This window comes from Hyposmocoma kahamanoa, unplaced genomic scaffold (assembly GCF_003589595.1).
Source record: "Hyposmocoma kahamanoa isolate Upper Pololo Valley unplaced genomic scaffold, ASM358959v1 88, whole genome shotgun sequence".
Taxonomy (NCBI): Eukaryota; Metazoa; Arthropoda; class Insecta; order Lepidoptera; family Cosmopterigidae; genus Hyposmocoma; species Hyposmocoma kahamanoa.
Window position 1 is genome coordinate 18,499,765 of NW_020654466.1, and position 72,089 is coordinate 18,571,853.

Here is a 72,089-nt window from a genome sequence, read left to right on the forward strand (position 1 = left end):
ATTCATTAAGAATTCAGTTGAGTTGTACAATGTAAAGACGGCTTCGTTTACTTTTGTTTGCAGTTCCGAAAGAAAGTCAAGGCTGATTCGACCCTCTTCGTCGCGGATTACTAAGTGCCTCAGGTTGTGCACCAGGCGTATAGACATGTGGTTTAATATTTATTAGATGTGTAGATAGAGATTTTTAAAATGAGTAATTCGTTACTTTTCTTTGGCGGTAGAGCTTTGTGGAAGTGTTCGCCTAGGGCAATACTGTCTCCTTACCTATTTCTGCTGCCAAACGTAATATCAGCATCACTGCGCTCCAGTTTTGAAGGGTACCTACTTGTGAAATTATAGACACATGTGACTTGTCAACTTATGTCTCAGAGTGACGAGCGCAGTGGCAGTGCCCCCCAGATCTTTATCATTTCGATTTAAAGCACTGAGTAGCACTGCAACTGTTACTGACAGGCTGTCGCTTATCACTAGACGCTCGACTTGTTCGTACCATATAGAAACACGTCACTTGATACCATATAAAAAAATGAAACGGTTTCAAGGGTCATGGATTTCAAAATCTGTAAAATTTGTTTTGTTAGCTTGCAATTATCTGCAAAAGTCTTCCAGTGCTCTCTATCTACATTACGATCCTTAAATGGTTTTTAAAATATTGTCCTAATAGGGCGCATTTATTAAAGTTTTTGAGAATGTAATTTCATAATTATGCATTTTAACCGACGAACTATGTCTACCACAGACCACTGCTGTGATGTCTACCGACTGTCATTGAGTTTTACTAGTTATATTATCCAAAATAGAATCAAGCAGATCGTTTGCGCGCTACGTCTAATGTTCCGAATCCATGAAATGACGGTCCGAAATGTTACAGGGATCATTTTATCTCTAGATGTACAAGCGACATTTGTATTTTTTCGGATTCGAACCGGACTTATTGCACAAGCGAAAGCCGAAGCGTATCCGAGTTTTCTAGATTTGTATAGCCTCGGATTAGGAACGTATACGAAAAGCGCTTTGATTGTACGAACCGCAAGAGACGACTGTCTTCTTAACAATTCACCTGATTCTTTAAAATTCACATAATAAATATTTATTTATATTTATATTAGCCTACGAAAAATACAAAGTAAAAAGATAAAATAATGAAATAGAAAAGTAAAAAAGCTACAACGAATAGAAAATGTTTCCTTCTTCCCATCGTGTCGACGTCATAATGCTTGCCAAGATGAAAAGATTTGCCAATCGCCATACGGTACTCAACGAATGTCGCCCATGCTGCGCCAGACGTACGAGAAAGGAATGATACGTCGATCGGGGAAGGCTCATTTCGTGCACCCCTATATACTCAAACACGTTTTAGCAATTCACCATGAAGTGTGACCACAACCTATTTGAAAATCCTCGTCATAAGCGTCAAAGTTGGTTCTGGGCCGAGTATATTTTCAATGAAGTGTCCATCTCCATACTTATCTTGTTCAAGTCGTGGGGGCACAACTCAGGCGCGTGAAGCGTGTGGCCGCAACACGTAATGCGATTGGTCGACACACGTGTAACGCACGACTAGCTCTGACGTCAGCGAACTTGTTTTGAAATGTTTACTTTGTTAACTAATCATTTTAAACATAATTAGAATTACAAGAAAATGTGCAGAATAGAATCTTTTAATCTCGATTTCTCAGGAAATGAAACTTTTTTCCGATCTAAAGACGTATATTATCGATATCTCCAATGAACACTATGCCAACTTAATTTTTGGACCTGTTCTGTTTTTATTTTGTGTTCTGTTTCTTTTATCTTTTTTCTTAAAATTTGTAGTGTTTTAATTTTCTTTTTTTGTACAAAGTTCAGGGAGCATAATATTAGTAAAAAAATATGTTTTTTTACAAAAATAACAGAAAGTGACCAAAATTTAAAGTTGACGTTAGTGTCCATTGGAGGTATCGATTTGTTTTTCAAACGAAGCTTCGTTGTCGGAGTCTTTATAGGCTCCATTGAAGAAAAATATATAACGCGATCTTTTAATTTCTTTGCATCCATTTATAGCGTAATTATAGTTTAACCGGTAACCTTTTTACGTGGAATTCCTATTATTTCCTAATTTAGCACAGTTTGTCTTTAATACTTTTTTACGGGAAGTAAAAAAATATGTAAATGTCTAAAAGTTTTTAGCAAAAGCGTCGCCTTTTAATTAAGGATTCAGAGGGTTCGGATTAATTAAAAAATAACGTCGTTCATGCCGTGTAGAGTTAAGAACGCGTCAAGTTTGTTATATAAGATTTAAATTGAAGTCTATGTGCTTGCGATAAGAATGGTTTAAAGTCCAAACTACCAAGTCTGATGACTCGTGCCTATCACACATAAGCTGAAATTCATGTTCCACTTGAACTCTGTGTGGAATGTTCAAAGGTTTTCCTATTATTTTTTTATGATGAGCTCGGTTAGTGCCAATACAAATTGCCACCCACCAATTGCCAAACACATTCTTTTTTTTATGAGACCGGAGACGGGACGAACAAGTCGCCCACTTGGTGCTAAGTGACACGCTTGTTCTTATGGACAGTTGCAGTATCGCTCAGTACTTTAATCACAAAAATCTGAGGGTTACTGTCACTGTGCCCGTCACAGTGAGACATAAGTTGACAAGTCCCATGGGCTTGTAATTTTACCAGCACCCTTCATAACCGGAACACAGTAATGCTCACATTACTGCTTAACGGCAGAAATAGGTAAGGTGCAAGTACTTCCCTGGACCATTTCTTTCACAAGGAGCTCTACTGCTACTAAACTAACTAGTTCTTTGAAAGTTTAACCGAGACTCAATAGCAAAGAACACTAATTGATGATACAGTAAAAATGTTCTAGAGCCCAAACCAGTCGTTTGTTACCACGCTGGTGACAGAAAATAGTCTGCGAGTATAAAGACCGGCTTCATGTAACTTTCTTCTGAAAATTTGATCGCTTGTTAGAACGTGAGTGAGTGGCAACTCTTGGCGGTACAGCAATATAATCTTGATATTTCGATGGAGCGTTGAGTATCACCACGGTGTTCAGGTTTCTTACAATTTCTTTTGAAATGGAGGAGGTTCTCAATACGATTGTATCTTTTTTATGTGTATGTTACACGATTAGGTACTCCGACATTTTGAAAATTGATTTTAATGATTTTTTTGTGTTGAAAAGGGACTACCTCAGTAGTATACCATTCAAATTTGAAAAAGACATTCCACCTTTAAGAGTGGCAAATTCAGGGATGAATCCAATTTATTGAATTTCACTTTCTTTTTGTGAGTGTTCTTTTTATCTTTGGATTAGGAATCGATCCATTATCAGGGTTGTGGGCGTGATGCACGAGTGTAAGCAAATTTTTGTGACGAAATTAATTAAAACATAATTAACTTTATTTCAATTGTGTAACGTACAAACTTGATAATAAACAGTAGCTGTGGGATTTCTGGGTACTACGCGAGCATACTCCGGAAGACGGGCGAGCAGTTTTTTGGCTCGTGTGTAACTGCCTCTGTCTGATTACGTGAAGTTTTGGCGCCTCACTTATCTGGTTATAAATTCAAAATGTACCCACGCACGGCTGATGTTCGTCGTGGACGAGGAGGTGGTTTAGCTTTCTATATCCGAGACGGTGTTACTGCCAGAACCATAAATCACCCGTATTCCTCGGTTGAACAACGATGGTTGCGCGTAAATGTGAACGGTCTGAGATTGGCGGTTGGAACAGCGTATCGGCCGCAGTGGCAGAGTGTAGATGAGTTTCTAGATGCTCTTACAGATACCATCACCGGGCTAACCAATGTAGACAAAATTATACTGTTAGGTGATTTTAATATAGACCAATTAAACGCAGGTAGTGCAAAATATTGTAAATTTTATTCATTTCTGCATTCTACTGGTCTGCGCCAAATAGTCAATGAACCCACACATTTTACTGCCACTAGTGCTACGGTGATAGACTTAGTATGTACGGATGCTGCGGTAAAGGAACTAGAAGTATGTAACGTTTCACATCTAAATGGACATTCTATGGTAAACGTCACATTCAATATTAAAAAGAATAGGTACACTCCGAGACTCGTTACCTTCCGACCTATCAAGGATATACCTCTGGAGGTTTTTAATAGGGAGTTAGCAGTCTGCGATTGGAATCATATTTACTGCCTACAGACTGTGGATGAGACGGTTGAACATTTTAATTATATCATTTTAGAATTATTGAATCGGTTCGCACCACCGAAAACCGTTTATCTTAAGAGGAATGCCGTACCGTGGATTACAAGTAACGTTAAATTTATGATAGGCCTAAAGGATGACGCTCTCAAGCGGTATCGTTCGTCTGGTAGAGAATCTCATAAGTCGTTTTATAAAGCTTTAGATAAACAAGTCCGAGAAGCCATGCTTACTGAAAAGCGTATTTATTTTAACAAAACTATAAACGCTAATTGTAAAAACTCGGCAGCACTATGGAAAAACCTCAAATAAATCGTTTTAGGCGACTCTGCAACGTACAGGTGCTTGCCTCCAACTTTTAACGACCCCGATGAAGTACTCAGTCATTTTCTCAATGTGCCCTGTACTGACAGTGTTTCAATTTCTTACATGACTTACTTTGAGTTCCATAGGTTTAGCGAAATAACATTTACACTAAGGACCGTGAATGAAGTGGAGGTTGGAAAAGCCATTCTCTCGATTGAATCAAATGCCCTCGGTGTTGATGGAATCAGTATGGATATGGTGTTACTAACTTTACCTCACAGCTTACCTTACATCACTCATTTAATTAACAAATCTATCTTCACGGGAACTTTTCCACTTGCCTGGAAAAGTGCTCTAATAACTCCGCTTCCAAAAACATCGTCTCCTACAAACGTTACTGACCTTAGACCTACTAGTCTTTTATGTTTTATGTCCAAAATACTGGAGCGTCTGATATACTGGCAGTTAGTCAATTTCCTGGAAAATAATAAAATCCTCCCACCATCTCAGTCAGGTTTTCGTAAAGGCGTGAGTACGACAACTGCCCTGTTAGATGTTGTAGACAATATACTGTCTGCACAGGATGCTGGAGAGGCTACTTTGTTGACTTTATTGGATTTCTCGCGGGCGTTTGATTCAATTAGTATTCCACTTCTTCTGTCGAAACTCTCTTTTTATGGATTTCATCCGAAAACAGTGGCTTGGTTCGACAGCTACCTAAGTAACAGGTCACAACGTGTCCAAATCCAATTGCCAGATGGGTCTCGTGTTTTATCTCAGGAGAGAGCAGTCCATAGAGGAGTTCCCCAGGGCTCAATTCTAGGTCCAATTTTATTTATTTTGTATACAGCTGACATAACAAACAAGATCAAACATTGCAAATACCACCTATATGCGGATGATGTCCAACTGTACATTAATGTTGATACACGAAATGTAACCGCTTCATTAGACAAATTACATTCCGACCTAGATAGTATAGCTCACTGGTCTGCTCGTAACTCCTTAATTCTAAATTCAAATAAATCCAAATTCATGGTATTGGGCTCAAAGGTGCAAATAGAAAAGACCCTTTCTCGAATATCCCGGGTGACCGTTCTTGGGTCGGAGATAGAGAATGTCAATAGGGTCCGGAACCTCGGAATTCTTATGGACAATCGCCTTCGTTTTGAGGACCATATCCTCAATACAGCTAAAAACTGTCTGTTTCGCATTAAGGTATTGAATAAGATTAGGAGGTTTTTGAATGAAGAAGTTCGACATTGTAGTTAGTCATTGGTGCTCTCTAAATTTAACTATGGTGATGTCGTTATGGGTTCATGTTTATTGTCTACCTCTAAACGAATTATTCAGCGCGTACAGAACGCTTGCGTCAGGTTTTGTTATAACGTTCCTCCCCGTACACATATTACGCCGATACTTAATAAAAAACTTTTATTAAATATGCAATCGAGAAGGACTTTTCATCTTGCGAGTTTGATACACGAAATCGTCAAGTTCAAGCATCCTAGTTACTTGTACAATAAGTTGCATTGGGCTGCATACACATACAATTCGAGGCGGATAAATAGTTTTATACTTGTCACATCCTTTCATAAAACTAGAGCTTTTGAGGGAAGTTTCCGCTACCAGGCTAGTAAATGCTGGAATAATCTTCCACCCCCACTCAAACATCCAATGTCAAAGAAAATTTTTAAAAGACATCTTAAAGTTATATTGTTGGACACCCAAAAACAGCCCTGATAGTGGAAGGTACTCACTTGCGCTGTACTTTTAAGTTATGCTTCTTTTGCACTAGACACACAATATCACACCTAATACTGTGAAAATTCTCAATAAAGGTTAGCTATCTTTGTAATTTCTTACTGCACTTATTTATTCTAATATATATTATAATCTATGTTAGTAGTGACATAATTCATTTAATCTCATTTATTTACTTGTGTAGAATTTAATTTTGGGACCCGGTCGACGCATGAATGCGTAAGGATACGACGGAAGAACAGCGCCAGTCTCCTGACTGGCATTAAGCTGAGTCGTGGCCTTTTCATGGTTGCATACAACACATTGTATATATAAGCTTATTATTTAATTTTAGGTTTTCACATTTTCCTCCTGTATTTTATTTTGCTTGTTTTTGTAATTGTGTTTCTATTTTTGGTTATTGTGTTGTATGTACCGATGAATAAATGTTTTTCTATTCTATTCTATTCTATTCTATTCTATTGATTAGTATTTGTTCCGAATTCGAGACTAAACAAATCTAAAAAACTCGGACCCACTTCGGATGTCGTTTATGCACTAAGTCCTATTCGAATCCGAGGAAATACGAATATCGCTTGTACACTTACAGACAAAATGATCCATGTGACATTTCGGACTGTCATTTCTCGGATTCAGAACGAATACGAATGGCATGCAGTGGACTGCATTCGAGAGAGAGAAATATTTGTATGGCCTAAATTTACTTATCTCGTGAGTTTGGGTGTTACATATTTTGTACGTTACATATTTGACACAAAGTTCGTTATGTTATGGTTATAAAAATTCGCTTCTTTTGCAATGTGAATGGAACCTTAGCTAATTATATCGTATCTGGGAGTTTCCAAAAGTCATATAAATGTAAAAACACGCTTTACAATTCTGCTAAATGTACAATAATAACAATTCATTTAATTTATGACATAGCAAGTTAATTGACATAACCATCATGCAGCACTAAAGAAAGCACTATAATACTTAACGGTAGTCAAACACAAATCAGCAGCACGAGTTACCTTGGTGATTCTGATATCACAATCTTCATTGAGATTATCAACTTAAACAAGCCATTGTTCAAAGACTTGAGTTTATCGTTCAGTAAGTAGGTACGTGATTATGAGATTAGAATAGATTCTTCGTTGTATCCGCTGCGTGAAGCGTCTGTTGGATTACATTACATTGGTTGTGTCGATAAATCAAGGCGTTCGGTACTTCGGTACGGTATTTATACCCACACACGGACCTGCAGCTGACGACCTGAATCTTATCCTGATCCTGATCCTTATAGGATATAGGGTTCGATCTCCAGCTCCGTCGAGCCTCTCCGAATAATGCAATGAAGGAAATATCGTGAGGAATCGGGGCCATCAGAGCAGAAAAAAGACTTCATTGACACGTGGCCTCATCAAACCGCATTGCGGCTTGATTGACAATGGCCTAACTCCCTCACGTTTCCCGTTTGACCCTAAGACGTTTGAGGTTTCACAAACTAACCCTTCAAACTGTATACCTAACTTACCATTTTGCTCTACGTCCTTTGGTAAGTCAAGCGGTGGCAAGCTACCCGGTGTGAATAGTGAGTCGTCTTACGATGGCAAAGCGAAGCAGTCTGCCGAAAATGTAAGGCTGCTAAAAGATTGACTGCATGTTTGCAGTTAATGCATGAAGTCCTAATCAACTTCATGCATCAGAGACCACGACTGCGTGAAGTCATCACGAGTTAGACTACGACTCTTAGCAGCCTAAGCGTAGAGTCGACCGCGTCGCTGTCGGCAGGCGAAGTAGTCTGCCGAAGGTCGGCAGAGGACCCGATGTAAATGCGCCATTAGGCTACCATGGTTTCCACCACGTTGGCAAACATTATAATGTATCACATCAATATGATAAGAACAAGACCTTAACACACAATAAGCTAAAGAAACAATATGTTATTTTATTCAGATTAGCCATGCATACCACGCGATTGTTCTAACATTGTGTTTATTTAAAGATATCTATGTTAAACTGTTGACAATAAAGTCACATTTCAAAGACAACTATTGTTTACACTCCTGACAGCTTAATTGTCTTAATGCAAATAAACTTTTATATAGTTATAATGGTTGGTTACAAAAATATAGATATATTTATATTGCGCTAAAAGATAGAGATCTTTTAGTGCAATATAATACTAAATATATAAATATAAATACTAATTTCAACAGATGTACAAGATTGGCCTCTCCGGGCTAGTATCGGAGATGCCAAGTGGCATGGGTTCCCGCCTTGTCGTGGTAGGGAGGCTCTAGTAGCCGTGGTCGATTTCATCCCACGGTGCCCAGGGAGACTCAGGGGTTATGTGGGGACTCTCCCTCCAGACTGGAGGGCCCTACCCCACTAAAACCCCCCCGGGTTTCCCTCTCGCCGGTTGAGTCGGCGCCGTGGGATCAGTGAACATTCACCACGACGCCGCCCGGCCGCCCTAGCTTACGCCAGGGCTCCCGCGTCAACGGAGGGACGAGTCGGTTGTCCTCCGACCCGACCCCCAGACGAGTGAGGCCGTGCAAGGCTCCGGAGTCCCTATCCAGAGCCCGCTGGTCTCACTAGGGGATCAGGCGAGCAGCGAACTGCCTTCGCCTTCTCTCCGTACGTCTGCGCCGAAGCGGGTGCGCGTCCGCCGCGTCCTCGCGCACCCGCTCCGCGGCCTCCTTTTGCGACATAACCTCTGCGCAAAAGGAGGCCACCGCCTCCCAGGACTCCTCGCTATCGAGCATGGCGGCAACCACGCTCGGCAGCGAGAGGTCCTGCCCTACAGTCCCCGTCAGAGTGCGGCGCTGCTCATCCCACCGGCTACACACCTCTAGGGTGTGCTGCGCGGTGTCATCCGCAGCGCCGCACTCGTGGCACGACGGGGACGGTTCCCTCCTCGTCACCTTGTGCAGGTAGTGACCGAAGCAACCGTACCCGGTCAGCACCTGCACAAGGTGGTACGACAGTGGCTCGTGGGACCGGTTTACCCACTCTACGAGGACAGGGCGGTAGAGCACCACCCCGTCCTCCAGGTAGTGCTCTACCAGACGGTTGAGGTACCTGGGGATATTATGGTACCTCAGCGCCTCCCTGATAACGGCGAAGGGGAGAGTGCCGAAGGCGTTGGCTACGTCCAACGACACAGCCACCACGCCTTCCCCCTCGCCATTACCCTCCTCCACGATGTGTCGCAGCGACTCCAGGGCGTCCAGGGTGGAGAGTCTAGTCCTGAACCCGTACTGCCGCTGCGACACATCGGGTGATGCGGCGGAGCCTACCAACAGATCCGCCGTGGGAGCTGGGGGAGCATCCTCTAAACTTCACAGTTGAGGGGATGTTGTCCTGGTCGCATAGCCCCTGGAAGCGGACTCGGGGGAGTTCGCTGCCCAGCATGGAGGAGCCCGAGATGGAAGGCTCGTCCGGTGTTGGGCGAGCCTTACATTTGGAGTAGGGGAACCGTTGTGTCTCCCTTCTTGGAGAGGGGCTGCGCTGGGCGCGGCCAGCTGCTGGTGGACGCGCGGACGAGCGATATAGTACCCGTGCCTCCACCTGCAGCGGAGAGGAGAAACACCCCGGGAGTTTGGTGCGGTCGGGTTGCTCCCCTTCAGGGTTCAGCCCAGTCCCACATAACCCCTGCTCTGCCCCCGCAGGGCCGGGGTATCTGTAAGCAGATTCCCTTGGGTAATTAAAAAAAAAGGGCCCTCAACTAGACCGCTACTAAGACGCGCTAGCTGCGCGCAGGACGAACGCCCCGGTTACACACTACCGGGGCAGATGAACGTGTTCGTCCCTACAGCTAACCACAAATCCCGGCGAGTTCATACCCAAGTCCGGGTCCGCCAGAGACGCCCGTGAAGACTTATAACTGGCAGAGGGCTTGGCCCGGACGCCCGCCGTACGTACCCTGGTCTTACCATCGCATCCGTAGTTTCTCCGGAAAACCCTATCTCTCGGATTGGTAGATTGTTGAGTTGCGTGCATACTACTTTTAACTAATCTCTCAACCAGGCTACGAACAGAAATAGTGAATTTGTTTTAGTATACCAAAACTAACAACATTTCATACAGTTGTAATTTTAGGTAAAAATTGCAATATATTAAGTAGATAGAAAATGAAATTATAAAGCTAAAAATATATCTCAACTACTTGATGCATACAACAGAATATTTTTCCACAGATATTTACACGAAAGAATCGACAGATCGAATCGGTTAATATGTATCTCGCGTCAATACGTGTATAAATTGTATTACAATGACCTTGTATGCTGGTCGAATTCTTCTGTTTTGAGTTTTGCGTGACGTTTTTGGATTATAGTTCAAATTTCGTTTCGTAGCTGTGATTTTATGCTTTGCGTTATTAACATAATAATTGAATCCTTTTCGTTATTTTATTATTATATGCATATTATTTGTTCTTAAACTATAGTCTCTAAATCGATTCTCTCTTCCTAAATTATTATAAACTATCTCAATAAGATATTTAAATCGACTTTTTTCATTCGATTGTACATCACTACATCTCCAGAAACTTCAAATCTCAAACATCATCGTATTCATGATATGTGAAATGAACTATAGTTCAATGATAGAAATAAATGGAGAAAAGTTAGGCCTTGCTAATAAAGCTGTCTTTTTGGAGTGATCAGTGAACTTCAATTCTTTCCACTTGGTTCCCACATAATATCTTCCTTGGCCAGCAGATTAAGCTCCGCTGCATACGCAGTCCGTAGAGTACGTGAGCTTACCGATGTTGGTACTGCTAGATTAGTTTACTTTAGTTACTTGTCTAATATAATGTCCTACGGTATTCTCATATGGGGTAAAGCGGGAGATATACAAACCATATTTGTTTTACAAAAACAAGCGATTCGTTCTGTGACAGTTTAGATTCTCGGGTTTCTCTCAGAGAAAAGTTTAAGGAGACTGGTATCATGACTGTGGCATCGCAGTACATTTACTCAAATAATATTTTAATATTGCACGGTAGTAAAAATATACATAATTTCACAAAGAAAGAAGATATCCATAATATTATCCTTAGATCCAAGTCGAAAATCATGGTACAACTATTTTATTGAACTAAGGTAAACGATTGTTTTATGGGGAATTGTATACGTTTTTACAATAAGTAATAATAATAATTTTTACATAACGATTATTATTTCCCAAGTTTTAAACGTACATTAAAAGTATTTTAATTGAAAAGTCATTACGAAATCGAAGACTGCGTGTTAGACAAAGATGTATGGAAAGACGACTTGAATTCCATACAAATATGATTCATAGTGTATATAGTTCAATAGAATTTAAGTTTGTTTCAAAAAGAATATTCCCTACTGTTTCTTGCTCGTTCTTTTCAGGGAAGTCAGCGCAGTGAACGAGCAGTAGCTTAAAAATAGATTTTCAAGTGTAAAAATTTTACCTATGGAATAAATGATTATTTGACTTTGATACCAACCCTAAAAATTTACCCGTCACGTCTTCCGCCTTTCCACGAGACATCATCAGGAGTTGTTGATTGTTCGATACTCGGTCGTACAAAATATATTATTCATCTGAAGTTTGTAAAAATAACCCTTTTAACTATGACTCAATTAATAACTTGCACTGCGTAATCTATCACATGTATAACAAGGGAGATTACCAACGTGATATTATACACACTAGCAATTAAGCATGTCTAGAGTTTTTAATCCTTGTTGGTCTCAATTATTATAATTACATATGTTCTTATCCACCTATTTATCTAAATATGCCATTTCTAAAGGTGATAATGACTGTTTCTTATCGTAGCTGTGTACAGTCAACAGCACATCAAGCTACACATTGACGTATCTTATTCCGTTGAATTGGAGGCAATTTTCGAACAAAAATGTGTAGTTCGATTGCCAGACATTGAAAAGGTAACTATACTCATAGACATTTGGAGAACCTTCAGGGCGCGTTTATTCGACACGAATTTCATTGCCGCGATGACCGCGTGCATATAACTATCATCGCAAAATAAGCTCTACTTATTTCGTTTTTACGTTTTAATTTAAATGAGCATCTCGGGGGCGCTGGCGAGGCTGGCTTGTCTTTAGTACACGCGGTTGTATTATTCCAAGGAACTTACATGTTGTTGCCTAGTAAATAGAATTTTTACCACTTTAGATTCACCATTGATGTACGTGAAAGCGTGATAACTGGGCGGTCGCCACGTGGCGGCGCAAATACTATCGCGTCGTGTAACTGGGCGCTTAAAAAGGTTGAATACCAGAACCTTATTTGAAAAAAGAATGACTTCAATCGTCTTCTGATTTCGATTAAACGTTATGTGCCTCTACCATGAGATTACAGGGACAGTTATCGCTAACGCCCGCTTAAAATGTTCGTACCTATACAAAATGTTGTCTTCTTGTGACCGATAAGGGCGCTGTACAATTGCCATATAAATTTGTGAAGCACTGGTATATGTGTATGTGGCCAGTGGTTTATACGAACGTCGTTGTTAAGATAATTGAAACTGTTTATGTTTTTTCGGATTTAAATCGCGTATATTTATTTTTTCGAACAAACCAATGATTTTTATAGGTCCCCTAGTCACGGCTGACTGTTAGCCGCCAACAAATTGACTACAGTAACTTTTAATTCATTTTGCGCATTTGCGTACTGCGATTTGTATTCGTTCCAAATCCGAGACTATACAAATCTAGAAATCGGATCCACTTCGGATGTCGCTTGTGCACTAAGTCCTATTCGAATCCGAAAAAATACGCATTTCGCGTGTACACTTACAGACAAAATGATCCATGTGGCATTTTGGACCGTCATTTCTCGGATTCGAAACCGATACGAAACGGACGTAGTGCACAAACACTCTAATTGTGACCGTAAAAGTGGCGCGTGCCTGTCACGACTGTGGCATTGCAATACTATCGTGTGAAACCAAAACACTGCAAGTCCTTGTAATTTCATTACCACAAGAATCTATCGGCTGTTATCAAAGCAAAACAAATTAACTAGTTTTTTGATACAAATAATACATAGATATCGTTGAGAAATAGCTTGTTTTGCTAAGTATAATTGCAATGGCTGGATGGATATATTTAATGTGTTACGTACAAAGTAGATTGAGTAACCCGAAAAATTAAAAAATCTTTCTAAAATGCTGTTGTTGATATTACAGTGTAGCGGTTTGACAGTGTAGAACTACATGAATAAAGAAACGGGTGGAACTGCGCTTCTAAATATAGTATGACAAATAACCGCGCCATAGTTGCACCACTGTGCCATAGTTGCGCTTCTGTATGCGTCTAATTTGAAGGCACGATAAAGCTCAAAATGTGGTCTTGTATGAAAAAACGAAAATTCGCAATTCATTTCCATATATTTTCAAAAAAGAGCTGTAAAATGAAACATTCCACCTATTCACATATCAATTTTATTAAAATCTTTTTGTTTCATACGAAGCTTGTATATTCATCTAGTTACATCGATCTAACTTGCAATACATTCAATAACTTAGGTAACTTTTATACACGTAAATTATATTTTTAATATATAAGTACTGCCTACCTAATTGGTAGGTACATATTTTATCGATTCCTTCTTCGATACGTCTACAAACACATTTAGGGTTGCCTGTTACGATAGTAACGGTTATATAAATTAAAACTATTAAAGGCAACATTTTGTTTCGCCTTTTATAAAATTACGTCTCCTTTAAAAGGCTTGTTTATATTTCATGCTTGAAAAAAAGGAGCTACTCTAGCCTAAGTATGATTTTAAAATTAAAATAAATTAACATTAGATAGTATAGGCTGGCAACCCCGTTGTGTAAATCTTACTGACAGCATAGTGTTGGGAAACTGTCTTTTTAATATTTTACCATTTTTAAGTCAAGCCTTACCAAGTATCAATCCAATAAATGATTTTTAATTTCGCTGATTACGACGCAAATAATTGCAATCAATTTATTTAAATATACATCAACGTAAAGGCGAATTGCGAAAGTTGGTGTCGACAATACATGTGACAGAATGTAGTAGAAAAGTATCTGCACACTACTCCATCGATAAAAACGTTTATCACATTATGTACCGATAGTGTCATTGAGCAACACTTTTAATTTCGCCTGTAACAATTCCCCTGATTGCGTGAAAAAATGGACACCTATTATAAGTTTGGTTTGTTCACATTACTGCCATTCTCTAGCTAAAAAGCGGCTAAGTGACAAAATATTTTTTTGAGATATTATAAAAAAAACCATAATCCTGTTATCAGAAAGTTGAAATTATTTAATGATATTTCAGTTATGCATCGTTAGAGTAAGTTCCGACAAGTCGAACACGTTACCTAATACTAACTGATTTTAAAAGAGAATTTTGTGCTCAATTTTATACTTTTTGTTCAATTAATAAATTAACATTAAATAAACATAGGAAATGAAACTATTTTTACGGATTTAAATCGCGTATTTAATCGTTGAGTCAACCGTGACCATGGGACCTGTAAAGGGCCCGAAACGTCGGTTTGTTTGAAAAAACAAATATACGCGATTTAAATCCGGAAAAATAGTTTCATTTCCTACGTGTAACAATCGCGAAAACCTAAGAGCACGATATTAAAAAAACATTCAAAATTTTTTATTTGGTTATATTAATAGGCAACATTTGTAAAATATATGTAAGATGTCGTGTTGAATATGTGTTACGCTTTATGGCAACACTTCTACTATAAAATCTGTTCCATACGATTGCGCTTAGCTGTATTTCAAATATACAAAAATTTAAATTTCTGGCCGGCGTTATATTGAATACTATTTAAAAGGGTTCTTTGACCATTTGTCACTAAGCCGCTTTTAGTTAGTGAACGGCAGATGAAACGTCCTTCCGATGGTGATCGTTCCGTCATTTGTTTTTCGCGCCATGTCCAAGATAGGGCACGTACTTTTTGAAAACTGTTTTAGCTCATTTAAAAATTAAATAATTTTGAAGCGCCATCTATTGGCACTTAATCTATCTACATTCTTGCCGACTTGTTGCAATATATTGTTAAAATAATGTCGTTCAAAACGTAACATCAACTTCCGATAATTCACCCGTACCTTGATAAGTAGCTTATTATAAGTGGATTTTTAAAATAGCTGTGTCTTTGACAAAAATATTTAACTCGTGATAAAATCTTTTAGTATAATTTATAATTTAGTTATAATGATGTGTAAATACTTCTTTTATCAATTAATAAATATAATGTCATTAAATAAAACTATAATTTTATTCAATTATTGCTTGTGATATGCGAAGAGTCCCATATTGATTTTTTTATATCTCTGAATTGAACTAATATGTTATACATAGGTTTAAATATTTTACCATTTTATTGTCTTCATTTCATGGTAAAGAAACCAATATCTTGCTAAAAATAACAATTACTTAAGTATATCAATTTATTATTATATCTCTTCAATGGTATGTAAAAACAAAACTAATTTTTAATTTAACTCGATGGATAAATTTATTTGTTAACCCGAAAGGAAGCCCAGTCAATTTTAAATCATTGGTGCATTTAGTATTTTTTTACCGTTATTTTCAAATCTGTTAAAAACTTAAATAACCAAACATAGCAGTAGTCGGTATTACCGTAAACTAGTGCATAAGTTGGCCAAAGCATTATTTTAAATAGTGAAGACAAAATTAAGTGATAAAAATGACGAATAGAAAAATTGCATTTATTAAAAATTACTTAACTTATTAGTTAAAAGCTTTCGCTTGTATTTACGTAATATAATCTCAGTGCAGACTACTAAAAAAACCGACCTCAAAAGTACGTGGAATTACATGTATTTGTCAAATTTTATTGAAATCGGTTACCGGAAAGTGTGCAAACCCGGATTCATCCCCTAGTTCGCCACTATACGGAACTTGACACAGGAGATAATAAAAATCGGTTCTCACTACTCAAAGTATATTGAGAGAGAAAAACGCCTTGAATTGGAGAATAGCAAAACCAACCATTAAAATAATTGCTCCTTATAATAAAATTTAGGCGCTATTTATAAAAATTAATCTTCATGCGTGAACAGCCACCACAGGTGGATGATTTTCTTCAAAAGTAAATGGGACCACTATGGAGGTACCCTCTATCCAACAAAAAAAGAATCATCAAAATCGGTTCACAAATACTGGAGTTATCGCGTAACATACATACAAAAAAAACATACAGTCGAATTGAGAACGTACTCCTTTTTTTGAAGTCGGTTAAAAGTAACAAGTAAAATTTTACAGCATTTGTAATGCACCGGCTCAAAATAATAAGTTTAGCAATTTTTCATTTTAAAATGTACCCTTATCGAGGCTTTAGGGTGACTGGTTAGAAGAAACATTTATTTTAATATTCTAAATCATTCACTACAGACATTCAAATATTAAGAGATGTTTGTCAAGGATAGGTGCTGTTTTATAACGTTTTCCACCCTTTAATCAGTCACCTTGTATAAATTTGGTAAAATTCCTTCGCTTTATTTAATAAAATTACCTTAGTTTAAGATCCTCGCTAGGCTATAAAATATTTTTTCGATTCCACGTAACATTAATGAACTCTGTTAGCATTTGGCTCATTTGTTTTTTTCAGTCAACCTTCGCCCATTGGAAGACTAACGAAAATTTTTTTGACATTTCCACCACATGCATAGTTTTCTAAATCTACACAAGTCCACACAACGTGTATACGTACAGGATGCCAGGTATTTTAAAAACGATTACTTTTTATTTAGAAAAAAATTCCACACAACCGATTTTGTTAATGACTATTTTCATTTAATGGTAGTTGTGTTATACGAGGAACGATTTCACAATTCATAGAGAAGAGTCTCTTTAGTAAAATAGTTTATTATGCTACTACTAGATGGCGCTAATTTAATTTCCTTTGTGAAATCGGCCCTTGATGTTTTCGTCTCTATATTATATCTAATTTGGGTTAGAAGAATCTTCTCTTAAAATTTATATTATGTACTGGTATTAAACCTCTATAGTTATTATCTATTACAATAATTTACTGAACTGTTGACAATATTTTCTTTCAAATGATTTCAATCTACATACAGAGAAGGATTAAAAAATGGATGCAGTGAACCCTGCTTGCCGTAAGTCTCTAGAAAGGCAAATTAAAGATTAGGCGTTAAAAATTTAGTGATTATAATGGAGTTTTTACAGATGAGCTTTGGAACAATCCTTAAGTAAGTAGTAAGTAGCTGTTTACTTTTGTGCACTGCTGTAAAAAACTCGCACTAAATACATTAAGTACGTATACACTGCCACCAAGCGCATTCTATAAATAACGGTTAAAAACTGCGTTAACGCGTTACAACACTAACGTTAACACTTAGAACAGTTTTGCCGGCGCTATATAAGAGTTTCTTTCCCTCCGAACTTGTATATCTCCTCATGAGCACAATTATTTTGGACACTAGTGTTTTGTGTGGGGGGAGGATCGCGCGGGGGACGCTCTCTCTTCTTCGGCTGTTGCTCTGCATACTAGTTTTTCGAAGTCAGTATTGTTACAAACTCTGAAACCAAAAAGAAAAGTAGTCAGATTAATAAATGTTATTGCAAATGCAGTTGTACATTTAGATATAATTGAAGAATTGGGACCAACAAGGGCATTCGGCACCCAACGCCCGTTTTGATGTTATTGCATCAAAATATCGCACTGTTAATACAATAGTGTATTAACTCAAAAAGTGGACTTTCTTAGAATCGTTGAAAAACGAATTGCTCACTTCCCGCGAAATATCATTAAAATTAATGTATGTTATAGTTTATTATAGACACTTAACCAATTTCTCAAATGTATTTAAAAATAAAATGGAACAAATAATTTAGTATTTTTGTATAAGGATTATTTTGGCCAGAACTAGCTCACATAAAGTGTGTCTCATTTTGAGTTAATTGGATATCTTTTGATTATTTCTTACAATATTCTAACGACTGTTTTTTTATGTAAAGATAATCAAATTTGACGTTCAGTAACGATAAAGTATTAAATTTCACAATTTTTTTGAGTTACACCACAATTGTAACAGCAGTGCAATATGTAAAGCACTATTTATAATCTTGTGACAAAAACTAATTTCGATGGCGTAAGATTCATTCATTTAGAAGTGGCCTATACCCAGCAATAGGTGTAAACGGGTAAGATGAGCTCCGCCCTTATTGCATAGATTAATGTACGTTTGAATTTCGGACACGACCCTCAGTTTGTAAAAACCTTTTAAGAGTTATTTCATCCTCAACCTGGAGTATTTAGGAGGCCAGGAGACCTGCTGAGATTATTCTGACTGATTCATTTCAATCCAGCGTATTTAATGAATAATTAAAAATAGGTGCGTTTAAAATATTTTCAATGTAACTTTTAAATAAGACTGATTCACATAAGAATCTAAAGTTATTATTTATTTCCATAAAAACCAATAATAAAACAAATGACCCATTAATTGGTTTGGTGCAACAAGAGCGGATAACACAAGGAATTTTTTTTTGTTTTCAAATGTTTCTAATTGTTTTATAATAATAATAACACATGAACCTTTTAACTAAATCATAGGACAAATAAATAATAAGAGTCTTACGCTTTATTTTAAATTTTCTTGAATCTCATTTTTACGTGTTACATCCAATGCTCCAATTGTAAATTTTTGTTTTCGTCCAGGGAAGTACTGCGACCATATTTCTATTTCTACCGCCAAGAAGTAATGTGAGTATGACTGCGTTCCGGTTTTAAAGATTTGGCGAAATTATAAGTACCTATATGGAACTTGTCAACTTATGTATCACACATCTTTGCGATCTAAATAATTTAAATAAAAAGTTGTATTGGAACGACGGGGCTGATCGCAATGTACGATCGATACGGTATCCTACTTTACAGATATCACCAACTCCTAGACTAACGGTTTATCGCGGTAGTTTCAAATTTGCTGCATCTAAGTGTTGGAATGATTTGCCTCCTCCAATAAGGAATTTGAAGTCTTCTTACACTTTCAAAAGGAAATGCAGGCTTTGGTTACTTTCAAAGCAAAGTTCTGCTAGTAATTGGATGTAGTGTCGTCCAGCGGATTTATGCATATTTTTATTTTTGTTCTTTATTTATTTATCTATTTATATATATATTATAATTTTTCACTATTTATTGTTATTATGTGTGCAGTTCATCCTTATCTATACTTTATCTATACTTCATGTATTTTGAAATGAAATATTTTATGTGGGTTTGGTACCATTATGACAATGTAATCATAGCTTTAAGTTTAAATTGTATACTTTAGTCATTTTACTGGAGCTTGTCGAGACACGTCAGAATTATTATATTATTAATATTACAGAATTAAATGTAGCGTTTCACCAAAAAGGTAAAGTCTGAAAAACAGCTCAAGCTGAGACTTTTGCCTTTTTATCTACATGTGTAACTTCAGATTATGTTATTTAAGGCTAAATTATTATTTAATGTAGATAAATAAAGCTCTTATTATTATTATTATTATTATTATTATTATTATTAAAGCTCTGAGCGACAATGCAACTGTTATGGCCAGGCGTGTTGTTTACCACCCGGCGCACAACTTGTTCGTTCCATCACATGGTACTATAAAAAGAAAAATGCTAAATTGAAACGGCTGAACAAGGCATTCATATTTTTACACTGGCGTCACAGTCATTTATGAATTGTTATGTATGTTAAGAAGAATAGTATTTTTTTAGGAAGTGATAGACAATAACGTTAATACGAGAAATAAAAATACACTAGCTGTTTTAGCCTCGTCTTCTTAGGGTAAATAAAATTATATATGGGTGCTTTATTTGTGGTGAAGTTTCGCTTACTCCGCTCATCGCTGTATGCTTAGTTCATAAATTTTTCATTGAAAAATAAACTGACTTCAAAAGTTTGCTTAACGGTACAACATTTTGTATTTTCTTTTCTGTTTGTCATGGTGGCGGTGATTTGTTGATTACATGTATTGTGTCAAGTGAAAAGTCGACTGTTATTTGTGGAAAATAATTAGTAGTTTGTAATAGCCGAAACGAACCCGGAACAGCGTCAGGCACCACCTCGAGTATATACCCTTTCAAACAAAAAAATAATTTTCAAAATCGGTGCACAAATAATGGAGAAATTGGTGAATACACGGACATGCCTACAAAATTTGAGGATTTCCTTCGATTTTCATGGGATTTCCTCATCAGATTCTGACTTGGCGACAATGGGACCACCACGAGAATGCACCCTTTTAAACAAAAAAATAATTTTCAAAATCAGTCCACAATTGACGGAGATATCTGAAAACATACATAAACATACTATACATACAGCCGAACGTATACCTCCTCCATTTTTTTTCAAGTCGGTTAATTACTTAGTAGTAAGTACTGCGTTATTGTTTAAAGGCACTGAAAATTGTCGGTAGACGACGATTTTATTTATTAATAATAATAATAATAATCATTTATTTAAGATCATTGATCCACTTCGTTAGTAACAATCAAAAACTTAGGACTATGTTAGTAAATTATACTTAATAAAATAATTAAAATAGAAACGCTTAAAAATAAATAATAGAAATTAACAATAGGTATGCATAATTAGAATTCATGTCACCAGCCCTTCTTGGTGACATGAATTCTGGTCCAATGGCACAATATCGGACACGCTACATCCTCCGATATGGTGTTCAGAAGGCTGTTACCGCTGCCACGCATCCTGCTCATGGTCGACGAAATGCGTTTCCGTACAACTGCGTCAAAACCGTCTGTACGCGCCTTTGCAAACATGCCGGACGCACTACAGAACGGGGGCAGCCGCAACAGCATTCTGAAGGTGTTATTATACTGGACCTTCAGGGCATTGAAGGATTTCTGCGTATAATTAACCCACAGGCCGCAGGTGTACAATGTCTGGCAGTAGGCCTTAAAAAGAGTTAATTTGACCTCATTCATACACCGTGCAAACCTGCGATCCAACATATTGCACCTTACCGTCAATGCCCTGCGCTCCCTATCCAGCTCTAAGTTATCTGTGAGCGCATCAGTCACCCAGTGACCCAGGTATTTAAACTGCTTCACTTGCTTGAGAGGAGCACCATCTAGTGTAATAGGTGGAACAGTGTTATACGTTTTCATGCCCGCCTTGAAACTAGCAGCTCACTTTTCTTAACATTATACCTGAGTCCAAGGGCCACCGCATTTTGTCCGCATTGCTCACAGATTTTCAACAACCTCCTCAAGGCACCGACTGAGGGGACTATTACATCAAAGAATTCGTTATTAAGTTTCGTTAGAAATCCATTAGAAATGGTTGTGATCCTCATAATAATTGTAGCTGTAAAAAACTCACCATCGTAGTTGACCATGCCATCACCATCAAGGTCAGCCTCACGGATCATATCGTCGACCTCTTCCTCGCTGAGCCTCTCTCCAAGGTTAGTCATCACATGGCGCAGCTCCACCGATGATATCAGCCCATCATTGTTCTTGTCGAATACCCTGGAATACAGATATAATGCGCTTTAAATTTCGCTGATAGGATTGAATATGAAGATACCTGACGGTAATGCTGGTAGACTTTTATGGTCAACGTTCCCTGTAAATTGCTGAGCCAAGGAAATAGTGCTATATCATGAACTAATAACAATTATACTAACTTCTATGATCAGTTTTAGTTTAGTTTGTGGCCCAAAATTAAGCCACATTCTTATTACTGTTGCTTAAGTTTTAAGCGACTCAGAATGATATTCCTTTCTTTGTTTCAAGATTAGTCGGTATATAAGTATGTTGACGTTATACCTGAAAGCCTCTCTAAGCTCGTCTTCTCCATCAGCCCCGCGCATCTTCTTGGACATCATTTGGAGAAACTCATTGAACTCGATGGTGCCATTGCCGTCTTGATCCACTTCTTTCACCATATCTCGGAGCTCCGTCTCTGTAATAACCCAATATTATATTAATTAAGTACTTGTATTTTATATTTCCAATACAACGACTTCAATGAGTCTTTTCGTATACCGTCCATTCCTCGCAAAAAAGTATTTCGACGACCTCAGTGGCCAAACGGTTCACATTGTGGGCGCTGGACGCAATTCCCGACAGAACCAATTTGTGAAATTATCTTTTCCAAATTGGTTCTGGTTTAGGCGTTCTGGAAAATGCCCCACGGTAAATTCCGTTGCTCTGGTAGTCATAGTATAGGGAATCCCCTAGTTAGAGACCAAGCAATATAATTATCATTAATCAACATTATTACGTGTAATGTGTGCAACTTTCGTACTGCTGTAGGCTTTCCTCGCAGGGTACGTGAGAGTTGTTACTATACGTGGGGCCCACTATAAGTTTCCAGAATGAATAAGAAAAAAATACTATAAGTGGCCAGAAATGAATTTCTTATTTCTCAAAATATTCTCCGTTAGCGTTAATGCACGTTTCATACGAATGAACCAATTTAGAAAAATCTCTGAAACATATTTTTTATTCTCTTCGACAGCCTCTTCAGGTGATGAAAATCGTTGACCGCGTAACTGGTTCTTAATTTTTGGAAATAAATAAAAGTCAAAAGGTGCCAGGTCGGGACTGTACGCAGGATGGTTCATAAGATCAACGTTGTTCACCTTGAAAAATTCATTTGTGCGTCTGGCCTTGTGAGAGCTGGCATTATCGTGGTGCAAGATGATAAGGCGTTTACGGTTATTTTTACGGAGTTTGTCAATAACTTCACCAAATGGTAACAAATGGTCGTGTACCAATCACTATTCACGGTACAACGATTCTCCAAAGCAGCAGTAGCCACGTGTCCAGTTTTATTAAAAAAAGAAGCAATCATCCGCTTAGAGTCACGCGCGCCACTTTGGTTGGTTTCGGCTCATCTCGAAAGACCCATACGCTCGATTGCTACTTTGTTTTGGGATCGTAACTATAAATCCCTGTTTCGTCACCTGTTACTATGTCCCACGCCAAATTTGATGCCCCTTCGTTGAATCTGGTAAGCATGGCATTGTACATTTTTTGAGCCTCAGTCAAATTGTGTGGGACCGAGAGCACAGCTTTTTCACACCCTCATGTTTGTATAGTATTGATTGTATTTGACTCATGCCTAAAGATGCCCGAATCGCATGGTATGTCACATGCCTGTCTGTTTTGATCATACGGCGCACAGAATCGATGTTTTTGTTGTTCACAGCAGTGGACGGGTGACCATCACGAAATTCGTCATTGAGATTCACACGACTGCGTTTGAATTCTGCAAACCAGCTATAAATAGTCGTCTTGCATGGTGCATTATCGCCAAAAGCAGTTTGAAGCCGAGGGAAGCTCCGCTGAGCTGTTAAATTACACTTAAAGCCGTAGAAAATCATACTACGAAAATTTTCACGAGTTAAATCCATGGTGATGTAGACAACCAATTTCTAAAATGACCCCACAATCTAAAAACAAGTGACAGTCAGATGAAACAAACTGTATTCTGCAGCCAAAGAGCTCTATTTTCAAACGTTGTAATTACTTTTGAAATATTGTTTATGTAAGTGGCCAGTTCCGAAAACTTATAGTGCGCCCTATGTAATATATGTGGTCTAAAGCACACTTGCACTAAGTGCATAATTTCTATATTTTTTGTTTCTATATTTTTGCACAATCACCTTAAATGATTTTAGTACTAGAATGTTACGAGCACAAACATAATAAACAAATAAATAAATAAATAATAAATAACGCACACACTCAACATAGCCCCGCACTAGGGAAACCTGTGTCGCGGGTGCCATGGACACAGACATAGACAACCACGAATTACACCCAAACTCACGAGAGATATAAATGTAGGCCATATAAATATTTCTCCCGACCCGGGCATCGAACCTGGGACCTCTGCATGGCAGTCCGGCATGGTAACCGTTCGGCCACGAAGGCAGTTCATAATTGCGTACTATTGGATAATTTTAACTACCTAAAGTATTAAGCGCTACACAATATGTCTACTCAAATGTGCCAAGTGCATGGCTTTCGTTTTAATTCATCGATAAGCAAGCTTGGTGTCAGAGCCATTAAGTTATAAAGTAAATTAATACCTAATAGTTACACTATTTTATAAATGCTATAAATCAGTCATACATAGCAAGTTGTTTCTGGAATTCGAAGTCAAACTTTCAAATTGCTCTACTGTAAAATTTCCAAAACTGTAGTTAGTACAAGTGTATGCTAGGCCATCGATATCGTATGACTAAACCTATATATCTCGAGGTTAATGACAGAATAGTAAGATGGTTGGATCGTGATTGCTTGGCTTAAACTCCGTGAAATGGAAATTCCTTATGCTAGGATTGAGGTCAGGTACGTAAAATTAACCAACAAAATCCAATGGTGGTAATTGGGGGCAATTGCCTAAGGCAATTATGTGAGGTGCGAAAGCTAAGGTCCCAAATGTCGCTGGAGCTAACATGAACTATACAAAACTATATAAAATGTAATTTTGAACAATAAGGATTATAATTTATCCGAAAATACGGAGCGGACTAATGGACCATTATAAAAAGAGCTCTTTATTTTTATTATCTTTCTTCGTGACAATAACGTCTAAACTTTTGCCATTGTTTGTAACAAAATGCTTTATTTCGATGACTTACAATGCCTAGCATAATATTTGTTAAGTACGTTTGGTTTTTATTATCTGTTTTAGGCCTTATTACCTACTTTTCAATAATACCAATCTACTATATAAATTAAATAATAGTGGTAAATGAGATACATTCAGCGTCTATATATATATTAGGTTTGTCATCATGAAACTTAAGAGTTATACTCTTGTCGTTGGAGCATCTTCCAGTCACCTCTCTTATAAGCCAGATCCTTGACCTCCTTATACGATACGATATCGGCCTTTTTCTTTATTTGGTCTATGTAATTGCGCCTAGGTCGACCTCTTCCCCTCTTCCCCTAGATTTGTAATGTTGAAAAATAAACAAATATCGTATCTTTGCAAAAATAGGTAATAAAAAATACAAACAGATAATAAAAACGAAACGAACTCATCAAATATTAAAATTAAAAAAAGAGTCTCCAATCTTCGGTCGAAACGTTTCGAAAAGGTTAGGGATGGCTCATTTTACCGGTCGAGGACAGTAGGCATTGGTAAAAATTCATGAAATCACATTCATCGCTGAACGCAAATTGAAACGTCTCACGTTACTGCTACTCATTTTGTATTCAGCCAAATATTTTTTCGCTCTTTTTTCTGATGAATAATTCAGTATTGCGTAAGGACGAGCAGAGTGGACGGAATGCTAGTTTTTCAGAACGAAAATGGCGCATTATAACCTACTTTCCCTGAAGCTATGATATCTTTAAACCTTTACATTTGCGGTATATCAAAGTCCTGTTTTCACACAAAAGTGTTTGAGTTCTACTATTCAAGTAACAATAACGCGGTATGATAGTTTTAATTTTAATTGTAATTTTTGTTTTCGTCTAAAATCGTTAATGACAATCTTAAATAGCAAAAAATAGACAAATTCAAACATATGTATATCAACGTATTTACTATATGTAAATCAAACACTATGATTGATCAGACACTACATAATTTGCGAAAAAAAAACTTTTCATTCTATCTTCAAGCAAATTTTTTTGAATATTTCATTTAAAACTAAATTATTCATTTCCTTTGGGTATTACACTTGTATCAAAAGTGAAAAAAGGTTTACAATAATAAAATGTATCGATACTTTACTGCTTTATACGAAAACTATTACATCACTAAACCAAGTGTTATCATCAAGTGTACCTTAATTTCGTCGTGCTGATAATCGGCGCCGTGGCTTAGTTGGTTAAAGCGCCTGTCTAGTAAACAGGAGATCGTGAGTTCGAATCTCGCCGGGGCCTACTGAATCTTTTGTTATATTGTTGATGAATATTTTTTACGTTCAGACGTTTTTTTATTTCTTTTTTAACTGAGGACAGTAATATCGTGTATTTTATGAAAATGGACCTAACTATATTTTCAATAAATAGGAATGTACTAGTGTAGAATTGGCAATGTTTCCAAAGTAATTTACACGCTACTTGAGAAATATCTAGAAATACCGACTGAAATGATTTAAATGATTTTAATGTTTGCTCTACTAATAACGGATTTATTTTAGAATGCACGTCTATTTACTGTAAGTGGGTAATTATTAAGGTTAGTACATAATATCTTGCTTACTATTAAGTATCTAATCTAGCTATAAAATTTTGATAGTATGTCGAATATAGTATCTCGGATTTTTAACTAAAAATTACCAACTTAATTTATAAAGCCAGGTATTCATTACTTCTCATTCTTACGAACGCGGCGGCGGATTCGGGCGCTCGGGTCTTGGGTTCTTCCCTTTCACAGTGCCGCAGCAGTTAAGAGCGGGTAGATCCACACGTCGGAATCGCAAACAGACGCTAGACGCTAGACCAAGCACTATGAAAGGTACGGGCGAACCGAGCCAAAAGATAGGTCTACAATCTACACGCGCACTCGCGTCCGCGCCCGCCTCAACACAGGCGCCGCCGGCGCGAGCGGCCACTGTGAACACAACGAGCGTTCACATATCGACTCATCCGAAGAACAGAGTCCGATGTGATTATATAGTGAAAATAGAATAGGTACGTTACGAGAACAATTTCGTTATTCAAATTAAGGCCTATGTAAAGATGTTTTGAGAATTTGTATACCTTATTTCGTTTCGGATATACAAAATCGAACAACGGTCGATCTGACATCCACAGCGAAGAAGAACGAACGAAATGTACTATGTCCTGAGAACAAGTAGTCTTACACATAGATCTTTGTCTACGGATGAGTCGATATATTTGATTTACACGCACCAGCGCCCACCGCCACTCCTAGTAAGACGTAAATGCCATTTTCCACTAAGCGACTTGCCGCGATTCTCTTTTATTTCAGAGGCACGGCCGCGTCAGTAGGTGTTTTATAATGACTTATTTGAATAAATAAGATACACGCGCAGCCACCTACCCGCGACTGGCCGTCCAGATGACAGATACAGTAACGAGGTTTAGTATGTACTTGTACGCGTGAAATAGTCTTTACTCGCTAGAATGAGTACCTGGTTATCGTCGGCTCACTGCGAACCGCACGTAGTTCGCGAGCGAAACACGTACACACTATGATTTTTAGTAACATAACATGCAACGGTTACGGTCACAGCTCGCTAGTGAGTACCCGGCTTTATAGATTACAAAATTGGTACTAGTAGAGCTCCTTCTTAAAGAATTCGTCCAGAAAAGTATTGCAACTTTACCTATTTCTGTCGCCTAGCAATAATGTGAGCATTACTGCATTTCGGTGTTGAAGGTTATGTAGGGTGCTAATGAAATTACAAGAATATGGGACTTGTCTATTTATGTCTCAGGGTGACAGGCGCAGAGGTAGTGCTCCTCAGATCTTTGCGATTAAAAACTCTGAGTGGCACTCCATTTGCCAAGGACAGACGTGTCGCTACCAACAGGCGCCATAAATAAAACCACTGTCACTTTAGAAAATAATGTTGCAATGTTTATAGTTATAGATTTGGTTCCGCTCTTTACGAACTCACTGTAAAAGAAACTTTTAGATTATTTATTGTTAATCTGTTAAACAACGATTCATGTACCTGTAGTGCATACTTTTATCATTTTCCTTTTATCAAATGCTTGATTTAATGTATAAAGAAAGTTAATACCCACAATACATGAAGAATATATTATCTCATTGATCTACCAAATGTTTGTTTTTTTTTTTTTTTAACCGACTTCAAAAAAGGAGGAGGTTCTCAATTCGACTGTATGTTCTTTTCTTTTCTTTCTTTTTTGTATGTATGTTACGCGACAACTCCGGTATTTGTGAACCGATTTTCATGATTCTTTTCTTGTTGGAAAGGGGGTACTTCCATAGTGGTCCCATTTCATTTTGAAGAAAATCATCCACCTCGAAGGGTGGCTGTTCACACATGAAGATTCATTTTTATAAATAGCGCCTAACTTTAATTTAGGAGCAATTACTTTAATAGTTCATTTTGCTATTTCTCCCATTTAAGGCGTTTTTCTCTCAATATACTTTGAGTAGTGTCGTAGTGAGAACCTATTTTTATTATCTCCAGTGTCAAGTCCTGTATAGTGGCGAACTAGGGGATATTTCAATAAAACTTAGCAAATAGCCGTAATTCCACGTACTTTTGAGGTCGGTTTTTTAGTACTCTGTATCAGTACTTATATTATTTTGTTTTACTTTTCCTTTATTTTATTTATTCTTTCTTTTTGTCCATTTTTGTATTGTAGCGTTGCAATAAATGGTTGCTATTCTATTCTATTTTAAATGAGTTAGTGAATCTATCTTTTAAGCCTATAATATTATAATACTGGCCTATTCACTCTACTACTAAGATCGATGTCTTTTACGCATTATGGCGAAAAAGTCATTCACTCTGTTCAAGGCAAACATGCCAAATGCACGTAATGTCATACTCAAATTTAAAAAAGTCATAGACATCGAATTAGAACCTGCCACTCAAGATTGTGCTATATTTACCAGCAGTAGAGCTCCTTGTGAAGGCCTGTGATATCACCAGCACCCTTACCCTTCAAAAGCGAAACGCAGTAATGCTCACAGTACTGCTTGGCGGCAGAAATAGGTAAGGGGGCAATACTTCCCTGGACGAACTCTTTCACAAGGAGCTCTACTGCTATTAAATTTCTGTCGCCAGGGAGACTCAGCATTACCGTGTTTCGTTTTTAAAGGCGCTGGTGAAATTACAGGCACTTGGGACTTTTCATCTTATGTCTCAGGGTGATGCTCAGATCACATAGGAGTGTCGCTTATCAACAGGAGCACGACTTCCTTATCCCATTACTCCCATCATAAAAAACTTTTTTTTTAATAACCTCAAGTGACATGGGACGAACAAGTCGTGCGCCTGATGACAAGCCACACGCCTGTCCATAACAGTTACAGTGCCACTCAGTGGTTTAAATTGCAAAGATCTAAGGTACACTACAACTGCGCTCGTCACCCTGACACATAACTTGACAAGTCCCATGTGTTTGTAATTTTACCAGAGACCTGATCGTATAATTCGAAAGGCAGTCTGATGTTGAATTTGAAACAAGTGACTACGTTTCAGAATGTTTAGGTTATGACGTGATTGGTTGTTGTTCCAGGGGAAGACATCTTTCTTATATTTAAAAGGTGCATAAATAGTGAACGCCATCCAGACTTATGCGAAGCTTTTTGTTAAACCTTCTACGTCTTATTTAAAATTAAAAACTCGATGTGGCGGGACAAAATAAACGGAGTCATTGTGCAATGTTTATTATTAGATTGTTTATTATTCTTAGTGCCTGATGCTTGGCAGTGATTCGGCAGTTATCATGATGAGTTATGTTGTGTCTATGATATTTTGTTTGGTATTTTTTTCAACCAAATTCATCTTTAAAATGTTTAGGAAAATGTACAAATTTTTTTTTTCTTTTTTATGATATTGTTATTGTACTAAATCATTTGAGTAAGCGAATTTGATTTTTTTATGAGATCAAATGACAAGACGAACAAGTCACCTACCTGGTGGTAAGTTAAACGCCTGTCCATATCAGTTGCAGTACCACTCGGAGCTTTCAATCACAAAGATCTGAGTGTCACTGTCACTGTACGTAGGGCGCATTATAAGTTTCCGGAATGAATAACAAAAAAAATATTATGAATGGTCAGAAATGAATTAATTGTTTCTCAAAATATTTTCCGTTAGCGTTAATTCACTTTTTCATACTAATGAACCAATTTTTGCCACTCCTCCGTGACAATCTCTGAAACATATTTTTCATACTCTTCGACAGCCTCTTCAGGTGATGAAAATCGTTGATCGCGTAACGGGTTTTTGGAAATAAATGAAAGTCGCGAGGTGCCAGGTCGGGACTGTACGCGGGATGGCTCATAAGGTCAACGTTGTTCTCCTTTAAAAATTCATTTATCTGTCTGGCCGTGTGAGTACTGGCAAGGGAATGGTCGTGTACCAATAACTATTCACGGGACAACGATTCTCCAAAGCAACAGTAGCCACGTGTCCAGTTTTATTAAAAAAAGAAGCAATCATCCGCTTAGAGGCACTTTGCACGCGCGCCACTTTGGTTGGTTTCGGCTCATCTCGAAAGACCCATACGCGCGATTGCTGCTTTGTTTTGGGATCGTAACTATAAATCCATGTTTCGTCACCTGTTACTATTTTCCACACCAAATTTGACGTGCCTTCGTTGAATCTGGTAAGCATGGCATTGCACCAAGTGACGCGATCCGTTTTCTGAGCCTCAGTCAAATTGTGTGGGATCCACCGAGAGCACAGGTTTTTCACACCCAAATGTTTGTGTAGTATTGATTGTATTTAATTCATGTCTATGCCTAAACATGCCCGAATCTCATGGTAGGTATGTCACATGACTGTCTGTTTTGATCATACGGCGCACAGCATCGATATTTTTGTTGTTCACAGCAGTGGACGGGCGACCATCACGAAATTCGTCACTGAGATTCATACGACCGCGTTTGAGTTCTGCAAACCAGCTATAAATAGTCGTCTTGCATGGTGCTTCATCGCCAAAAGCAGTTTCAAGCCAAGCGAAGCTTCGCTGAGCTGTTAAGTTACACTTAGATTCGTAGAAAATCATACTACGAAAATTTTCACGAGTTAAATCCATGATGATGTAGACAACCAATTTCTAAAATGACGCCACTACGTAAAAACTAGTGACAGTCAGATGAAACAAATTGTATTCTACAGCCAAAGAGCTATATTCTCCAATGTTGTAATTACTTTTTGAATATTGTTCATGTACAACTAATACAACTAAGTCGCTGCCACTCGCCATAAATAAGGAATATTATAACAATATCAAAGTCTTACTTACGACACCTATCAATAAAAACCGCGTTCAAACCACAAGATGGACTATTCGGTATCATCTTACCTATTCTATGTAGTATTCAAGTTATATATTTTAATAATCAATGCATTGAATAACAGCCATTGTGACAGGTGGGATAAGAACCAAACAGAGTGCAAGCCATTTCAGAAGAAATTACGTCCATTATCTTTATCCAGGGCGTTAAGTCAAAATAACGAAATTGTATTGGTTGCCGAAACACAGGGCGTTTACGCTCCAATTTGGTTAAAATAAAATAAATAAATAACAGTCATAGGCTTACGCACTGGCATTTAAAACTCAGCTTAGCATTTTAGGGAAGCAACTAATTATAACACGTCGATGATTCTCCAAAGTTATTAAGTTACTCCTGGGTGTTGACCTGGAAAGCTGGAAAGCTCTAGACAGAAAAAAGTGTCTATTTACGTTCACTTAAACCTAGTTTACAGTCAGTTTACTGGGGAACTCCATTGAATCAAAATAATTGATTGTGCTAGGAGACCCCACTCTTCTATGTTAGGGTTCTATGTCACCAGGTAAGTTACTTTTATAGTGTGTTATGTTAAGAATAAAGTATTTTTTTAATGCATCCTCTGTAAACACAAACTACACCTATGCGATCCCGAGTTCTTTTCATGTATTATATTAAGAGTGGTTTTATAGGCGATTGCATCGATACAAACGCGCGATTTCATCGATGTAATCGCCTACGAATCCCAAGTTTAGCGGTGCAATCGCGTGTTTGTAGCGGTGCAGTGGCGTGCTTGCATCGGTTTTGCATCGCTGCTTAAAATTGCGCGTGTGTGTAAAGGTAGACGATTAACGACTGTAGTACTGTCACTTACAGTAGATCGCAACTGTAAGTGACTGTAACGATCTACTGTATCGCATTTGCATCGCTGCTAAAGTCGCCATGTGTCACCGCTCTAAATTATATTAAGCCTCTGGAATTCATTTGAACCGAGTTTCAATGCTTCCATATTTCCCAAGCATGGTACACTCAAATAAAACGCACGAGGCTATTGAAATTTTCACCCACGTGATGCATCAGGGAAACAATTATCTTGCGTATTATCGCATTATTTTGCACTTCTCCTGCTACTTCAGAGCGGTAACAAGCTCTATGATAACGTGCTAAGAAACTTGCAACGTGTAAGCGTTTATAACATCGCCTACATAACTGAGCGTAAGAAAATTTAAAGTAATCGAATATTACAGTCTGTCTTTTTTGGCAACGGAGTAAAATGACAGTTTATTGCACACAAGTATAGCCCGCTTGAGAGCAGCTAGTGATTTCAGTCGATAAAATATTCCATTGACTATCGACTGAATATTTGTCACGTTTATGGAATAAATAGCCGAACTTATTTCATTCCAATTAGCCTCGACCCATTATTCATTCAATTAGTGAGTTCGAGTTCATTTGAATTATCAATTTTTGTAAGTTCATACATACATACACTGTATTTAGAAAAATACCAAGAGGAGACATATCTTAAAGTTTTTCATTTTAATTTAATATAGATAATCAAATCCGGCTATTCTTGTTAAAATGTATAAATGAATAAAAATTGATCTCGATACTAGTAGGCCAAGTGTCAAAATAAGAATAAAGAAGGCAATAACGTAATAAGTAATCATTAGAACGTCTGCGGCATGTTCGGCAAAATTTTACAACAACATATCGATAAAACAATCGACAACAACTACGTATCTATTTCAAATTTTATGAAAACCGGCAACTCTAAGGGTCGTATTCCAGAACTCTACTCCCAACACAACTTCTACTTCCGGCACACCCGCGTCAAAGCTCAATGCAAAATAAAGTAGTTTCGAATTGACGATATACTAAGTAAAAGTATAAATTTTTATTTTCGTTTTATTAAAACTTTTTAATCAGCTAGCCCGTGCAATATTAGTTATAAATCTAAAAACTTAAAGATGCGACTCGCATTTGATTATATTTTTTTCGATAATGAATTGAGATTTGACCTCACTATTGTAATCTGGCAATACGGCTATCATAGCGTGCCGGTACTATAGTGCTAGATTAAGTTATCTACAACAGAGAGCCGAACTAATCAGGCGGAAGTACGTGTACTTGTAGTTCAAGTTCGTTACAAATTGCCGAATTTATCAGCAGCTAATTACTCATTCTAATTACTTTATGAGTAATTGGAATGAGTACCTTACGCAAGTGCGCAAATCCAGTCTTGTATAGAGTATTGCAGCCACCTGTGAGATGGCTCAGGGAAATACAAATTAAAAACTTTAGGCTTGGTTGAATTCAGAGCCAGGAGACTTAGGGTCGTATTCTAGAACTCTACTCAACACTCAAGTCAGGACTTGAGTATTGCAGTGAGCACTGAAAATCATACTCAAGTCCTTGCCATTAGGGTCGTATTTCCAGTGCTTGAAATCATTCTCAAGTCTGCTCAAATCCTGATTTGAACATTGAGTAGAGTTCTGGAATACGACCCTGAGAACGTCATTTTACTCCGTCTTCAAAAAAAAAAAAACTATACGTACCAGAAGGTCTTTGCCCGAGAGAGCGCATCACGACGCCAAGCTCAGCCATCGTGATGGTCCCATCTTCATCCTTGTCGAATAGCATGAAAGCTTCTTTGAACTCTGCAAAAAACAAAGGTTGGTTATGCAACCTGCCCTTAAAGTTTTTGTAGGACGACTGTTCCAATGAGTTGCGTGCCATAGTTCATTAAAAGAAACGTGAAAATTCATTGATTTTGATATAACGATAAAAGCGGTGAACTTTTTGCGTCGTACAAAAATCGGAATGTTGTAAGCATGCTGCTACTTTAGAAATATATCTATATAAGAATATCGACCCTTAAATTTCAATTTACGTACTTAAAAATATAATATAAGCGGAATTAAGTACGAAACGAGAGAAAATCAATCGGTTATTCAGTGTTAACAATAATTTCCAGTTGTTATTTCAGCACAAACTATTGCAGATAATGTCTCTGTGAATATGTGTACTAATTTATTTTGTTATTTTGCGTGAAGTGACTGTTTGTTGTTACATGTTTGTTGTTACATCACATTTGTGATGAATAAACGTTTTATCTAGGTCGTATCTAACTAAATCATTGCAAAAATAAAAAAATGTACATTCATTTATTTCTCCATTACCACACAAAAAATATATGAAGACCTGAAAATGAACGCTTCCTTCTGGTTGCTATAGTTCTCGAACTTTTCCCCGTTTTTCTGTCGTTTAGAGACATTTGTTCGCCTTCGTCAACTACAATGTTGCCATTGAAGGGCAGTTTCCTAACTTTTGCTTTGTGGCTTCTGAATGTCGTCATTACGGTAAAGTGCCTTATTGTGGCATTTTTGAATGAGCCGGCTTTCAAGAGTTCCGCTGGTAATAAAGTTATATAAACTTGACGCGAGAGTATCAGGATTTTCTTTTAAAAAAGACCCCAATAATACCCAAGCGAAACGAAAAAAACGTTCCAATTGCCACTGGAACGTTTAATAATTTCTAAATACAATTTTGGTATGACTTAATAGCGCGCTACAGAAAATACTCAAAAACGGTTTAACTTCATCTAACGGCATCTTGTCTAAACTACGTGTGTTGTTATCTTAATAGACGTCTTAACAATAATGTTTTCCACGTCGGATTTTGAATTTAATATTTACTGATTACGTTATATTTAGAACAAAATCTTTTATTTTATTCAAGAATACATTTAAAATTATTTCGTTATTATGACAGCGTAATGTGTATAACCTGCTAAAAATGCAACAGTAAAAAGTATGTCCCACACGATAGTCATCCTGGCGGAATAATGTGCTGAATTTACACAAATTCAAATTCAAAATAATCTTTATTTATGAAATATTAGTAAGCATTAGTAATAATCGTCTCTATGGTTAAACTCTACCGCTCATTCGTAAGGCCGATTCCCCTGAGAGGAATGAGCAAGAAACTCTAGGGGTTGCTCTTTTTAAATAACATTTACAATATTTTTTTTAAATTTGAAATATCAGAGATCGAGACTACCTCCATGAGCTAAACGGGTACTACCACGGATTTTTGTCATCCAAGTACGCAAAAGTTGTATAATAACCTTTAGTACAAAGTTTTTGTTTCACTATAGTTTTAAACCTCGTGAAAGGCAAATTTTGTATATCAACAGGAATCTTGTTATAGAAGCGTATACATTGTATACATTTATACATTTACATACGTAATATTTATATATGTATACATTTGCTTTACTTAAATGATTTTTTGACTTTGCGAAGGCGACTATCAAGAAAAGCTAGTTTATTTTTATTCCTCGTATTAATGTTATGTCTGTCACTATTTTTCATAAAGAAATTACCATTCCTTTTAACATAAATTACATTTTCATAAATGTACTGTGAGGCTAGTGTAAGTTAATTTAATGTTAATTTCCTTAAACTTATCTCGCAAAGATACTTTGGGTCCCAGATTATAAATTGCCCTAACTGCACGTTTCTGCAGGACAAAGATTCTATTGATATCGGCGGCATTACCCCAAAGCAAAATGCCGTATGTCATTAGACTGTGAAAGTAGCTGAAGTAAACCAATCTAGCGGTTTCGACGTCTGAAAGTTTCCTAATTTTTTTAATCGCGTACACTGCAGAGCCGAGCCGTTTTGATAACTTACTTATATGGGGACCCCATTGCAATTTAGCATCTACCGTTATACCTAGAAATACAACTGTGTCCACAAGATTCAATTTTTCGTTTCTAACTACAATGTTTGTAACCGTCTCTCTAACATTGGGTAATGTAAATTTCACACAATTTTTTTTTTCTCATTAAGAAGTAGGTTATTAACAGCAAACCATTCAACTACTTTAGATATAGCATTGTTCACATCGTCGTAGGAACATTGGTGCCTTTTAACTTTAAATAATAAGGAAGTATCATCAGCAAACAATACTATCTCATGTTTTATACCCTCCATAAGGCTAGGTAAGTCATTAATATAAACTAAAAACAAAAATGGGCCTAGAATTGAACCTTGAGGGACACCCATGCTAATTGCAGACCCTGATGATCTCGTACCGTTAACATCGACGCTCTGCACCCTACCACGCAAATACGATTTAAGAAGGTCGAGATCACGTCCCGCCACACCATAATGGCGAAGTTTCCTGATCAGTGTATCATGGTGCACATAATCAAAAGCCTTGGAAAGGTCCAATACACCAACAGCATCATGTGAGACTTCCCATGCATCAAATATATGATTAATCAACTCTACACCAGCGTCGGTTGTAGAGCGACCCCGAGTGAAACCAAATTGTTTAGGAGACATTAAGTTATTACTATAAAAATCTGATCACATCTGATTTAGAATAATTTTTTCAAATATTTTACTGAGAGTTGGTAGTATTGATAAAGGTCTGAAATTGGTGGGGTCAGAAATACTACCAGATTTGAAAAGTGGTATAACTTTACTTTGCTTCATGAGGTCAGGAAAGACACCATCATCAGACACAGGCTAAGTAAGGCGCAATACAATCAACTATAGAACTAATTACTCTGACCGAAAGATCATCAAGATCAGCAGTATTTTTTATGTTTATAGACTTAAAGGCTTTAACAATATCATTTGGAAATACATGACGGAACCTTAAATTAGTGATACTAACTGCATTATTTTCTTTTAGTAAGGATTCAGCGGCGGTGGGAGATGAATTTAACGACTTAGTAGTCAAAATTGGAATGTCAGTAAAAAAAATTTTACAAATATTTTAGCAACTTCTGCGTGTGTTTACAATTTTGTAATTAAATTTAAAATTAGTTGAAAATCTAAGTTACGAGGTTTGACCCTTCCAGTTTCGCTGTTTATAATATTCCAAGTCGTTTTTACTACATTCGCGCTGCTTTTTATTTTATTATTTATAAACATTGCTTTGGCTGTAACACAAACACGTTTAAACATTTTCGAATATTTCCTAACAAAATCATTAAAACTATAACTAGTGTTATAAGTTCATCGTAAAGATCATATAGCCTTTGTCTACTTTTGTGAATTCCCACAGTCGCCTAATCACTAAATTTCAATTAATTATTAATAGTTATGATTTTGGACCTAAAAACATTATCACGTTCACTTTTCACTGTGTGGAAAACTGAATTATACAATTTATTGGGATCGTTAACGTACGGAATGTCAGTTAGTTTAAGCATTACATTATTTCTATAAGCTTTAAGTCGACCATTATTTATCGGAACACATGTGATATCCTTTTTTGGCATTTTGTCAACAGTTATATTAAAAATGGCCAATTGACCGCAGTGACTGATCACTAGTAATAAATCTATTATAAATAAATTAACTTCTCAAAGTTAATTTATTTATAATAGATTTATTACTAGGTATGGCGTTACTATAAATGTTGTCTAAACAAGTGGCAGTAGTAGAAGTTATTGTAGTAGGCACCAAGAAAAGATTCACAAGATTATAACATTGGAAAAATGATATGAGCCTACTGCTAGCACTGGAATCTTCTAATAAGTTAACATTGAAGTCACCACAAACAGCAATATATTTATTTGGATTATTTAATTTGCCTAAAACTTCATCTAATCTTTTTTCAAATAGTTCGTAAGATGAATGAGGGGGTCTGTACACGCCTAATATAACAAGCGGTTCAAGCTCTATGCAGGATATCTCTATAGTCCGCTCAATAGATAGGCTCACAATATCTGTACGTTCTTTAAATTTTAAATTATTTTTAATAAGAATTAAAGAGCCGCCATGAATAGCTTTTTCTCTGCTGAACGAACTAGCCACCTGGTATTGTTGAAGCTAAACATGAACTGATGTTTTGATAGAAAGTGGTGTTCAGTAATACAAAGAATATCAATATTATTACAGTTAATAAATAATTCTATTTCTAACTCTTTGCCTTTCATGCCTTGAATATTTTGATGCACCAGGTTTAATATACAATTTATTTTATTTCTGTGTGTTTTAGGTTGGTTTTTTACTGTCATTGTGTTGCAAGAGTATCTCTCCGTTGTCTTAACACACTTAACACTTAACACGTATGAACAATTGCTATAAGGGCATAAAAAACTCACTATATTTTTAATTGTCACTATCTTAAAGCATAAATTTTTTGTTTAGAAAAAAAAAACATACCTGCAACTTGCTCTTCCGTAAGGCCATATTCGGACTGTAAAGAGAAAAAACGCATATTAAAACCACTTAAACGTTAAAAATACATCTGAATACTGTTGAATACTCAAGAATTCTGACAAGGAAACTAATAAAACCACAATAGGAAAATAATGAAATTAGTTAGGGAGTTATAATACCTATAGAAGTCGTGAGCCCAGTTTACACATCAGTCTACCACAATATGCTTACTACAGTATTAACAGCGCTTAAAAGTTACAAATATATTGTATATGGTTAAAAATTAAAGATATTATTATTGTTATACTGGCTGCCATAAAAACGTCCCACTACACAAATAAGAAAGCACGTAATGAAGCAAATTTATTTTAATATGGAAAAAATTGCGCTTCAAAAAATTCTGTAACTATAACACACTGTTGACAGAACTGGTCATTTTTGATGAAGAAATTCGTTAATGAAATTTTAATTACGGCATTATAATATATTGTCGAACTGTTTTTTTCTTATAAGTAATATATTTCAAATATACTACATAACATCTTTTTTAAATTAACTTTTTTAAATTTTAAGAATGTTTTGTCAGTATTTTAGTCTAACCTATAGCAACATTCCTCCGTTTAATTGTTTATTATATTAATTTATTATTGTTTGTAGTAATCAGTGAAGATATGGTTGATTTTGCAATTAGTTATGGATATATTTATATTCTAACCACGTATGTAACTTTCTTTCTACAATTATTTCTCATCCCTTTTAGTTTATTAAAATAATAAAAATAGGGTTACCTTTGTACAAATGTCGTATTAACCCCGCCTAACTTATAGACGAATTTCAAATTACTTTTTGCTAAAATTATTTCGTTATCATAAACAGAATAGAAATTTATTTTCTCCCAATGGCTTACAAACGTTACAATGACATTATATACAAGTATAGAGATATAAATACGATCACAAACTCAATGATCTTTTTGTTGTCTCCGTATTCTTACATGAATACTCGATTATTGAAATATAATGCTATAATGAGTATTTCGAATAGATTCATCTTACAACACATTTTTATACCTATAGTTACATACGTTATCGTATTTTATACAATACCATTGACTTTACAATACCTAAATATTCTATACACTGTCTAAAACAATCAGTGAATTCATGAAATAAAGTCTATTACATATACACATGATCTAGATAGTCTATAACGTGCATTAGTCAATGTATAACGATAAATGTAGATGCACAAAGCAATGTGCTAGTACAAAGTGCTTGAGTGTTAAGAATAATATTTTATGCACGTCCAAGTGTCACAATAGTTCCTTATAAAAATAAGTGAGTAATTAAAACAATTGGTAATTACAAATGATATTTGTCTAACCGCTCACGCGATGCGCTCATCCTACCGCAAAATGGCGGCTATTTGGTTTCGCAATTTTTTTTTTTTTTTTTTTTTTATAATAACGCACACACTCAACATAGCCCCGCACTAGGGAAACCCTGTGTCGCGGGTGCCATGGACACACATAGACAACCACAAATTACACCCAAACTCACGAGAGAAATAAATGTAGGCCATACAAATATTTCTCCCGGCCCGGGAATCGAACCTGGGACCTCTGCGTGGCAGTCCGGCATGGTAACCGTTCGGCCACAGAGAAATTAGAAAAGCATTCAGTTTAAATACAAGTTTTTATAAATAAAAATTGTTATTCTGCATTGCTAAATAAATACCCTCCGTACTACCGACAAAAACATCTCAAATAAAATGCAGTAATACACCGCAAATCCTGCACTTAAAAAGCACTAATGAAATTTTTGGTGTACTTGGATAAATATGATAATATTCCGTTTGAGTGGTTCTAACGTTTACCATGAAATTACTCCTTAAAGTATAGTTTATAAACATTTATATTCAGGGTAAACCATTGACTTACAAATAAATGGACGACGGGTCTAATACAAAAACCACGAAAAAAATGTCCCAAGTCAACCTATTCCAAATTTAAATTGTTATGTCATCGCAGTATCGCGCTGTCCGTAGAACAAATGAAAACTAAAGCGGAGTGTCGCGCTCTGTATACGATATTAGCGCCTTACAAGTGCGGACACTTTTTAGCGCGGACCCGACGTCCATATAATTGTAAGTCAATGGGGTAAACTTAAAAACGCTACTTACGGTATGTTTTCAATAACACAACACACACAACAAACAATAACACACACGATTGTCGTGACGTATTTTTGAAGTTGTTTATTTTTTTTTAATGACAGACCCAGGCATTAAAAACTTTATGGTTTGCTAGAGTAGTTACCGAAATAGCAATTAATATTAGTTCTTTTACCTGTTATAACTTCGATATTCGATAAATCGGTATAAAATCATCACCGGCACCTCTAGGTGTGGTATGCGTCTACGGCTGCATGTATCGCGTGAGCGTTTAAGAAGTACTGCCACCTATTTCTGGCGCCAAGCAGTAATGTCAGCATTACTGTGTTCCGGTTTTGAAGGGTAAGAATGCTGTTGAAATTACAAGCACATGGGACTTGTCAACTTATGTATGTCTCAGGGTGACAGGGCAGTGGTATTGCCCGTCAGAACTTTGCGATTTAAAGCTCTGAGTAGCACTGCAACTGTTTTGGACAGGCGTGTAGAAAGTATTCTATACAATAAGTGAATAATACATATAGCCATGAACTTATATATTTCTTTACGATTATCAAGTAATGAAGTGATGAGAAGAACAAGTTCTGCCCCTCCGGTGCAGATCCATAACAGTAAGTGCCACTCAGAGCTTTAAATCGCTAAGACCTGAGAGGCATTGCCACTGCACCCGTCTCTCTGAGACATAAACTTGACTAGTCCCATAGGTTCACAAGCACCCTTCCCTTCAAAACCTGAACGCAGTAATGCTCATATTTCTGTTTGGCGGCAGAAATAGTCTATGGCGGCAATTCCCTGGATGGACTCCTTCCAAAGGAGTTCTATTGCTGCTTAAATATTTTACAAGACATTTTTAAGTAATACTAGAATATTATTTGTAATTTTGACGTCTTCTGCGTCCTTATCAATGAAAATTATTTAATTAAAACAATAAAATTAACTGCCTAAGTGGCCGAAAAGTGGCATGCTGGTCTGCCATGCAGAGGTCCCGGGTTTGATTCCCGGCCCGGGAGAAATATTTGTATGGCCTACGTATTTTATTTCTCTCGTGAGTTTGGGCGTAATTTGTGCTTGTCTATTTGTGTGTCCATGGCACCCGCGACTCAGGGTTTCCCTAGTGCGGAACTATGAGTATGTGGGTTATTTATTATTATAAAAAACCATAAAACCCTTATTTTTAAAAGGCTCTAGAATAAAATATATACAAAAAAAAACATACCGAAACATGTCTAGCTAAATCTTTAGTCAGTCTCCTCAGTCTTCTGTACTCTTTGTTATAAATTTCATCTGTCGCCACTGTTTTAGCCATTATTTTCACCGTATATTCAGTTACGACGAAGGATGCACAGAACACTGCTATGAAAACCTTACGATTAATTTATTTTAATAAAGTCCACGTCTTTTGTTTTCCTTTAACTGTAAAACAAAAGAATTCTTTTAAATAGAACGACAAACACTTTTTGTTTTTAATACGTCAACATAAAAAACCATAAAAAGAACACCTTCCGGCACGCTGTAGATTTTATTTCTAAAATGCCGTACGTTATCAAACTGGTCGGTAATAACAAGCGCACGACAATGTCAGTGTTGTCAAGTTCGAATGTAGAACTCTATATTTAAATTAGACTTTTTGCGCGGTAAAACGTATTGTCTGTCCGATCTACAATGACCGCAACCTAGTTTATAGCAACAGTGGTGTCAGAATTTAGTGATGTAATCAAAGTTTTACACAATGCATTGTCAAAGAGAAGTATTGATAATATCCATCGTAATTTACCTCACGTTTGTCAAACATAGTATAGGAATTCGAAATAATAACTATTGTGAAGTGTGTACAAGAATATTTATATATCCAGTATTTCATTGTTTTGAAAAGTGCAGTCACTTGAATGAATGAAGAAATCAGTGTTGTCATGTTACACGTACGGAAAATTATTTAATAGGTACATGTTCGCTATACGTATAGCAGGGCTATAAGAGCTTGTAAAAACGTGGACACTGTGAAACGAATTCAATTTAATGCTTTCCGTCATTTTGCTTGGCACGCGAGTAATATTTGAGCAAGTTAGTTTTGGCGGGAAAATTAAGGTCTCATCAACATTACACAGAGAAGCTTCCATTTATACTACACTTTATATGATTTCACACCTTGTAATGAAAGAAATAAAAACGTTCTTTGCTGAAAAAATCATGTACCTATATCACTGGCTGTTTAATAACGGTGCTAGATAAAAGTTATTATTCTTTTGACCTAGAGTTAATTTATAGCGGAAGCTGTTTTTATAAATAAAATTTTAACTTGTGTACATTTTTAAATTCATTAAAAGCGCCATCTATTGAAATTTGTTTGTACTTGAACGAAGTAACGTGGTGATGAAAAATTTTGTAGAGCTGAATTTACAATTAGTTTAATAAAGTGCCAAAAGGTAGCGCTGTACATTTTGTAATAGATTTTTGTGAAAATGTCCTCGGAATTTGCATAATTATGTGTTGATTAAGTATTATAATTAAGGTACTTATACTTCAGACTAATTACGAATTTTTTTAAACATCGTAACGCTGGTGTAAATTTCATTCTATATTCATTATAAATTCATCGCCTCAGTGGCCCAACGGTTTGCAATGTGAACGCTAAATATAAGGTCTCTGGTTCGATTACCGGTAGGGCCACTTGCACTGTAGGAAATTAGCTTTTTTAATTTGGTTCTAGTTTGGGTGTAGTGGTAGTGGCACGGAGTGAATTGCTCTGGTACACGAAATGTCCTATTTTGAGGACAGATAATTGCTGTGATTGTCTAGCACATTATTTAAACGTATGTATGTGATGAATTTTGATAATTGAGTAAAGACAGACAATAGAAGAAGTAAGAAGAACATGCTTACAAAAAGGAACATATTTTTCCTGTTAAATATATAGATCTAGACCTATAATACTGTCTGATATCACATTAAACAATACTTTTTCAAATGTCTACAAGTAACTACTGTACCTACGTAACGCGATGGCTATACATTGGACATTATACTAATTTCGGATCTCAATTGAGTCCATTAGACCCGTGATCATGGGACTCGTAAAGAGTCCAAAACGTTGGTTATAAAATATAAATATACGCAATTTAGTTCCGAAAAAATAGACTCCGAAGAATTACAACTACGACAAATACTTAATTCCAAAAGCTTTATGCCTACAGCATTATAACTATACCGATTCAGTATATTTATATTTTTTTATGATACCAAGTAGAGGGACGAACAAGTCATGCACCTTGGGGGTAAGCGACACTCCTATCCAGTCGCAGTGCCACTCAGAGCTTTAATCGCATCGATCTTAGGGGCACTGCCACTACGTCCGTCACCCTGAGACATAAGTTGACAAGTCCCATGTGCCTGTAATTTCACTAGCACCCTTCCAAACCGAATGCAGTACTTCCCTGGACGAGCTCTTTCACACTTTCTCTACTGCTACTAATATATTGTACAGATTTGGTTTAGCTTATTTTTGTCTTTGTTCTATTAGTCTTCAGACTGGGCTTAATCCTACCTAAAACACATCAGACCAACGTGATTTCTATAGTACATAAACTAGTAATATAGAACGTCCTAAAGTCTCCTTATGAAGTAAATTATTTTTATACAGAGTAAAAAAACTATTAAATGAACTTTCCATTCTAATTTTATTTATCGAGTTCTTTAGTTTTCACGGTCCTTACAAACTGGAAATGAAACTATATTTTTCGTGGATCGAAATCGAGTGTTTTTCCAACTAACCAATGTTTCGAGCCCTTTACAGATCCCATGGTCATGGCTGACCTATAAAGGGCCCGAAACGTTGGTTTGTTTGAAAAAACAAATATGAGTAGATTAGAGGAAAAATAGTTTCATTTGCAATTTTATTTCCCTACGTCTTTAGCTAGCAACCCTGCAGTTTACTATCCGTAGGTCGCAGACGAAACTTGGTTTCCAAGAACGGTAGCAAACGACATGTCACCATTTTGTAGAAACTACGTGTGTTGTCTGCGATATGCTGCTGCAATCTGCGGTCTGCAGTATTGCTCTGAATAGTATCTGTATACTTCAATGTAGAGATGTGCGCCGATCGTAAAATCGTGGGCGGCGTCTGATGATTTTGGTACGGCATTCATTTTTCAGTTGTTTATAAACACACTAAAACTATGTTTAGATTAACCTTTTGTATTCAATTTTCCTTAAATTCAATATTTTAAATCTAAAAACAATCAATTTAAGGAATATTTCGATGCCTTACTTTCTCAAACTCGTATCTTATAAAGAGTGATTATTCAGCAGATTCTAAAACTTTCTTTTAAATTTATTATCAAGGGGGTTAATTTTAATGCATTACTTAAAGAATAGGTAAAAGCCAGTGTGTGAATGTGAAGGAAATGTGATGTCAAATTGGCCTGCAAAATTTGTATATACAATCCATTTTTAGCATTTCAGTAACTGTGTGCTTTAAGATACGAGTTTGAGAAAGTAAGGCGACGATTTATAAAAAAAAACAATCACATCATAATCTCTAAGTTGAATACCTCCGTAGTCAAGTGGCTTGCACACCGGTTTTCACCGTGTCGCCATCTCTGAGGTCCCGGGTTGAAACCCGGCCGTGTGAATGCAGAACTGGACGTTTTTGGTATCGTCGTTGTTTCCGATTTCCATTAGCATTGCTACCTTTGGGATCAGCCGAACGTGCATGAATTTGTTTAATAGGTATAATTAAAATCTAGTATTAATCGGATGTACATAACTAGACGTTCTGTAATTCATTTTAATTGTACGGCAATATTGTAGCAAATAATTAGCAAAAAGCTGATACTTCATTAAAACCGAATTTAACGTCCGTCAAGTTCATTGGCAGCGGTTGCGGCGTGGAAAAATCATATTATATTCTGCGGGATGCATCATGGAGAGTGTGCGATGGAATTGCACGATTTAATTACGCCTTTCGAACATCGGGGAACTAGACGTAGGCTGGGGTTCCACTTCTATATTGTGGGATATACCAATGATTCCACATTTAAATGGCATGCATTCCCTGAGCACTTATAACTTGGGCCTTTTCAAGGCGAAAGAGAATAGGCAATATGCAGATAGGTGTGCACGCTTCATCGTCTACTGTCCACCAGCGCACTCATTCTTTAAAAAAGTAATAATTCGCCTTCAATGGCGGCGCGATATGCATTTCTAGTGCAAAACAATTCCCACTAAAAATGCTTCAAAAACATACATTTCTGTAGTTCCAAGGATTCATATATCTTAGTACCATTATCGGGTGTGGTCTTTACCGTATAACGACTTCCAATGGTACAACTGCGCTATTGTCCAAGACAAGTGAGATTATTATGATAATATTGCCTAGTTTTTACGATTTTGCTGTTGTGCTTGCTTGTATTGATTTATTTTATTTATTACAGTGTGTATTTCTCAAGTTCTATGCTTTCGAATCTTTGGAGAAATTGTTTAAACCGTTAAAATCTTATTTCAAATATAAACTTCGTGTATACATTGTTAAGTTAAACTTTTCATTGATAAAATTACAATATTGATTTGTTTCATACCAACATTTTGATGTTTTCAAGAAAAGTTTTTATTATAATATACACATGTGTGATCATACGTCAAAATTACTATTATCACATGAAAGTTTTAAAAATAATACGAAATACATGAAACAAATTTTGTACACATGTGAAATTTTACAACTCTCCTATTTAAGCACAAAAAATTTGCAACTAATTTCTTTCGTAGTTTCCCTCTCCTGGAAAATTGTCATTTTGCAGATGTGGCCTCATTATACCAAGGATGTGGATTATATTTTTCTGTATATAATGGTGCAATAAACATATTTGACGTGACTCCACTTATACCATTCTTCCATGAGAGATGCCAACATAGAACGTCGTTGCGTAAATTCAATCGAATATTAACCTTGAGTCCGTGGTGTTAACTGAAAAAATCGTAGCAAGGATAATAACTAATATGCCAGATAACTACATCAATTTCCTTGTCTCAAACAGCTCTCTGGGGCACTACCCAGAACACCTAAACCAGAACCAATTCAGAAAAGTTCATTTCTTATATTGGCCTACCAAATGGGCCGTCAACAAAGCATCTATAACAGTGGACTTACAAAAAATAACAAATTTTAAAAAGCTATTTTTTCGAGTTTTTTTTTCAAACTTAAGAGCATTTCGGGCCCATTACAGGTCCCATGATCAAGACTGACTGGCACCTGCCTGTCCAAGTCCTGTAAATAACCAGAAACGCCGCTTTGTTGGAAAAAAGTTTAGTAACAGTAGAGTTCCTTTTGAAAGAGTTCGTCCAGGGAAGTACTGCCACTTATCTATTTCTGCCGCGAAATTACAGGCACATGGGACTTGTCAACTTATGTCTCAGGGTGAAAAGCGCAGTTGCCCCTGAGATCTTTGCGATTTAAAGGTCTGAGTGGCACTGCAACTGTTATGAATAGGTGTGTCGCTTACCACCAGGAGCACGATTTGTTCGTCTCGTACTTGGTATTATATAGCACTGCTATTGCAATAGCTCAAAATATGTGAAATTCAAAATTAATCCCATTTCTGAATGTAAAATTTGATTCTCTACATGTCAATAAAACTGTCGTTATAATATTGTGAAAAACAACTAAAATATATCTACTTAACTACTTAACTCAAAATGAGATAAGCTTTATGTGACCTAGTTCTGGCCAAAATTGTCCTTATTCAAAAATATGAAACTATTTATCTCTTTTATTTTTAAATATGTATGTTTGGCAAGTAGGAAATAACTTATACATTAATTTACACAGATCTTTCACGGAAAGCGAGTAATTCGTTTTTCGTTGATTATGAGAAAAGCACTTTTTGAGTTAATACATTATAGTATTAACAGTGTGATATGTATAAAAAAACAAATATACGCCATTTGATCCCAAAAAATCGTTTCGATTTGTATAAATATGTAACAATCGAGAAAAACCTAAGAATTCGATTATGACATATCTAATTCGGGTCCGTCAAAGCAATTTTACATTCCGTCTCGTAGGTGTCTCATAAAGCTAATTCCAGGTCCATTTCGTCATACTGTTTGTTGACTATTCGCCGTTTCAACTACACTGTTTGTTCAAAATACACCCGTTATAGATTTGTGGCTTTTTAATGGACGATTTCTTTTCAGAGATTTTTTGTAAATGTATATTGTTTTGACTTTTTTCCGTTTGCAAAATAAACGACCAATTTAATAATAGTATTACTCTTACTCAATGCACATTTGTAATATTTATTTATGAGAAACTTGGTACCCTAATGATTTGACCTACAGCTTCACAAGCAGAGACGTGGGTTCGAATTCGGGCTCGTATGTCTGTGTTTTTCGGAATTTATGTGAGAAATTCAATTTGAAAGAAGGATGGCGACATTCCGTGTATTTTGTAACCCAATGTTTTTGATGACGTACATTAAAGAGGCCCATCAATACTTGTGGTTAATTATCAAAGCATCAAAAAAGCTAATTGAGTACATTCTGTAGAAGCTGGGGTTATAAAGTTGATATTGGCTATGTTTATAACATAGTCCTGTATTTCGCTTCATAATGTTTGTTCGCAGTTGCAGAAAACAACAAGTTTTCAGTTTGTCCCCAAAAATAATAAAGAACTTGCTGAATACTACCTAATCTATCAAAGTCTGCCATATTTAATACAATGTTAACATGATATGCCATGGCAGAAATCTGCGACAAATAGTTACATTGTTTTCAATCTCTATGTGACATTGACATTGGCAAGAGACCTTTTGTCAAAACGTTCCTTTCCTAACTTTATTATCTCTCATTTAAATATTGTGTAAACATTTTTGTCACATTGTCTTTTATTTTTTATTTTATATATATCATTACTGTTTAATTGATTGTTTAATTAGGTATTTCATAGCTTGAATATTTTATGTGTGCACTATAAAATAACCAATAGTTCAGGTAGGTAAACATTCAATCATGCTTAAAAAGAAACGTACGTACAAGAGCGTCACCTAATCTATGGTCGACCTGAATCAATTGCATCGTGTTCTTGCATTTATTCTAAAAACATTGTTTTGCAATTTCTTTATTCCCAGCTTTTAAAAAGATACAAAAACATATTGATAACTAGGCATAAACTTAAACGTAAAATCATACTAACAAAGTCCATGAACGGCTCTTCGTTGACTTTAATTATTATTGGGTCTGCTTTCGCCATTCTTCCTTACTATGAGCTTAATGGTGGAGGAAAACATCGTGATGTAACCCTCTTGTCGAAGAAAATTCACAACCCTCGGAAAACGTGGCACATTGAGCCACCGTGGCGGGCGGGCTGTGGCCTAAACTCTCGCCTAAGAGAGCACTACAGAGAAAACCGTTGGAAATTGCACTGCAAAGCCCGTAGTTGATTTTTTGAGATACATATAGTGTTTCTGATATTCTGATATTTAATTTTACGGCAAACGTCGTTACGGTCCGTGGAAGGGTGAAAGAATGTGTTTTTTTTAAACTGTGCCTCTACCATGAGATTACATTGACAGTTATCGCTAGCGGCCATATTAAATGTATGTAAACAAAATGTCGATTCTTTTTGTAACCCCTAGGGGCGCTATATAATTTGCCTTACAAAATTGTGAAGTAATTTACGCGGTCGCTAGCGACAACTGTCACAGTTAACTCGTAGTCAAATTTGTTTTTATTGTATTGATCAGATAACAGAAAAAAAATTAAAACACTATTTTAAAACAATACAAATATGCATGCAACAAAAACATGCATTCTAATGACAATTCTGCCCTCCTTGTCGCAACTAACGCATTTGCATTTCGATAATCTTCGAGGTATTGCACCTAAAGTTTTATTGTCACCTAAAACAATATCGAGTTTTCTTTATGTAAACATAACTGGTTGATGACTGTACCACCTCAGTCAACCGTGCCCATGGGGAAACGTTGGTTTGTTTGAAAAAACAAATATACGCGATTTAAATCCGGAAAAATAGTTTCATTACCTAAAAAAAAAATTACTCTAAGGTATTAAAACATCGATTAAAGCGGGTTGTAGATCTCGTATCACAGATCCCAGTATATTATTAACTCAATTTTGCTAAAAAATATCGATGATGTCAGTTATGATAAGGAGAACAGAACTGAATGAAGCTTTCCGAAACACGAAAATATAAATAGTGATTTTATAATAATTATTGCAATTCCTATTGCTTAAGAAATAAGACAAAGTTTTAAAAGTATTCCGAACTTAGAAATGTTTAGAGAAAGCCCGATCTATAGATGTGCATTAATTTATTTTTTTTAACATTCTCACATTATAAGTGATGGGACCATTGATTTACAATTATAAAGTCAATGGATGGGACGAACAAGTCGTGCGCCTGATGGGAAACGACACACCTGTCCATAAGAGTTGCATTGTCACTCAGAGCTTTAAATTACAAAGATCTGAGGTGCACTGCCTCTGCACCCATCACCCTGAGACATAAGTTGAAATGTCCAATGTGCTTTTAATTTCACCAGCATCCTTATGCTTCAAAATCGGAATGTAGTAATGCACACATTACTACTTGGCGGCAGAAATAGGTAAGGTGGCAGGCAGTACTTCCCTGGATGAACTCTTTCACAAGGAGCTCCACTGCTACTAATTTGTTATAATAAAATGCCAAATTCCAGAACGTACAACTTACCAGGTTAATGGTAACAATCAGCTCATATTGCTGATGCCGCTGCCCCTTCTTCTTCTTGCCCTGCGGGGTCTTTACGGCCGCGGCTGCAGCCGCTGCCTGCTTCGGTGGTGCGGTTTTTGCTGCTCCCTTCTGCGCTGATGGCTTCACCGGGGTTTTGGGCCCTCCTTTTTGAGCTGCACCTGAAGAGAATATAATAAATTTTAAACCATTTGAAATATACCTTTATATCGAAAGTAAGCAAATTACGCTTGATATCGTCAACACTACGACGGCACCACCGAATAAACGTGTACTTATATTCCCTGCCTGCAGACTTGTTCCCTGAATATATAATATTTACTGCATGCTTCCTCATCGCCCTCATCATCACTTTCCATCAAGTGAGATGAACATCAAATGCACAAATTTATTTTTACTAAAAAAATTTAAAAACCATTATGAAAACCTAACTTTACAGATAAAAAATAAAATCTTCAATAACTCTGCATCGATAAATTCATTTAGAAAATGTATAATGAAAACGATGGGAATAAATAAACCTATAATTTGTAATGTTAAAGTGTAATGTTTTATTCATCAATTTCACGTAATGTATTTTTTTATTTATTTCATTTTTTTTAAAGTCCTGCACTAGGGTAACCATGTGTCGTGGGTGCCAAGGCCACATACTTAGACAACCACCAATTACGAGTACATATACATACATACAAATATTTCTCCCGGCCTGGGAATCGAACCTGGGACCTCTACGTATTATTTAAGTAATATCAAAATAGATTATTTATTAATAGGGGGAGGCGTCGTCTACTACTCATTCGTATGGCAGATTCCTCTGACAAGTTTTCTCTTTATAAATAGACAGTTCTTCGAGGATAGTGCAAATCCGCGTATGTAGAATTGGTAAATAGCGTATCTACACCAAACGACATTTCACAAGAAAGGGATTTAACGTTGTTATTTCGTTATTTCAATATACTACGACTTTCATTTTTGCACAGTAAGCGTTAATTTATATTTTCTACGGACTGATAACAATAGATTGCCGTAAATAACGCTAACTTGGTTGCCATGACATTTACGCGGATTTTATTTGGCTACTGAATTACCGAAATGAAGACTCATAATCAAATACTATCTCACCTTCCTCATCATCACTTTCCATCGCTACTATAACGCTTTAAAATGGAGATTAAATGCGCACTTATTTTATGTTAAAAAACATAATTAATGATCTATTAATATTGTAAACTACGACGCGGAGTTTGACTAACACATTCTACTTTCATATGAATGAATCGATGATTAATAACTCGAAAGTAACAAGTTTCTGCTCAAATGTTCCAAAGAATTAAAAACTCTGTATTTGCGAATGTCTCATCGAACTGAATGCTTAAAGTAGTTCTAAAATGTTAACGTAACTGAAATTAATTAGCTGCTTGTGTCACCTCGCATTTTGGGTACCCTGCCGTTAAATTGGTAATTTATAGCCCTGTTTCTTTGTTTCATTTCTTGAATAAATAATGTTGTCCTCACACGTCGTAAAAAACAGATTTATGTTCACTAGTTAAAAAAAGCGTCCTTGCGAGGTTTAGTCTGTTAGAAAATTTTATAAATGGAATTTGTTGGTAGATCATTCAAATAGTGAGAAAATATTCATTGGTAACAGTAATTACAAGTCATTCTATGCCATAAAAAATGTAAATACGCTTACATTGATTTAAAGTTTGATGATTATATTATATATTATAGATATATAGATATATTATATAGTATCTTCAGTCCCTTTGAGATCATGGATTTGAAATTATAATAGGGGTTTAAATATGAAATTGCCGATTTATTGCACTGGCCACTTTGAATTAAAACTAAATCTGCATGGCGTTAGATTTCAGAGTGAAACTTTTTTCACATGAAATATATAACATTCTTAATTAAAAAGTTATAAAATTTGATTGTTCGCCTGTCAATTGTTTTTATATTCAGCTTTTATCGTGAAGATGGATACAGCGTAAATCAGAGTAATTTTTGAATACGAGTTCCTACATGGGGTTAACGCAGCAGATATTGCTCGTAATGTCAATAATGTCTTTGGAGTGGATAAGAATGGCTAACGACGGTAACGGTTTGGTGGTCACTTCATGGTGTAATTCACTATAGCTTCCTCAGATCCGATCAAGCATTAACAACAGATATCTACTGTACAGCACAACTCTAAACAAAAAATAACCCCGACTTGTTAATCGATCTTTATTTACCATTATTGCTATATGATAACGCAACACCTCACACTGCTCGAGAAACAATTTTTAACACTACAAGACTTGCAGTTAGAAACTATCCGTCATCTTCCATGCTCCGCCGGACCTTGCCCCAATCGACTACCATTTTTTTTTTCACGATTTGGATAATTTTTTGCACGGAAAAAAAATGTGTTTCTATGAAACAGTGCAAAATACCTTCACACAGTTTGTGGAGTCCAGGTCCCCAGAGTTCTATTGCAAAGGTTTAAATGATCTACCGATTAGATGGCAGACGTATAAATAATGGGGGTTGTACCTTTGATTAAATGAATATACTTAGAATAATAACGCATAGAATGATAGATTCATATCAAACGAACTGTCACAAGTGAGGCAAAAATCAAATTCATGTAGGCTAGTTTTAGTAGTAGGAGAATTTTCGGTTTTAGTGAATATTTATATAAAAATACAAGTTGAAACGCGTTACTTCCTTATGGAATGTGATGTTAGTATCTATTTTATGTTTGTCTGACGTATTTTTACTCTCATTTACCGTACATTTCGTCATTTTTAGCTAAAATTCTTGAGCTGTTCGCGGTGCAAGTTGACCTTGAGCACTGAAGGCCCGCCCGCTCGTGTAGGCCCTTTGGGAGCGCTTCAATTTGCCTCACTTAGCGTGTGCGGATTAGGTTTCTATGCGTTATTATTCTAAGTGAATATATTTTATCCTACATAAAAAAAAATATTAATTTCTCAGCCCAAATATTAACGAGGTCAAATCACGACATTTTTAAATCAAATAATTAAAATACACCTTCTTTTCATTATTAGTCATGCTAATAATAGGGTTACCTATTATTGTTATATATTATTATTGGTATACTATTTATGTTAATTGATAGATAAAAAAAAACCGTTTTGAACTTCGATAGTTTGGGTTTAGTAGTTTGATGTACATTCAAATGATAATGGTAATGGTGTAACCATTTTAAACAGGAAATTATTTATTTTGCCTCAGATTTGTTATTTTCTAGTACTTATAATGAGGCTTAGAAAAGTTTCTATAGTCTTGAACAAGTACAATGAAACCGAGGGCTTTTGTATGGACAAAAAAAAGCCTGCGTATTTTAATACTGTATAATTAAACGGGAAAGTGATACACCACGACTCTCGATCGTAGTTTCTAGAATGTGTCTACTCAATGTTAACGTTTTAGTTTAGTTACCAAAAGTAATATTGATTAAATCTAGCTATACCTTTACGTTGTAATGCCACTGAAAATCTGTAAAGTCTCCAGTCATTAAGTCAGCATAGTAGACATGGCCTCAACCCTATCCTTAGAGGACCCGTACCCAGCAGCGGGACGTGCAGATTTCATCACGTTCTCCAAGATTTTTGAGAGATGCTTCACTGTGTTTTCGTTCACCATTAGCTTCTTCTAATATAAATCACATTTCAAAGGGTTTGTCCAGGGAAGTACTGACATGCCACCTTACTTATTTATGTCGCCAGGCAGTAATGCTTACATTACTGCATTCCGGTTTCGAAAGGTAAGTGTGCTGGTGAAATTACAAGCACATGTGACTTGTCAACTTATGTCTCAGGGTATCGGGCGCAGCGTCAGTGCTCTGAGTGGCACGCGACAGCCGTGTCGCTTATTACCAGGCACACGACTACTTCGTCCCACCACAAAAAATCTTATAGTATCGACGACATACATTACTGTGAATTATTGTCCCTACCCGCGCCGCCATGCTGAATTTTTTATTTTTTTATTTATTTATTCAAGATACACAAAATACTTAATCTATACTTATCAATAAGACTCCTTTCAAAAACTCTTTAAAGGGTTTATGCGAAGTGAGAATGCATCGCTTTTGTTACAATTTTACATAACCAAGTAATACTTTTTTATTACTTGTTTGCATTTCCTAACATTCATTAACATATCTGCATGGAGCTGCACAGGTATCTTATTTAGAATGTCTGGCAATATGTACTCCGCGGTGTTCATACCGTACGCGTTAGTACTTCGTGGCAGTTATTTTAAGTTAGTGTAAGTAGTGCGATGGAATTACACAATTTAATTCCGCCTTCCCCAACCCAAGACTAGGCGTAGGCTTGGGTTCCACCCCTATGTTGTGGATATTCCAAAGATTCGCACGAAGCGTTACGCTTCCAAATTTATATGGCGAACGGCTATTGAGTGGAATTCCCTGCCTGCAGACTTGTTCCCTAAACGTTATAACTTAGGCCTTTTCAAGGCGAGAGTGAATAGGCATTATTTAGGTGTGCATGCTCCATCGTCGACCTCATCAAAAAAAAGTTGATACGTAGGTAAGGTACGTAATCGATTTTGCCTACTCGTTTTTGTTAAGACACTAATATTTTCGAATTTGTCTAATATTAGTAACATTTTTGATTTGTCAAAGACCAACATCACCTTACAGTGGTTAAAAAGGCCAGTGTTGTTATCTTTAAATTTATTATTTATTTTATTTTATACAATTGTCTTAATTAGACTAACTTGTAACTTATAAATGTTGTCTAAATGGGATACATGCTTGCCATCGTGATGAAAGTATTTGCCAATCAGCGTAATGTACTCGCCGGTTTTTTCGCAGTAAATAGTACGCCATTGCGATGAGGCTTTTCATGTACCCCATTTGCGAAAGCTTTTATTTATTTATTTATAGTAATAGTTTATGGTACAGGAAAAAATACAAAAAGTGACATTAGACGCTTTAAAACTGCAGTAGAGCTGCAAATCGTCAGCACAGACTTAAGTTTGAAGACAGCACAAAAGTGACAGAGTTAATGAAAACAGAGAAGAGGAGAGGAGAAAGAAGACCACCCTGGGGTACTCCCGCAGCTAAGTCACACCAATCAGAGAAAGCCTCATGAATACACTGCAAGCGGTCTCTAAGGTAGGAGTTGAACCAAGCTATAACCGAAGGAGAACGAAGAGAAGCAAGCAATACGTCAAAGTCAACAGATTTGAAAGCAATGCGGAAATCCAGAAGTGTAAGCATTGAAAAGACCATTGTCCATTGCGAGGCGAATATCATCTGTTATCTTCAACAGTGCAGTCACAGTGCTATGACCAGAACAAAAACCTGACTGAAAGCTTTTCTAACTTATCACACTCAAAAATTGGGAATTAAAGTCACATAAGCACATGCGGCCACAGGGATTCGAAGCCGTCGACCTCTCGATTGAGAAGGAACTGTCACCCTACTGGACTACTACCGCTTACGCAGTGCTACAACGTTAAATAAATATTTCGGCGTCTTGACGGATTTAAATACTTATCGTAAAGAGTTCAATGTGATGTGAGAATTATTTACGATAACAAGTGACGGGACGAACAAGTCGTTCGCCTGGTGGTAAGCGACACACCTGTCCATAACAGTTGCAGTGCCGCTAAGAGCTTTGAATCGCAAAGATCTCATCCTGAGACGTAAGTTAACAGGTACCATGTACTTGTAATTTCACAGCACCGTACCCTTCAAAACCGAAACACGGTAATGCTCACATTACTGTGTGGCGACAAAAACAGATAGGCAGTACTTCACTGGACGAACTCTATCACAAGGAGACCTTCTAAGTTATAGATTTTGAGAGATGTTTAAGACATTCCCCATAGAAAACACTGTACATTATAAAAAGGAAACATTTAAGCTTATAATCTTAGTGTTCCTAAGAGTGTAATAGGTTTAAGGTACATGGCAGCATGTAAAAGCGACAGTGTAAGATCTTTTGATTTAATATTCAAATATACTTATGTTAGATTATTCTAGTTGTTGAAAGTGCACGCAAAACAATAATGATTGAAATGTATACACATTCATTCTAGATCTATTGTAGGATCTAAACACAGGGTTTTTTTGTTTAAAACCAAGGTAATGGGTGTCTGTATGTATTAATTTTTCAACGCTTTATAAATTTCCAAGGAAAATAACGTATCTATCCTGTGCCGGATTAAGTACCTTGGTTTCCCGAAGTAATTTAAATTTGTTTGTTAACCTTTCCCTCATCTTCGTTATTTAAATCCCGAACTGTAATAATGATGTAAATGAGCTAAGCGATTCCAAACTTTCGTATTGCTTAAAAAAAGAACAGTTTTTGCATATGATGAACTATGACATATGAATTGCATGGTCTGTGTGAGCGAAACGAATCTTTTTTTAATTGTACTTATTAGAAGATAAAAAAATATACGTTATCATTGTTGTTGACTGGAAGCATCGAGTATATAACCAGAAGTACAGACGAAATAAGGGCCCTCCATCCCTGGAAACTCATCAGGCAAAGGGACCTTATATCACTTTTAAATATCAACTCTCGTTTGCACTGAAATCACAAATTAGAAAGCTGAAACAGTACAGCGTCAACAAGTGGCCAGTGAGTACGTCTCCGTATTTTCCAAAAAAATAATATTATAAAAATATTTATTGTAATAAAGATAATATCTCTAACTATGGAGGGCTGTTACATTCGGTGGTATGGGAAAAACAGCAAAACATCTAATTACAAAACAAACGGAATCACATTTCATCGGTAGTGAAATATAAAAAAGTAATTTATAAATTTTCGTCCATTATAGTAAAGCTCAAGTTAAACTGGTCGATTTGAAGTGAAACAATTGCCGACACCCGTCAATTGTTTCGAATTCGGGCTGGCCAATTTTAGCGCAGTTGTCACCGTAATGATGTGGCAGAATAGTTTTGAAACAATTTGAATGATATTACGTTTTTATTTCAGGTTATATACTCGATCACTGGAAGAGAAAAAAATATTAAAGGCAATAGAAAATCGCAAGGAAAAGCATTATAATAGGGAAGATTGAAGGAAAATGAGGCAAGGGAAAACCAAGATGAACAGAAACTATAGGCACTGATTCTACAGACAACAGCTTAGTGAAAAAAGGGAGGTGATTTTAGTCGCTCAGGGCAATCTGCAACTTCAGAGGAGCTGGCAATTATTCGTTTTTAACTTCTAGAGACCTGTGGACTTACTTTTCGAAGAACCTCACGTCATAGCGCAAAGGAAATACATGAGGAGGGAGACCATTCCAGCTCTTAAATAAAAAGAACAAGCGAAAGGCTGTATCACGTAAATGAACTACCAACTGATGCTTTTTGATTTCAATAAAATTGAATACTTTATAAACAAAGACAACGGTATATTTATTTGCGCTATTTGAAATTTCTGGAACTAGAAGTTTCTCAAGATGTTGACTAGACTACACAGAATTAAGTATCTGATGTTGCCAGAAAAATTCTATTATCAAAACAAAACTTGTAGACTTTGAAACAAGTTTTCTTTTTTACTGAGAATACGGTCCCCTATTCCCACTACGCCAATGCTCTCATATTGGACCACGAACGTAGTGCCCCCTGAGACGTGGGTTCTATTATGCAGTAAGATCATTACTTCAGCTTACCTTTCTGTCCGGCAGTAGTTGCTTTCTGCCCTGCAGCATTCTTCTGATTGACGTGCCCTCCACCGTCTGCTGGTTTGTTCCGCGCCTGCAAATAACAATATACATTCAGTTAAAATTATTACGATAGGTTTATTTACTGCCGTTCCACGAGTAATGGCAAGATCTGCAATTTTTAACTGTAATGTAAATTTAACAGGCGTAACCTTAGAGCTTTTTCGCAGCAGTAAAATTACATTTATCTATTCTACGACAATGAACACTAGCGCATAGTACATGATGACATAATCTGTTAACAAAAACAAATGTCAGATACTTTGCTACACCGCGAACCCTACTGGGTTCAGATGGACACACACGCGTATGCCGCGTTGACGCGCGTTTTGAAGCATTTCCTCTGGACGCGGCGTTAACTCGTAATATTAAGTAAAATGTATGAATTTTTAGATACGTAATTTGAAAACAAGAGTTAAATTTTTATCACCTCAAGGCGTGTAAAATAGCTGCGTTTGTATGTTTTTAAAATTTTTTTTGTGTTGTTTATTTTCCGACCTACCGTCCGCATAAAATGAATAACACAAATTCAATTACAATCACAAATACGAAGAATATACCCGACACGGGTTTCACCTCTTCACTAGGCATCCTTAGGAGTTGTTGACTGTTCGACACTCGGCCGAAGAATCTTAATTTTCTGCGGAGGGTGGAAAATTAAATGCATGAAAAAAGTATTAAACACAAGCGTTGCAATTTTGCACGATTCTACCTTCACTGGGTTTACTTCCATTTTTATTGACGTGGATTTCAACTAAGTAACACTTTAATCTATAAATGACATAATCTGTCTTCCATTCACGCGATTGTACCCAGTTTTTCATCGTAGAGTCATAAATAACGTTTTTAATATGTGATGCCCGATCCATCACGTGTGTTTTTTATCTATGTTATTTTTCATTCCTCTTACTACGGAAACAAAGTTAGAAATATATACGGTCACTGTCCTCCGCACCCACCGCGCCACTCCCAAACCCACGTGACCTATAAATCACGAACAAACTACGTCCATTTCTAGACCGTGGAAATTACGTAATGTAAAAAACTTAATTTCAATTCGGACGCTTACAGTCCACCCATAAATTTGCTACTGTATAGATTCTCATCGCACCGATATCACTAAAAGCGACGTTACAACAAAAAATTTAAACCCCACTAACATTTTCAATAGGCCCCGACAATCACTCTGCAAATGTCACCGGCATCCGTGCAGCTGGTACAGGAAGCTCATACGTCATGTATTATGTTGGCAACACAAACATGTTGCCAACGTTGACAACATCAATGAAATGCCCGCTTTTGGCGGCTCGTATTACGTTTTCAGAGATGGAAAATGAAATTGCAGGAGTGAGGGTTCGTCCCAAATAGACTCTGTTCGACGTTTCTTATTTTACAATCCGTTGCTTTGAATAGGGCCATCTGTTGAAATGTACAGCAAATTCGATCATTTATGTTATGTTTGATTAATACAATTCTGTCCTATTTATATACCTAGCTTAATCGACATTTTAGGAAAATTGAGTTATAAACATATCTGAGATCAGGAAAATGAGATCTACAACCCCTTCTAATCAGTTTTTTAATAAGTTATTTGGTTTCAGTTTTATTGTTTATGAGTCGATACTACTCATCTCAAGTTGAATGAAAATTTTTGCCGTACTGAATTGATTTTATTGCGTGGATCGAGCAGCAAGGAGACTGGCTTTATTTGTCAAAAATTTGTTGTGTATAAAATTATTGTAGTAAATATATTTAAGTCAGTTCTCTAAAGGGAAACAAAAACTGCTAAATGCCTCATGTTCCACATTACTGATGTTTTAAACTATGAAATAATACATTTTTTTATGATATCCAGTGACTGAGTAAGTAAGTCGTGAGCCTGGTAGTAAGCGACACGCCTGCCCGTAACAACTGTTACGGGCAGGCGTGTCGCTTACTGAGCAGTGCCACTCTGAGCGTTGATAGCAAGAATCTGACGGATACTGCCACTGCGCCGGTCAGCCTGAGACAAAGTTGACAAATCCCACATGCATGTACTTTCACCAGTATTCTTACCCTTCAAAATCGGAACACACTAAGGCTCCCATTACTGCTTGGTGTCAGAGGTAAGGAGGCAATACTTCCCTGGACAAACTCTTTAACAAGGAGCTCTAATGTTACTACACATAATTATAGATAAAACGATTATTCAGCACAAATACATGCAGAAGCAAACATTTACAATCACTTTACAGGGTATATAACCATATACTTATAGAGAAAACTGTGCTGAAATGGTCTTGACTTAGCATAAATACTGTAGATCGTGAAAAGTCAAAAAGTGCTGGTTTTCTGCCAGTATCATATCGCACTGCTATTACAAAAGTGTTGTAACTCAAAATATGTGAAATTCAAGATTATGCTATTGCTGATCGTAAAATTTGAATCTCTACACCTCAATACAACGGTCGTTAGAATATTGTGAGAAACAATTGAAATCTACTTAATTCAAAATGAGACAATTTTTGTCATCTAGTTCTGGACAAAACAATCCTTAGTCGAAAATATGAAATTATTGTTTCCTTTTTATTTTTAAATATATTGGCAAGTAGGAAATTGTTTAGATGTCTGTAATAAACTTTAACCTATACATGAATTTTAATAAACTGAAAGATTTCCAATCGGGAAGGGAGTAATTCGTTTTTCATCGATTATGAAAAAAATAATTTCAGTTAATATACTATTGTATTAACTGTGCGTTAATATATATAACTCTAAAATGATACATATAACTCTAAAATGATAATGTATGTATCAAGTATGTTAAATACTGTTTCATTACTGGTTAATAGTCACTTCTAAAATATTTTACTAGCTCTTTAAAACTTTGAATGTCAGCGACAATTTCCGCCAGACATATCGATTTCTTTGAGAGGGTATCTCTTTTGCCGAGCACCTTTAACTTTTCCAGAACACTTCAGGGAGAAAAATGATATACCAGTACAAAGTACCTACTTAGCAAAGAGCTTATGCATATAAATTTTATACTTTGTGAAACTTATACAAATTCTTTATCATCCCAGAAACTTTTTAACATGGCGCATCATTAATTATAATTAAGTTTTTTATTTTCTCTCACAAAAAGAAGCTATGTAAAAGTTTCACACTAAATAAATCAATTTGTAATCATATTTAGCAACATCCCTGCAAACTTCATCAGCTGTACGTAGAATAATGTATAGAAAGTAAAAAAAAAATGTCAGTTACTTCGTCTCGAAACTAGGCATATTCCTTGTATTATGAATACCAGAGAAAAGAAATTCTCTCTGGGGACCTTGCCCAAAACACCGCGACCGGAACTAATTTATAAAAGTCTGTTTCTCAAATTGGTCCTTCTGGGAATTAAAACCGGGATCTAGCGTCCATAAGGCTAACCATGAAGGAAAAGAAAATTTGCCTGTTTTAATTATATCGTGAACGTCTTACGAAGTGATCTTCTGTATACTCTTTTTGTATACGTGTATTTCCTGTGAAAATTTGTGCACTGCCACCTTACCTATTTCTGCCGCCAAGCAGTAATGTGAGCATTTTTGAATGGAAAGGGTGCTGGTGAAGTTACAGGCACGTGGGACTTGTCAACGTACGTGTCGTGGTGACGGGCACAATACAGTGCCTCGCAGATCTTTGCTATTTAAAGCTCTTAGCGGTTCGTCCCGTCACTTGGTATTGTGAAAAAAAACTTATTGAGCCATTTACAAAGTTTGTCATTTAACAATGAATTGTACGTTACATTAAAATCTACATAAAATAATGCTAAGGTAAAGCTTCTAGAACAATGGTTATTATAAGAAAATCCAATGAATTATAATAAATAAAAATAACATACCATGCTACCTACACCCCAGTAGCGAAAAGATTATATACGTGTAAGTGTGTGTTTGTGTATTTATTTATTTATTCATTTCTGTATCTCAGTGTGCTCTGTTTAATTACTTAGTTATTATTATTATTATTACTTTTAATAATATTATGATGAAAATTGAAAAAATGAGATTCAACTTTTTTATAAATAAGATGTAGTTCAACTGAATTAGTAGCCAAACCTTTATTATAGCTACATTATATTATTTTAATGTTACATAATGCAATCAATATGTAATAATAACCTTGAATCAACTTTAGGTAAATACATTTTCTTGAAAACTAATTCAGAATTTTGCAAGCTAATTAGAAATAATTTGTTCATCGCAAACTTGAAGCCACAAAATCTGAGATAAATGTATCTCGTTACGGGAAGTCGAGTGCATTTCTCATCTTTTTCTCTCCCGTGAAGTTTTCATAATTTTCTCCTTTTCCCACCACCTAATGGCGTGTGAGCTGGAAAATTTATTAAAGCAGTTTCCTTTTAACAAATCGATGCCATTTGTTAAGGTCTAATAAGCATAATTGTCTAGTCAGACAAAAAACAATTTTTCCTGAATGTAATCGGTAAACCGCATCGCCCTCTTAGTTATAAAGTAACGAAGTTTAAAATGTAACTTTTTGAGAAATTTGAAAATAATAAAAAGTAAGGGCTGTTGAGACCGACTTCGGAGCATCGCGGCGCATTTCCCTTTTTTTTAAATTAATATCTAGTAACGGGACCAACAAGTCGTGCGCCAAGTTGCAGAGCCATTCAGAACTATAAATCGCACAGATCTGAGGGGCACTGCCACTGCGCCCGTCACTCTGAGACATAAGTTAACAAGTCCCATGTGCCTGTAATTTCACCAGCACCCTTACCCTTCAAAACCGGAACACAATAATGCTGATATTATGCTTGGCGACAGAAATAGGTAAGGTGGCAGTACTACCATGGACGAACTCTTTCACAAGGAGCTCTTCTGCTACGAAATGACTCTCTGACTTCTATCTTCTCATATTCATTGAATAATCTCAGTACAGAGTACTAAAAAAACCGACCTCAAAAGTACGTGGAATTACATATAATTACCAAGTTTTATTGAAATCGGTTACCGGAAAGTGCGCAAACCCGGATTCATCCCCTAGTTCGCCACTATACGGGACTTGACACAGAAGATGATAAAAATCGGTTCTCACTACCCAAAGCGTATTGAGAGAGAAAACGCCTTGAATTAAAGAATAGCAAAATCAACCATTAAAATAATTGATCGTTATACTAAAATATAGGCGCTATTTATAAAAATGAATCTTCATGCGTGAACAGCCACCCTTAGAGGTGGATGATTTTCTTCAAAATTAAATGGGAACACTATGGAGGTACCCTCTTTCCAACAAAAAAAAGAATCATGAAAATCGGTTCACAAATACCGGAGTTATCGCGTAACATACATAAAAAAAACATACAGACAAATTGAGAACCTCCTCCTTTTTTGAAGTGGGTTAAAAATTTTATGTGTAGCCATCCATTGGTTTGCGCAGGCCCACAAATAATCATTTTTCATATCAAATAAGTTTTGTCAAATTTTTTAAGTAATTTTTGTAACATGGCTTGAAATTTTCTAAAAATTGCTTCTTGAACTTCGTTATTTTATTAGCGCGGACGTGAAATGTATTGAACTGATCAGTTTAGAACAAATAAGCTGAGCAGCGTCAGCCATCTAACATAACGTAAGTCATATGAAATAATATGGGGACAAACAAAATCTATTTTAAGAAAGTCGCTTATAACACCGCCGCTGCGGTTTGGCCACAACATTTAGTAGGTAACTTTACGACATTTTTTGCGGCCTTTCCTCTAGACACAAGTTTACAGCCTGTTGGCTAAGAAGATTTAACAACGCAGTAGCAACGAACTATAACGTACGCTCAAATTGAAGAGTGGGTGAACGCTGTGACTTTGTAACGCAGTACCTTTTTTAAAAAATATTAGTTTTACATAGGAAATGAAACTATTTTTCCGGACTTAAATCGCGTATATTTGTTTTTTCAAACAAACCGACGTTTCGGTCCCTTTACAGGTCCCATGGTCACGGTTGCCTATTTTTCGGTTGATTGTACGGTTATTAGTTTTAATTAATTACTTTTAAAACACAATAGTGAAAATTAACTTCTATGAAAAGTAAACGCATATGCACACTGCATCTGACTCGCATTCCTTCCGACCCCGAGACTATATAAATCTAGAAAACTCAGACCCACTTCGTATGTCGCTTGTGCACTAAGTCCTATTCGAATCCGAGAAAATACGATTCTCGCTTGCACACCTAGATATAAAATGATTCCTGTGACATTTCGGACTGTTATTTCTCGGATTCGGAACTGGGGGTCTACTCTCGATCTCCGTCCGACATCCGTCCGAAACAATTACTGTCAAATAAGCAATACTCGACCAAACGAAAAGACGCGTGATGCGAATGAAGCTTCATACTTGTTACCTGTCTTTTAATTTGGTCGAACTTATTTGACAGTAATTGTTTCGGACGGACGTCGGACGGAGATCCAGAGTAGACCTCCCGATACGAATCGGATGTAGAGCGCTAACGCTCTAAGTCATCTAAATACAAATAAATTATTTATCGACGCATAGGTTATAGAAATTCACCGTAGCGAATTGCAGCGGTTTCTATAAATCCTTTTTAATACAGTTGCTCAAAACGTGGTATTTTTCGCACTACAAATCGTGCGGAAAGTTGGATTTCTCGCACTAGTGCTTTTTACTTTTCCAGTTTATTTTAATTTACTGTTGTTTTAAGTCTTTTTTTTTTTTTTTTTTTTTTTTTGTGACTCGGCAAAATGACTGCACCGCGCCTGATGGAAAGTGCGAATACAGTCCAGAGATGAGAGTAACGGATGGAAAACACAAATATCTTCACTCCGTCACTATTATTTTGCCGGTCTGGCCATGACTGATGACTGATGCCTCGAGACTCGTGAATAATGACTAACTTTCCGCACTTGTATCAAAAATAACTATTTTTATATTTAAAATAGTTTATTAGCAGTTTAGTTTTCGATTGAATTCTAAATTTAAATGTACTTGCTTTTTGGGCGCCTTTTCTCTGTTTGTCTGTTTTTCGTGCTCGTGCAAAACTCTTTATTTTTTGTGTAAACTGTTAGTACATTTCCATAAGAACATTATGCTATTTAACAGTTCGCTACATTCACATAACAAAATAAGTATAGTTTCACTGCGCCTGGCCTAACGTGAGGTCCAGGGCCCTCTTTAGTAGCAGTATAACTACTTGTGAAAGAGTTTATACTAGAGAAGTACTGCCACCTTACGTTTTTCTGCCGCTAAACAGTAATGTGAGCATTAATTACTGCGTTCCGGTTTTGAAGGGTAAGGGAAAAGGTGAATTACAGGCACATGGGACTTGTCCACTCATGTATCAGGGTAAAGGTTCTTGTGATAGAATTTGACGTATGACCTCATGCGAGTTCATTATTCCGAAATTACGATTTAATTTAAAAGGTTCTTAATTTACTTTCGTAATTACCTCGCAGGTTCAAAAGATCCTTTTGAATAATTTCGAGCTTATTGACATTTTAAACCCTCAAATTTTAATAACATTTTCTTTGTACCTTTCCTAAAAATCCAATAACTTCCTGGAAAATTTAAGCATCCAGTAAGTCTACGAGTCGTTCAACTCTATGTTTAAATTAACTGACTAAGTACTCAAAACATTTAAGCATTGGATTAGGGATGAGCGCCTTGATCATTTTAATTTTCATAAATATTTAACGTAAATGAAAAAAGGATATTTTATTTTGTAATAGTTTTCAGAACTTAAAGTAATGACTTTAAAAAAAATTAATAATATAATAATAATAATAACACATACACTTAACATAGCCCGTACTAGGGAAACCCTGTGTCGCGGGTGTCATGGACATGCACACATAGACAACCAGAAATTACATCCAAAGTCACGAGAGAATATTATTACATATATTTCTCCCGGCCCGGGAATCGAACCAGGGACCTCTGCGTGGCACTCCAGCACGGTAACCGTTCGACCACAGAGGCAGTTAAAATTGCCGCCTACTGCTTTTCCACCAGCTTACTGACAAAAATCAAAGATTTGCATTGAACATTGTATATTAAATCAATATGAGCACTACGGCAAGAAAAGTGGTAACATTAAGTACTGCCGATGAACAGGTTAAATTTGTTTAGAACAATATTATAAACATGGTTTGGTTTATATTATATATCCACCAGTGACAATTGGTGGATATTTGAAGTTTGTAAGCCGATATAGGTTTTGAATGGTAAGGTATTTTCCATTCAAAACCTAAAACTAAATTATAAAATTAATATCTTAGATAAGTTTTATTTATAAGAAGCGTTAGTTTCACTACTGCTCGGACTATCGACGTGTTTTTTTAAATATTAACGGTGTAATTCAGAAATATAATATATAATACTTATACACTGAAAACGCCAAACTGCTGTGCAATTTGTTGGCGACATGTGCACTCTTAATTATATGTCTATTTTTTTTAAATTAACATACTTGTATATTAACCAAATATAGAGTAGCTTGCTGACTTTTTGAATTTTTATATAGTTTACATATTGATTGCTTGGTTTTTAGTATACACTCCATTTGCCGGTCTAATGCGGCAAGCGAATAGCTTTAGCGTGAAGCCTGAAAATCAACAATGCTGAGTATTCATCTGTTTGTCCACAATACAGTTCTTTTGTTTTAATTGTTGGCTTATGTTTGTTTATGTGTTTTGTGGACAAACAAGTGTCTTTTGTTTTTTACTTTTTTTTTACTTCAGTGAATGTTTACACAATTTACGTCGTTCAAAATGTTCGTAACTAAATATCGTGTACACCTTTTTCCATAATAGCTAAAGGACAATATTTTTTTCAATACATTTCCCTTAAAATAAATTACCTTGACTAGTTTACCCCGGCTTACTCTTTTTGTCATATATCTATTTCTAAAATCAACTTTATAATTATCACTATAGTAACTTTTTTAACACTACCACATACTAGTAGCAGTAGAGCTGCTTGTGAAAGAGTTCGCCCAGGGAAGTACTGCCACTATTTCTGTCGCCAAGCAGTAATGTCAGCATTACTGCGTTCCAGTTTTGAAGGGTAAGGTGCTGATGTAATTACAGGCACATGGGACTTGTCAACATATGCCTCAGGGTGACGGGTGTAGTGGCAGTGCCCTTCAGATCTTTGCGATTTAAAACTCGGAGTGGCACTGCAACTGTTATGGACAGGCATGTAGCTTACCATCAGGCGTACGAACTTATTCGTCCCGTCACTTGATAGAATAAAAAAATACTTACTCTTAATTTGACATGACTTCCCAGTGATAAAATAACTCATTGTGCCTGTGTCCTAGCATTTTTGTTTCACATATGTGCACGCTTGATGTTTTATTATCCTAATTTGTAACTTCTTGATTTCTTTTAGATAAGCAGCAAAGGTCTGACCACATACATTTAATCCACAGCTGATACGCGACGCTGTCAGTATAAGCTATCTGATCGCCTTAAAGTGATTCCGTATTTATAAGTATGGCGTCTCCCTTAAAATTTAAATTCTATGAATCGTTGTATTTTATAACCGTAAAATGGACTTTAAAGCATTTTAATTCTCCTAAAAGCTGCAGTTATTTCTCAACGTCTTTTTGTTCAACTCACCTATTTATTTCTGTGCAATCTGCGTAAAATGAATTCACTGCTGTGCCGAATGCAATCTTTTGCACAAGAAATACGGTCCTTTCCCGAGAAATAATATCAAATGTAAATGGAAATCTTGTATACTTTGGACCATTTAAATAGTTTGATTCATCAAAGTCAAATTCAAATAATCATTTATTCCATAGGTAACATTTTTACACTTGAAAATGTTATTTTTGAAACTACTGTTCGTTCACTGAGAAGAACGAGCAGGAAACTCTAGGGATTGCTCTTTCGAATTTCAAATAAATTTAAATGCTTAGAATACACTTTGAATCATATTTGTGTGGAATCTAGACTCCTGTTGTCTTTTCATACATCTTTATCTAACATGTAGCCTACAATTTTGTAATATGACTTTTCAAATAAATACTTTTAATGTAGGTTTTAAACTTAGGAAATGGTAATCTTAATATGCTCCGGAATCTCATCTTAATATGCTCCGGAATCTCATCGTAAAAATCGTATACAGTTCCCCATAAAAGAAACGTTTATCTTAGTTATCGTATTATTTATTATAGTCATATTTACCAACTGTGCCAAAAATATGTATTCTTAGCGTGAATTGACTGCAGGAATAATAAACTTACTAATTTTTTTTTTTTTTATACATGACAGGCAAATGACTCCACTCCACCTGATGTTAAGTGGAAAGTGGTATCCAAACGCGAAGGAACCTAGTGCAGCGATGAAACCCACACTGCACTAGCCACCTCCACCCTGCCTGCCTACAATATGCCTCTTCACGCCTCGTTTGAAGGACCCCATATCATAAGAGGGAGGGAGGACATGTGCCGGAAGGGAGTTCCATTTGTCAACTGTGCGGCAGAGAAAGGAGCCACCAAACCTTTTAGTACGCGATGGAATGCGGCAGGTAGTGAAACGGTGACTACGAAGGCCAGCACGCGTGCTTCTGAGCAGGAACGGGGAAGGGGGGATGAGGTTGAACAGCTCTTCAGAGCACTCACCATGGTACATGCGGTAAAAGGCGCTAAGCGATGCAACATCTCTACGCAGTTGCAGAGGTTCAAGGCGTGATGATACCTCTTCGTCGTACCACATTATATATATTTATATATATTATATTATATATATATATTTACTGAGTATTCATTTAAATTCAACTTGCAGTTAATAAACTCAACGTTAGTTGAAGGATATTCACGTAGAGACTAAAACTTTGTCAATTATCTATTATTAATATCATTTATTTCTTAGGAAATGAAACTATTTTTCCGGATTTAAATCGCGTATATTTGTTTTTTCAAACAAACCGACGTTTCGGGCCCTTTACAGGTCCCATGGTCACGGTTGACTGTTGTTTGTTGTTGTTTGAAAAAACAAATATACGCGATTTAAATCCGGAAAAATAGTTTCATTTCCTATGTGTAACAATCGCGAAAACCTAAGAACTCGATATCATTTATTTCTTCAAAACACTGAACAGAATTTACGTAAGCATTTCGGATTTATAGGCGATTACATCGATGCAATCGCGCGTTTGTATCGACGCAGTCGCACGTTTGCATCGATGCAGTCGCACGTCGGTGCATTACTAAAATGTTTATGTATCAAGAAAAGCGATTTTATAGGGTGATTCCTCCCGCCTAAACCTAAGCATAGCAATAAACTAAACCACTTTGCTATGAAATTAATTATTATAATAATCCCACTTACTTAATCAAGTACTATAATTATATTATAATATAATTATTATATATATATAAGATAATTGTCTCTACTTATTATTATTATTATTTTTATTGTTTCATGTAATTATGTGCAAAACATGTTTTAATAGGACAATAAAACTTTTTGTATTTTGTATTTTTGTATTTTGTACTTAGGCAGATTATATACAAGTGCGGTTTTCACCGCGGTTTTATTTTATATTAGTGTATATTATGAGACCGCACGTTGCGCTCCACACAGACATGATACAGCGTGGCTGCTGTGGTAACCGCGACACCTAATGGTGACGTGCCGTTGATACAATGTTAATCCACAGATTACAACACATTGAACTAATCCTATCAAAAACCCCACGTACGTAAAAAGGCGCTGTAATCCAACATTACAAATTAGTTTAATTTGTGTTTGGAATTGTATCTTATTATAAGTGTCCTGCAAGATTTGTGTAGCTTAGGTGTTTGTCAAGGTACGAAATTGGGCCCATTTTTGTATTCTTTGCATATAGTTCTGTACTGATCTGCCTCAGTGGCCGAACGGTTACCATGCCGGACTGCCACTCAGAGGTCCCAGGTTCGCTTCCCGGGCCGGGAGAAATATTTGTATGACCTACATTTATTTCTCTCGTGACTTTGGGTGTAATTTGTGGTTGTCTATGTGTGTGTCCATGGCACCCGCGACACAGGGTTTCCCTAGTGTGGGGCTACGTTGAGTGTGTGCGTTATTATTATTATTATATTATTATTATTATTGTATGTTGTTTAAGGTTACAAAACAAAGTCAGTAAAATGGGCAGACACTGTGGCCCCTGGCGAGGTACGCCGCCAAATCAATCGAGACACATAGAGCCAGGAGACTTATTGGCGGCATAAGCTAGAATCTAAACTTGATAGTTTAATCCACTGGCGCGAAGTTGCCTATCTGGCGGTTTTCTACAGAATATTCTTCGATGAGCTCATTCCGCCCATCCGCTTTTATCAGAGGACAGGGTGTCGGGCGCAGTGGTAGTGCCCTCAGATCTTTGTGATTTAAAGCTCTGAGTGGTACTGCAACTGCTATGGACAGGAGTGTCGTGTACCCAACAAGTAATTAGCTGGTGACCTAAACATTAATACTCTAGAGACTAAAGTATCAAAAAACGTTACAATTTTCTTGTATTAAAAAACTACAATTTGACAATACACATTATTGAACCTACAAAACTTAATATTTGCATTGACCATTTACTTACTAACGTTGACGAGGCTGCTGCTGAATTACAACATTTATATCTGTCTGATCACAACACGATGCAAATCTTACTTATACCGGTCAGTAAAAAATTGTTCAGCCTATTGAATATTATTTAAAGGTCCGAGATTATAGTAGTCAAAATCTAGAGAGATTTTGTAACTACTTAAAAGAATTGTCTTTCGTAGAGATATTAAAGGAGCGCGATATAAATAAAGCCATGCAACATTTCCATGACACCTTAACCTTATTGTATAATCACAACTTTCCCTATAAATTATTTAAAATTTACAATAAATATAAAAAACCAAAATGGATCACTAAAGGTGTCAGAAAAAGCTGAAGAACTAAGAGAACATTGCGTTACCAATATTACACCTCAAAGTCAGATATTAAAAAACAACAATATCGGTTGTACTCGATAATACTACGCAAATGTTTAAACGCAGCTCAAAAGTTACACAACGATAAACTTATAAAAAACGCAAAAAATAAAGCAAAAAATCTTGGAAAATTGTGAAAAACGAGTTTAATAATATTAACAGTGATCAATTTATTTCATTTCATTTTATAAATGAAATTATAATAAATTATAGTACTATAACTGACCATGTATGCATAGCTAATGAATTTAATAATTATCTAATTAATTGAACTCGCTTAAACAAAAAAGTAACACTAAACACAAATAAAATTCACTTTATTAATTAAATTTTTATTGAATTGAAATTAAATTTTTTTTTGTGAAATTACTCCACTAGTTTGTTATAATTATTAATACAAAGATCGAACACTCAGAAAAAACACTCCGTGTCAGACGCTATACCAACTAAGCCACGGAACGAACCAACGGACCTCACGAATTCTTCTATGTGCTTGCGTCGTGTCTTTGTACTTGGTCTTTCAACGACTTTTTAGTCGTAGCGCCATCTATGAGAAATCTATGACAGATTTATCACCCAGTTAGTACCTTTACCAATACCAATTCACTTGTCCAATAGTATTTATATCCAACCTTTGGATCTCAAAGAAATACATAATATATATGAAATCATTAAATAGTACTAATTCAACAGGATATGATAATATATCGACTCGAGTTGTCAAATATTGTGCAACTGACCTGATCGTACCCCTCACTTATTTAATTAATCTGTCATTTGAACTTGGCATCTTTCCAGATTTGCTTAAAATGTCAATTATTAAGCTTATACATAAAAAGGGTACAAAAACTGACATGACCAATTACCGTCCCATGGCATTAGCTCCAGTGCTATCCAAAGTATTTGAGAAAGTAATGAAAAAGAGGCTTCTCGACTTTGCTTCCAAATACAACTTAATAAAATCAGAACAATTTGGTTTCCAGCAAAATAAGTCTACTTCCTTGGCAGTTTTCCATCTGGTACAAGAAATTGTCGAAAATGTGAAGAAAGGAACACCTACAACTAGTATATTCTTTGATATGAGCCGCGCATTTGACTTCGTATCCCATGACTTACTTCTCCAAAAATTAG

At 36.3% G+C, this 72,089-nt stretch overlaps 1 protein-coding gene and 1 non-coding gene across 2 annotated transcripts; one reads left to right on the plus strand and one right to left on the minus strand.

Moving 5' to 3' along the window:
- Positions 1–16,401: 16,401 nt before the first annotated feature.
- Positions 16,402–58,596, minus strand: LOC113235962 (calmodulin-A-like). Its single transcript, XM_026471885.1, has 8 exons — positions 58,543–58,596; positions 57,955–58,039; positions 50,269–50,447; positions 38,379–38,412; positions 33,747–33,848; positions 22,077–22,212; positions 21,628–21,776; positions 16,402–17,806 (listed from the first exon to the last, which is right to left on the minus strand). The coding sequence occupies exons 1-8, from the start codon at positions 58,594–58,596 to the stop codon at positions 17,775–17,777; spliced, it is 771 nt and encodes a 256-aa protein (XP_026327670.1). The 3' UTR covers positions 16,402–17,774.
- Positions 26,086–26,159, plus strand: Trnat-agu. Its single transcript has one exon. It is a non-coding gene; the product is annotated as a tRNA-Thr (tRNA).
- Positions 58,597–72,089: the final 13,493 nt, after the last annotated feature.

Coding starts and splice junctions, on each gene's coding strand:
- LOC113235962 (XM_026471885.1), bottom strand. CDS start 58,596: ATGCCTAGTGAAGAGGTGAAACCCGTGTCGGGTATATTCTTCGTATTT. Junction 38,413..50,268: donor TGATTGTTACCATTAACCTG/GTAAGTTGTACG, acceptor TTCTCTTTACAG/TCCGAATATGGCCTTACGGA. Junction 17,807..21,627: donor TGGCATGGTCAACTACGATG/GTGAGTTTTTTA, acceptor TTTTGGTTTCAG/AGTTTGTAACAATACTGACT.